Source organism: Antrostomus carolinensis, unplaced genomic scaffold, assembly GCF_000700745.2.
Source record: "Antrostomus carolinensis isolate BGI_N321 unplaced genomic scaffold, ASM70074v2 scaffold16405, whole genome shotgun sequence".
Taxonomy (NCBI): domain Eukaryota; kingdom Metazoa; phylum Chordata; class Aves; order Caprimulgiformes; family Caprimulgidae; genus Antrostomus; species Antrostomus carolinensis.
The window spans coordinates 2,505-74,593 of NW_010318575.1; the positions used below are offsets into that span (position 1 = coordinate 2,505).

The 72,089-nt window shown below is 38.4% G+C and overlaps 1 protein-coding gene across 1 annotated transcript; it reads left to right on the top strand.

Moving 5' to 3' along the window:
* Positions 1–9,930: 9,930 nt before the first annotated feature.
* Positions 9,931–53,360, top strand: LOC104525727 (receptor-type tyrosine-protein phosphatase kappa). Its single transcript, XM_029085188.1, has 23 exons — positions 9,931–10,105; positions 15,926–16,064; positions 17,147–17,188; positions 19,347–19,376; positions 22,806–22,966; positions 25,102–25,137; positions 28,128–28,139; positions 29,293–29,477; positions 31,250–31,337; positions 32,331–32,407; positions 32,602–32,619; positions 35,085–35,121; positions 36,841–36,938; positions 37,667–37,783; positions 38,534–38,688; positions 39,717–39,852; positions 41,766–41,915; positions 42,485–42,658; positions 45,452–45,583; positions 45,815–45,940; positions 47,902–48,065; positions 49,323–49,458; positions 51,905–53,360. The coding sequence occupies exons 1-23, from the start codon at positions 9,931–9,933 to the stop codon at positions 51,956–51,958; spliced, it is 2,442 nt and encodes an 813-aa protein (XP_028941021.1). The 3' UTR covers positions 51,959–53,360.
* Positions 53,361–72,089: the final 18,729 nt, after the last annotated feature.

The window sequence follows — 72,089 nt, forward strand, 5'->3', positions numbered from 1 at the left end:
TCCTTAAGTTCAACCTCCCTGGAAACTTACTACTCTGTTACTGTTTTACCTACATCTCTCTTGAAATTTTTAAAATACTTGGCAAGGTGAACAGACTTGTTTTAACCTCAGAAGTGATTTTCAAATCATTCCTGTTCATTTCATCATGGCTGGAACAGACACTTGTGAGCAAGGAGACCTGTCTGGAGAGGAAGGGATAACCCAGCTCTGAACGTAACTCGCCATAATCGCAGCTGTAATCTTCCCTCATCCAATGTTAAGACAGGAGTGAAATCCAAGCTGAAATCTTTTGTTACTAGAGTATTTGGTGGACCAAAGGTGAGAAGGGTCTTTGCAAAACACTGAGCAGCAGTCTCTTGTACTTGTTACCCACCTGCAGTAGTGCAGGCATGGTGGTAGTGTTGTGGGAGAAGGACATCTGGTTTTAGTGAGGGAGTACCTGCCAGTATAAAAAGCTAAGTCTTCCAGGGCTACAGGATGAGGAAAAATTGACTTCTTCAAAAAAATGAGTTTAAATTTGGCTGTTGCAGTCACTGGGTTTTCAATCAGTGATTGTAATAAAAATTTCTTAACTATTAATGCCACTTTTTATCCTTGCCAAAATCAGTGTAAGATGGTTCAATGCAATGAAACTTGTTTTGAACTCAGGTTCACTAAGTAAACATTGTTAAGTCAATAAGATGAGTTAGAATTAAATTTAGTTAGTGTGTTGCTATGCAGTAAAGCATTTAATGTATTTTACTGTTTCTTGAAAAAGGCTTTACAAGCTCTCAATGAACAGATAGAAAATTGATATTATATAAAAGTTATCTTCTGGTGATGAAACTGGTCTAATAAATACCTGCAGTATCTATGAATGTTTAATAAAGTATTTTTTGGTTAGTGGACATAAATACATTTTACTGTAAATGAATGAAAATAAAATTTTTTGTGTATGATTCTGCTGGGAGCTTAGAGGCAATACATCTAACAAATTGTTGGAAAATTTTGCAGTAGGTATTGCTTTTATGTAAACTGAAAGTCCTTAAATTGTCATCTTTATTGACTACATTTGATGAAGCGGAAGATGAAGAGACTTGAAAGAAGTATTTTCTTTTAGTAGTTTGTATTAAGAGTGGTAGGACCACTCCTCCATTTGTCCATACTTGCATATCCCCACTGATTTCCACTGAAGTTCCACTCTCAGATGCATACGGAGTTGTTTGATTTCCCAGATCTCAAGAGAGTAGCTGAATATAGAGAATAATTGAAGCAAGCTGGATCATTTTGAGTTTAAAAATGTGTTCACACTTTTTAAAAAATACCACTGTGTGTAGAATAGTAATAACAAAAATTTCAAAAAGAGTACATGTACTCTGAAATTTGTTCCTTCTTTTGCTAATATTTAGGCTTAATCTCATTTTGATTTATTAATTTGGTCAGTAAAAATTACTTTGAGAAATAATTTCTTTATGCTTAGAAAAAAGTATACAGGCTTGAAAAACCTTATAAGAAGCATCAAGGGCAAAAGCAGTGTAATAGTTTGAGGCAGGAGTTGTTTGATTTGGGGGGAGGGGAAAAGAAGGTTAAATGACAAGGTCTGCATTGGTATTTTTCTGTTGAGTAGAAGGTAACACCACTTCCCTCGTTTCAGTGACTGTAGTTGGTTGTGGGTTTGTTTGGGTTTTTTTACCTGCATAGTAAGAAATAGAAAGGAACGTATTTGCTACAACTAAAGTTGAAGACTTAGTAGCAGTGACCTGAGGTGATATATATCACAAGGAGGTTGATTTGTAAATCACTCTGTGCAGATCTGACAGTGCCCTTCAGTCATGATTTGTAACGCTATTTACGTTCTTGTTCTGCCCACCTGACAGAAAGGGCACACAGTTGATGCAGAGTTACGTGGTAGTTTTGTGTTGTGGCGGCACATGTAGTAGCACCTGGAGTTCCCATTGCTAACCAGCACAGGGGATGGCCTTTCTAGAGTGCACAGTGTAATGTTTGTAACAGGTCTGGGATTGTGCCTTCTGAAAGAAGGAAGGAAAGAAGTCATTTCTTTTTCCCACAGATCCACAGTTCGGTTTGCTTCTGTTCTCATTGGCATGAATTGCTCAGATTCATGCAGCAAGGGAATACAATTCAAGTCCAATTTAAATTGACATTTGCAAATAAAAATAATTTATTTAATAAAAAAATATTTTTATCACTAAAGAATTTTAAACATTTTCTATATCAACCATTACCCTTCTTTTTTGTATTTTATACTCTTTTGTTGTTTTCCTTTAACAATGTTTTTTTGTTTTTCTGATTTCTTAATAGTCCAATTCTTTTTCATCATGTTTTCCTTGTTCTGCATATTTGTTTTCCAGACTCTTTTTCTTTTCATTTCTTATTTGCCTTGCCATGTTTCTGTATTTTCATTCTCCTGTCAGACCTAGGGCAGCTCCTTTAACCACAATCTGTCTTTCTGCTGATAAACCCTGAACTGCCCCTCTTTTATCTCTGCACTGTTTCTTACAGCAGGGTTTCTCCAGCCCTGGGCAGCCCATGGGGAGAGGTCCACAGGCAAGTGAGGGGGGTATTTCAGGGAGGAAATCAATTACATGCTATCGGCAGAAAGTTCCCAGTATGTAACTGTATTAATACCAGCTTGAAAGGATACTTTCTACCCCCTTTCCCAGTTAATGAAAAGAGATGATCAAAATGCTTTCTGGTAAGCAAGGACTAACTCAGCTGATGTCTCTTCTCCACTGACTTTCTATACTTCTTTGCGCTGAGAGGCAGAACCTGTGGAGCAATCTTCATCTGTATAGGCAATCAGTGTCCACTGAGAATCTTTTAGCAAACAAGAGCATGAGTTTTTTTCTTAAATACTCAGTGGCAGATGCTAAAGGTATGGCCAACTTTGAAAAGTGTGCAGGAGCCAGCTCTGACTGAAACTTAAAGGATTGTTTTTGAAATTGCAACAGCCTTAGAAAAAAGCCTCAAACATGAATCTAAAGAAAATACTGGAATTGTAAGAAATGCAAAGTTAAAACCTCATTCCCTGCATTTCAGAGAATACTGGTTCATACATTTATTTATTTATGAAACAAGGGTGTAGTGACTACTTAGAGCAATGAGATGAAGAGTCTCCATTGGTGTCTTCATGTATAAAGCAGGAATCTTGGAATAATTCTGGTCGGAAGGGACCTCTGGAGGTTGTCTAGTCCAACCCTTGCTCAGAGCAGGTTCAGCTTAATTGGATCTAACTTGGAAGTTAAATTGGGTTGCACAGGACCTTGTCAAGCTAATTTATGAATGTCTCCAAGGACAGAGAATCCTTTCTGGACACCTGTCCCAGTGTTTGACCACCCTCATTGTGACTTTTTTTTTCCATTATCTCTATTTAGGATTTCCCTTGTTGTGGCTGACATCTGTTTGCCTTTAATCTTTTTGCTGTGCACGTATCAGAGCAGAATCTGACTGTCTTCTCTACATTCATCCACCCATGAGGCAGCTGAAGATGGCACCAAGATCCATTCCCTCCTTCCTTTACCCTTCCCCAAAACTGTCTTTGCTCTTGGCTGAGCAAAGTCAGCTCCCTCAGTACTCTGTGCTCACACTGGGAGCTCACACTGCAGAGTGGCCCATGTTTAAAATCACAAGCCACGTTTTGCCAAAGGGCCAATTTAAATGAGGTACATACAGATGTATCTTAGCCTGTGTCTCTGAACACTAGAACACATTGTTTTCATGTCAGCCCTTGTTTAATTCAATTTTTTGCTCCTATTTTAACATGCAAATTTGCTTTTGCTTATTATTAGGCAAAGCTTGGTACCTCAGTATAGATATTTTTGCCACCTCATCTGCAAGAGTTCTTGGCAGTCCTTCAGTTTAAGGTGATTTTCTCCTCCCAGTCAGTCACATTTTAATCTGATCACAACTGACTGAAAACCCTAAAACCAGATTTAAAGCATAAATACCAGTACAGTAATCTTCTTTGTCAGCAACCCATTACATAAATCATAATACAATATTTGCATGCTATAGTTGGCTTCATTTATTTTGACTTCCATGTGAATTTGAAGCTTTTATTAGATATATTCTTTTTTTCCTTTGATACAGTTGTTTTCCTGGAGAATCTAGCTGGGAGAGCAACAGCCCAAGACATATCCAATACAGAGCAGCTAATTTCATTCTCTGGATAAAAACAACTAAATACTCCACTGCCCACAGAACAGGGGTCACAAATCCACTTTCAAACTGATACCTTCTAGTTGTGCATACTGCACAACCCAGTACTACCCTTCCTGCAGCCCAGCTGCCTTCTGTCAGGGTAAGCTTTGTGCAATTAAAAACTGATTCATCTTTACTTTTTATGAACCAGTGTACTACCAGGTATGAAAAGTTCATCTAACTTTAACCATGGAGGCTCTTTATTACATCTCATTCCCCCATCACAATTTTGTGTGAGTACTTACTTGAATAATAGAAATAACAAAAAGTCTTTTATTTCTTTTAGAAGAGAGAAATTGATTAGAGTTTTAGGTTTGAAGGCAACAAGACTTCTGTATGAAAAGAAAAAAAGTGTTTAAAAGTAAAGCCAAAGGTTCAGAAAGTGACAATACACATTAACATTCTTTCTCACATGGCTCTTTTGTCCTGTAGTCTGCAAAACTGCTGCCTGCAAAACTTCCCACCTGAAAGTTTCTTTGAAAGGTTAGTAATATAGGGAGATGCCACTATGGAAAGGGAGGCATTGACACAGTACAAAAGGCTTTTAATGCCATTACAGGTCCTGCTAGTCAATGGCAGTCAACCTGCTGTGAACATCAATGTGGTTTTTTCATACAGTTGTCATTGCATTAGCTGCACGGTGTTGCAGTGCCATTACAGCTGCGTTTCTAGATGTCAAATGCAGTAAACAAGCCTATAAACAGGCTTGTGACTTCCTACACAGGGTTTAAGGCTTAGATAACGTGTTTGTTCTGCGAATCATTGGTGTAGCAGAAGATGTCAAAGCTTTCAGTCAGCTAAAGGCTGTTGCCCTCATGTCGCAGCTGGTAGACTAGCGTGGGTAAGCACTGCTGCTTTAATGTTTCAGTGCAAAAATCAGGTGGCCTAGCGTAAAGTTCTGACATAAAACTTTTCAGGTATATTTGGGTAAGCAGATTTGAGAACAACTGCATAATTAGGGTAATGTCTGAGACAGTACTTGCAGCCTACTGTGATGTGCAGCTGGGTGGTCCCAGTTGATTTGGAAGAGGATATTTGCCTTTCCCTCATACTCCCAGGCCTCCAGCTGCTTGGACACCTATTAATGCTAAGGAGCTCAGGAGAAGCTCAAGTTTTGACCCACGTAACTTTCTGAGAGTGGAAGCTCTTCAGATGGGAAGATTTTAAAGAGAAGGAAAGTTTTCTGCCATGGGTGTTGCACACTAGCGCATCCTGTGTTGTTTCTCAGCTATCCCAGTGGACTCCTGTAGACACTGAATCATGTTGGGAAAGTACTGTGTAGCTGAAGAAGTTGCAAAAAATTTCTCTAAATGGAAGAAGAGAATTCATGTGAAAGAAAGCATCTTGGATTCTTTCTGGTTACTTATATCTACTCTTTCACTTTATCTGAAAAAGTATCAAATTTTACAGGAAACAAAATACTGAAGGCTGGCAGTCATGAGAGGAAGAATCTGGGTACTAATAACCCATTGGTGCTATTAAAGACTAGTTTTAACAATATATAAACTTTAATCTATGTGGGTTTGGAAAAACTGGCACCGAATTCCAAAGGAAGAATTAACCATTTGTTTTCTTGGAGGGGGTTCTGTGTATTTTCTTGCCTTTTGCCGCTCTGAATGGGAAATAGTAACCCATGGGTGCTATTAAAGACTAGTTTTAGCACTATAAACTTTAATCTGTGTGGATCTGGTTTTTTTGAAAGAATGAAGGGAACGCTATTTCCGTTCCTCCTCATTGCCTTTCTATTTGATTCCATCCTCAATGTTATAAACACTGCATTTGATCTAAGATAATTTTTAATCTTAGGAATTTCTGTATTTTGAGCTAGTGTGAGTATAGTTTGGGTTGAGAGTTTGCAGTTTTGTGGTGGAGGAGAGTTAAGCTGTCCTTGCTTCCTTCTGTGTAATTGCACAGGTCTGCAATAACTCTGCAACTCTTACAGTACCAGTAAATTCTCACTTACAATTTTATAGTTGCTTAAATTAGCAGAATTTATTCCCAGAATGTTATTTTCAATAAATATAGCAAAATGGAACTTCAGACATTTGAGAGTAATATTTTTCCCCATAAACCACGTTGCATGTGTATAGAAATGATAATGATCATAACGATCATTACAATGTACTTTCTCTGCTAAACTTCTTAAATGTTACCTAGTGGAAAGGCACATAAAGATGAGGTATTTTGTATATTTGTTAACAAGCATTGCTTTTATAGTAGTTTTCTTTTCAAGTTTAATTCTGAGCTAACAAGCCGTATAGGAGTCATTGTCAAAACCAAATAATTTCTTAATGCTGTGTTTTGCATAGTTGAAATTTTATAACTAATATCAAGTGAGAATTTATTATTAAAAACATTTTTTTTTCAGACTAAACCTTGAAAGTTGATTAATTTCTAATGTGGCCAAACACTAACACCTCCCAAAAGAACTCCAAAAAACCCAAAACAAAACAAAAAACCCCAACTTCATAAATGTTCTCATTACCAAAAGGCTGGCTGTCTTTATATGTTCTCAGGAAAAAGTGCTACAACAGGTCTAACAACAGACCCATTATACTTCAGAAGTAATGTCAGTGACCTTAAGAAATGGTAAGAGTCCATCTGGAAAGTTGTCATCAGGTGGTTACAATCAGATGGATCAGAGTGGTAGGGGACCATTCTCGACCAATACCCCTTTCCAGAAAATCGGGGAGAAACAGTGTTTTAGACTTCATTGTGCCAGTCTGACACTGTACAGCATTCATGATATGTATTTATACAACTGGTTTTTAACGTATCCTTTTCAAAGTATATTAGTACTCATGCAACGAAAAAAATTGCTTTGAGTTGTTAGATGTCTGCTTCCATATTGGCTATTGAAAGAAGTGCATCAAGTGGCTCAAGTCTCATTCTAAAAACTTATTTTATCCTACACACAGAAAATTAACCAGATTTCAAAATAAAGAAAATTGCTTTAAGCTTTTATCTTAATTTCTCCAACATTTCAAACATGCAACTGTTACAGGAGGACACCTGCTATTTTGAGACAACCACTTAGTATTGTCCAGGATTTGTATTTAAGGAGATCCTGTAGCTTTCCAAAAAACTTGAGTTCTGGCATAGATTAGGATTTTTTCAGGGTAAGGCTCTAGCCTTTGCACTATAGGCGACAATTTTGAAATTATGACCTGAGAGGGAACATCAAAGATGGAAAAAACACAGTACAAAAACCCCAAAATATGGTATTCTGATTCCTTTTAAAGATTTGTTGTCGTTGGTTTTGAAGGTAAGGCAGGAGAGAAGGGGAGGGGAGAAGAAAGGTGGTCTCATGGATTTTCATGTGTCAAATAGACTAATGAATAGACTCTAATTTATCCACAAGATATATTTCCACTGTGTAAACCCAGCAACATCATTTGTTCAGTATATTTTGAAGCTGACAGTTCCAAAGGCAAGCACAGCTCTGCCTGGACTTAGTGATGTGCTGCAGCCAGGAGGAGTCTTCTCTCTCTTGGGCGGTGCTGCTGCAAGACAGGGAAAGGCCATGTTCCTCCACCCTTGGAGTCTGCTTTTTGCTTTGAGAGATGCCATTTCAGAAGCCTTATTAATGTTTATAAATATCTAAAAGGTGGGTATCAAGAGGATGGGGTCAGACTCTTTTCAGTGGTGGCCAGCGATAAGACAAGGGGCAGCGGGCACAAGCTGGAACACAGGAGGTTCCACTTAAACTTATGAGGAAAAATTTCTTTACTGTGAAGGTGTCAGAGTGCTGGAACAGGGTGCTCAGAGAGGTTGTGGAGTCTCCTTCTCTGGAGATATTCAAAATCTGCCTGGATGTGATCCTGTGCAATCTTCTCTAGATGTACCTGCTTTGCAGCGGGGTTGGACTAGATGATCTCCAGAGGTTCCTTCCAACCACTACCATTCTGTGATTTTTATCTTACATCCTAATCTGGTTAAAACAACTGAACTAGAAGCTGACAGTGTAACTTCAAATTACACCTCCATGTAAAATACCTTGTCACAGTTGCCATTTGCATTCACCCAGAGCTTTTTGTGTCCTGAGGACACAGTTGCGTCATTGAGCCTGCTCATTTAAAGCCAGCTTAGTTATGTCTACATAAACAGCTGTCTCTTACGTTAGGATAATAACTTGCAAAGCAAAAGCCTTACAACCTGTAGAATATAAGATGCACTGAACGTCTTCATTCCTTATAACCGAATCCTGTCCTTGCAGTGTTTTAAAAGGTAGTAAGGTGTCTACAAAGTACACGCGCGAGTAGTATGTCTTAGTGGCAGATGTAATAGAAATGCATTGAAGGCACTAATCTGCTCTTTCAAAGTGACCTGTGGACAGCAGGGCAGAGCGTTGCTCGAACATTGTCTCCTCAGCATTGTTCCTGCTTTGGCTCTGTTCATCTGCACATGTCCAAGGTTTCACAGTTAGTGAGGCAAATGGATTCAGCACTTTTTTCACTTGATACTTCTGAATCTTTTAAGGTCAACTCTTTCATAATTGGTTATAAATTCATGGACATTACTGTTTTCAAAGGAGTCATTGTGAATTTAAATTGCTTCTCAGTGGAACATTGCAAGAGTAAGTCCTCATTAATTTTCGTTACAGTCTCTGGTAGCAGAAGACACTTGATTCACCTGATTCTGTTTTCCTTGTAGTTTTCTTCCAAAGTAGTACCAGTCAATGGACTGATCTGAAAGTGCTGGAGAGCAGAAAAGATGAGATTTAATTTTTTTTTAATTATGTATCACTTATCAAAACAATATACATCTACACTTGTGAGGGCTTAACGATACCGGTCAGGAACCATTTTTCTATATAAATATGTCTATAATATACTGGAGTTTCCAGGTAGCAGTCTCATTATTATATGGCAAGATATGCTGTGCAAGTTTGCTTAATTAGTTAAGAATGCATATAAATATTTATAATCTGCATGTTCATCACTTCAAAAACATCCAGTAGCATAAGCTCAGGCTATTTTTCTGCATTATCTGGAAGGATGTGTAAGCAAGGAGTCACTTGTTTACCTGGTACCATATTTGTGTGCAGAGCCACCTGTGGGACTTTATCTACTTAACTTCTACAGCATCTTATGCCATCCCAAATCTGACTAGAGGTTAGCCTGAAGCTGCGTTTATTTCGTTTTTGCACGTAAGCCATCCTTTGAGAGGGATCAAAAAGCTCTTTCAGAAGAAGCCGTAGGGGCCTGTGAAACAGCATCTCTATCCATTTCTGCAGCAATGACCTTTTATGTAGAGAACAGTAGTATCTAATTTTTTTCACATAAGAGCTTAACTTATAATGTCACAAAGCTCTGGGGCCTTGAGGACCCCCTCTGCTAAGCATAGCTGGGAGCATAACTCCCCCTTTTCCTCAGCAAGGGACACACGTGAGGACAAAGATGGGCACAGTATGTTGCAGCACAAAGTGAGGCAGCAGATTTCATCTAAGCATATCTCTTTCAGGAGAGGTGGGGAGAAGAGGCTGGTGGTGCCGGGCATCCCCCTCTTCACCAGCAGAGCCTGTTAAACTCTTCCCTGGGGCAGCCAGGGACCCTGGTTACCATGGTGACAGGGATGAACCTGACACTTCAAAGCACAGCTCAGACAATCACGGTTTTGGTTCATAATCAAATACAATTTTTCTTTTTAATAATGCTAGCCTACAAAGTTGTGATTTAGAGTCCTGGAAGCAACAACTTAGGTGTACCCAAACCCTAGTGAGTTTCTGGCATGTCTTCATCTCCCAGAAGCTACACTCCTAGAGACAAGCTCTTTGGAAGCCATAGAGAAGGGAGTATTGTGGGGATTCCTTTCCCAGTAAATGTATCTCGAGCTTTCAACCTGAAAAAGAAGAATCTTAAAGAGGGATCAGTGATATACCAAACTGACTCATATGAGGAAATCTGTAAGACCTCATTAATTGTGTGTGTAGTTTGCTGGAACAAGTAGCATATCCCCTCTCCCTCATCCCTTCAAAAGCACATTCAAGAGTTTTCATCAAATAGAATTGGCTGAGACTTTTTTTTTAACATGATTAAACTAAAAAGGGTTACAGGTCTTCTCTTTCTGAACTTGAATTTATTAATTAACTTTCAGACTTCTAAAAGTTTTCTTAATTGCACAATGATTATCATTCTAGCAAAGTAGTAACAAAACAAAACTGATAAAGATGGAACGGTCTTTCTGGGCAGATGATTAAAACACAGGGCAGAGCAGTCTAAAAGAAAATATTCATCAGAGATTCTCGCTTAGTTTCTCAAAGAGCCCTTTTCTCAGGTGGTAGACTGACATATCGGCAGAGCTATCTGGAACTCCAGTTTCATTTGATGTTATCCTAATGTTACCTTGTTGAACTCATTCAGACGTCATTCCTGTTTTTAATTAAAAGTTTTTGAATGCCACATAACAAAGGTGCAGAACAGATTATCTTGAGCACAGCTATTTTGTATATCAAGCTATGCAGCAATAACACCAGTTTGTGAGAATTCAAAGATCTGCCACAAACAAAAATTAACATTCAAAGAAAATGCAGTGTAATAAAATAGCAGCTTTAATCATGCATAAAACAGAGTTTCTTCCCTCTCTCACACAAAGGAAACCCAGCATAAAATGCTGTGAATGTTAAGCGAGTCAAATGGTATGGTGAGAAGGTTACGTATAAAATCTTGTTCAAAACCTCTGATTTAAAAGCTGTCTTTTAGAAGGCTGACTGTTCTCTAAGTGGTACCATACAGGCAGCCCTGCGAAATCCTACCAGAATTTTCTGCTTGAATAATTCTGTTTGGATGAGCAAGTAGAATATCATTATCTTGATTCCAGCACCATCTCCTTAGGAAGGTATAGGTGAATAGATTTTGTACTGAGTCTCATAAATTCTCTGACAATTTTGCAAGGCTGTGTGTAAATTCTGAGACACAGAAGGAAAGAGAAGACAGGAAAGCAATATATGTCGTGACTGGATTCCTTAAACCACAGTATACTTTCAGAATTAAGTATGAATATTAGGCAAACACTCAATTTTAGAAGTGAGTATTGGAATTTTAGGTATATTTGATTAAAAACATTGCAAAAAAAAATAGGGGAATTGGTACATCAGCAAATTATGAGAGTAAGATGAACTGTACCTCACCAGCTGTTTAGAATTTTGCTGTACCTGAGAGTGCTAGCAATCCTAGTCTAGTTTAGTGCTGTTCGCAGTTGAACTTCATGCTATTGATCATGGAAGTAAACTGTTTGAATATTGTCCTTAGGTATCTATGAAAACAAGAAAAACTACTTATGTTGTGACTGTTGCTGGCAACATGCAGAGCCAGAATCACTGGATCAAGTTGTTTTATAAGCTTTGTGAATGAGACTGTGGAATATGTTTGCTGTTACTGTTTGGTAGTTCAGGAGAAAGGCGAGTAGATAAATTGCTAAATCCAGTGTTCTCCTCCCAATCTAGCTCATAAATCTTCTGTCTAGGCAGCTGTTCTCATAGTGGGAAAAAGATGTAGTTAACTCCCTGTTTCAGATCAGAAACGTGTCTTGCAAATTTTATGCAAGATGACTTTGCACTGGTTGAAAACTGTAAGATTATCTCATAGACTTGCAGGGTCAAATTGTGAAAAATATTGTAATATGCAAGGATATTGCAAAAATTAGCACTTTAATTGGAGGTCTATTAGTTTAAGGCTGGCCAAAGGAATTAATAGCCAATAGAAAGTCCATTTCCATATGATCATCATTCTGTTACAACACAAGGTTCTTTTTCAAACTGATAAATTACATTTTAATACAGTCTGCCATTTGAGATATATGAAAAGATTGCAGGACTAGATTACTAAAAAGGAATAGCAGGAATTAGTGAAGCAGGTGTTTTTGTAACTGAAATAATTTTAGACCATTTTTACCTTGTTTAGAAATATGCAGTAGTTAACTCCAATTATCAAAATAATTCAACTTTTAACTACTGTATCTCTTGTATTTAGAATGAAGGACATTGTGGGGGACCCTGTTAAAGGCTTAACAAAGTTGAGATGGGTGACATCAGTAGCTCTTCACTAGTCCACTGTTGTAGTCACTCCATCACAGAAGGCCACTAGGTTGGTTAGGCAAGATTTGCCCTTGGTGAAGCCTTGCTTAGTTGAGTTGCTTTGTTTGGCAAAAGGAGCAGTTCACCCTATAGGAGGGCCACTTCAGAGAAAGAAAAATCCTGACAGTCTTGTAGTCTAGAGGACAGAGAGAGCAAATATTCAGAGTAAGCACAATTTTTCTTGCTGCTGTAGTCCTTGTGCAATGAGCAACTAGGAGACACTGATTTATATACATAAGTTTAACACATAGGCACAAGGTTTCTATGTTGTTTTTTTTCCTTTGGTTGTGTATGTGTAAGCTCACACCAGCTTATTACGATACACTTTGAACTATCAAAATTAAAACACAAGTGATGTGAAATTCTTTAAAATTCATAAGTTTCATTAAATGATTCTATGCTACATTCAATGGCTTCCTCAAAATGATATACTTTATTGCATACAATGCACATACACATAAATAATAGATTACAGTGTGATTTATATCTATAATTGCTTTCATATAGTCCCCAAATGTAATATTTAGTCTAGAGAATGCATATATTATCTGTTGCTGGAAACAGACATATAATAATCCTGTCTTCATTTAAGTCAGAAGCAATTTTTCTGTTGATACTGGGGAAAGGAGTAGCATTTGCCCATAGATTTCAGCATTTTAGGTATAGGAGTCTCAACCACTGCTTATATGCTTGCTTAAGCCTATGATTATTCAATATAATATTTCTCCACTAATATAGGACTCTGTGGTACATTTCCAGTGGGCATCAGCTTTATCTCATAAGCAGCATAAAAACTCACAGAATGAGTTACTGTCCCTACTTCAAACTTACTCCTTAGTGTAAGGAAACCAGAATAAATGGACAAGCAGTTGATATCCTCCTGACTTTTCACTGTTGTTCTATAAACTTGGACAGAGAGCTGCATTTTGAACAGATACTGATAATCCAAACTCAATCATTTCTTACAGAATATATAATAAACCACCAGTCCTAAGTCGGGCAAATAACTAAACTCTTTCAGTAGCCTTTCCTTCAGATTTTCTGAAAAGCGTATGGTTGTTTGTCTAAAGTAACTTTTCTGAATGACATAACATTGTGAGTGGCCAAGCAATAATTTTAAACATGACTGAGAAGCACCTATATTGCAGATTGCTCTCTCAAGCAATAAGGGTCATATCTTTCTCCAGGGAAGTAGAGACTCGTCTATCATTCCTTCCCCTCTACTCTCAGTAGTACTCCTGTGAAAATACCATCGTCCTGATCAAGGCTCAAAGCCTGTACTGTTGAATGTATTTTTGAGCCGTCAACTTTTGAAGTGCATCTTCGGGTCACATCCAATCCTTGTGATTCTTATTTTGAAATCTCTCAAAGACCTGGCCTTAAATCTCCATCCACACAGCTAAATCTCTTGCTCAAGTCTTAGCTATTTTGCAGCTTGAGTAGTTCTTATCTTTGCTAGGTCACATTGTACTCATGGCAATTCCAGACACAGCGACTATCCCGCTCCTGCGTGCTCTCCTCTACACTTCCCATGTCCTTGCTGTACCCCATACAGCAAACATGAAGTTTTTTTTCCCGTTAGCATATAAAGCCACTTATATTTTGGCTTTAATGTTTTTTTGACTCTAATGATGGGCCTTTTGACTCTACTGCTTATCAGGTGTTCATTTGTGTTTGTCACATCCAGCCCAGCTAATGGTGGAGTGGGAGTTGATTCATTTTAAGCACTGAGAATCTTGACACCTTCTTCCAATTCCACCTCAAAAGTCATCTCCCTCATTTCCTCTGTTAGACAGCATCATATGTGTATCTGGCATTAATTCTAGTTTATGTGTGAGTATGTGTTGTGTGTACGCAGCAACATACACACATCACTTACCTGATCCTGACTCTTAGTCTAGACGCATCAATACCACACATAATACAAACAAGATACATAGTATTGAGTCCACGCAGGTTATGTATACAAGTGGGCATGTAGGCATGTGTTTGCACAAAGGAGGAAGCATTTAGTATTTCTCAGCAGATAGAATTCAAGCTGTAGGGGAGGGAGATTATTATGATGATGAGGTCTTATGATGATGATTAGGTTTTATGATTAAAGCACTACCAGATCTCTTACTGTGTGCCTAGCTCTCACATGGGTGTCTGAAAGAGAGCACATTCCCAAGTCAGTAGGTTGCTCTGAGGATAAGTTGTTAGTAAGTAGTTCAGATACTGCTGAGACAGCGGTTACAGAAACAAGTAATAAAGAGTGATTTTAAACATCAGCATGATCATTTTCTCCAAAGATAGTATGGGTTCCTGCACTCAGAAATGGTCTGAGTAATGTGGTTAAAACCAGAAAGTATTAGGTATCAGTTACCCCTGGTGCTAACTACCCTGGCTTTCTGAAAGGCCGATGGAGCGGCTTTCTGGGAGAGTGATAGTCTTTCTCTGGCGTGGCTTCACCTCATTTTTTGTGCTGCTTGTTTGGAGGTCTGTTGAGGAGCCTTTTAGTTTCAGAGTAAAGGACATTTTCTGTGTAATGACATAGGCATGATGATCCCAACAGCTTGTAACTCCACGTGCAGCTACTGTGAGGGGGAGGAGGTTAAGTGGCATCTGCTGCATGCCGGGTGGAGAGTGAGAGAAGAAAGGTCAGAGAGAAAGCAAGCACACATACCCATCCATGCCTGCGAGCAGGGGAAAGGCAAAGTGCTAAGCCACAGCCTTAGAAACTATGAACTGAAGAGCCGTTTCCCATTTTACAAGTAAACACCTCATGGGATTTTACCCCTGACTGAAACCTATTTATATTTTTTGATATTTTTGCCAGGCTGAAAAACCCTATGTTCCTGATCCTTTGTATGCCAGGCTGTGATGCAGAGAGGTGCAGACTGAATGACTGCGCTCTTTCATATACATTCTGGTTTCCTCTCTGCTATAACCTGTGGCCTCAGCCCACTCAGCTGTGTTTCAGAGTGGTTTCATCTCTGCGTAGAACAGTGATTCTTTTTTTTTTTTTTTTTTTGAGGGCCTATTAACAGAAGTAAAACTACTGCTGACTTTAGGTTTGGCTTTGTGGATGGCCTTATTTGGAGAATCAAAATTCCCAGTAAAATGCAGATCTCAGGCCAGATGCTGTAAGGTGAATTAATATAAAAAGGTGGACTCAAATTGCGTGAAGGAGAGAAGGACTAGAGTTTATGGTGCTGGCGGCAGCGTGTAAAGAGTTTAATGTACTGTGTGTGAATTAACGTAATCTCACTAGATTACTAGATATCTGAAAAAAATAACATTAAAGGAAGTAATGGTGATTTAGTGAATAGATAGTCTCTGCTTTGTCTTCTGCTTCGTAATACAGTAACTTTTTAGGAAATCCAGATGCATATACACTGCTGTGTACATGAAGTTTTAGATGTATTTGTATATGCACCTGTGTACACGCATATATAGTCATATACTTGGTGTTGCAAATGTATGACATATAGATTGAAATTTACAGTGTCTCTGTATACATATGTGTAGATGTAAAACCATATGATACATATATCTATATTCTGGCTACTGTTTTAAAACACACACATATTTGGAAATTATATAACCAGTGATGATTTTCATGTCTCTAGTGTTTACACATTTAAGCAACTTCTTTTTTGATTCATTTAGCAGCAGCAACAGAAGAACCTGAGGTGATTCCGGATCCAGCTAAACAAACAGATCGAGTGGTGAAAATAGCAGGAATAAGTGCTGGAATTCTGGTATTCATCCTACTTCTCCTTGTTGTCGTATTGATCGTCAAAAAAAGGTAAGAAATGATCTATACTGATCCTTTTTTTTTTTTCTCTATCCTAAATGGATATTATTTACAAGTCTTTAAAAAAAATAAAAAAAAGTTTCAGGACCAGTAGCTCGCATCAGTCTTTGAATGAGGTCTTTGTATTTCCTGTTGTTTTTGCTGTGATTCTTATGATGGCTATAAAGAGAAGATTTCTTTATATTTGGGACCCAATAGCTGTAGATTTTCTCATATTTATTTATTTACAAGTAGTTTTAAGTTACAGTTGGAGGAAAGTATAGAATATAAAAATGGGTAGAATTGAAATTAATGGAGCCTTTTTTTTTTAAGCAAAAAATAAAATAATAAATTACTGCACTTTTCATGTTGTAATCACCTAATGAATTTGATTTTCTATATGCAGCTCTAATGAGGTATTTGTATCTGTGTGTTATCCAACTTGCAAAATAATGTAATTTTATACCTCTATTTATGCTCTTGTAAACCTGAAGTTTTTTTCTTAAAAGTCATACCATATCACTGTAAAATTATCTAGCGAGTTCTTAGTGCATGAAATTGTTTAAAGTGTATTAATTTGAATGAATTTTAATATTTATTTTTTTAGTGCTTTCTTAGTGAGCAATATCGCCATCTTCTGGCATTGTAACTCCGCGTAGTAAATTGTGCTACCCTATTGCTCGGTCAGTTTTTAAGTCTCGACTTCCCAATAGTTGCAACTCTTTTAGCCTGGTGTAAAAGTTGATAACGTGACTCTATAAATCCGTAGTTATAGTATTGAAACCAATTCCTCTCTTTCTGTGCACCCCCTCCCCAGTGAGTCCCCTTCACAGGGCACAAGCTGATTTCTCTTGGGTAGAACGAGATGTTTGTCTTCCAGTGGTGCGTGCATTGCGTTCCCTCGCCTTTTACAGAAGTCTTAATGAAAAGCATATTTGTAAATGTTGCCGATGTTCATCTGAAATACACTTTGCTATTATTTTTTAAAATTCAGAAAAAAAATTAAATTGTACCTAAGTTCTTTCTATATGTTATAATTTCTGGTTTGCATTAGATTTTTTTAATTTATTGCCTCTTTACAATTATCCCTGGAGATATATAACTTGGAGAAGAAACGTCTGCATTAGAAACATTAGGTATGCTTGTAGTGTTCTGTGTTAGTTAGCTACATATGTGATTTTTCCCAAAAGTGCTTTTACTTTTCTCTGTTGTTTCCCTCTGTGGTTGAGAATTAACACATATGCAAAAGGTCCAACTCATCATATGCAAAAAAAAAAAAAAAAAAGCATACAGTCAGCCAATTTTCTTTATTTACACAACTTTTTAAAAACAAAAGAAAAGTTGTTTTTCAGTTTTCAGGAAGAAATCTCTATTTTATAGCTTTATTACAAGGTATGTACTGGGGAGTATCATCTTCTCAGCACATGTTGTAGTGGTTCCCTTATGTATAATAGAAGACTCTGTGTGTGTGCATGCGTGTGTGTGTGTGAAAGAGAGAGAGACTGTCCACCACTATATATTGTCAGTCACTTCCAGATGGGATTGACTAGTTTTGCAGGTTAAAAAAAAAAAATAAAGCTTGAAATTCAATGTGTTCGTTTTTCCTATCCCTTTTACCTCTTGCATTCAGAGTCCTTTTAGACTCATACTTTCCCTGCTGAATTGTTTGATAAATGTAAGTTATTCATGTCTGTGAAATGGTATTTTAAAATTTCCCCATTTTCCCCCTTCCTTTTTCTGAACCTGTGAAGTCAGTACCCTCTTAGGAATGATACTTAATCATCATTCTAAAGCACATTAACATTTCTAAACTCATGTACTATTTTGTATTAAAATAGGTGAGAAATTAACCTCTTTAATGAATCTTTAATGTTTGGCAATTTTTCATCATGATAGTTTAATTGGTTGTCTATCATGTGTTATAGGTGTGCCATTCCCTCCCCTCCCCATTTAGAGAAAGCAGGCAGGGTTTTTTAATATCAGCTTCAGTCTCTTACAAAAAGTATAGAAAATCTTTGTATACCTGAGTTAATTCAGTCCCTCTGGCGAATCAGGGAAATCCACATCATGAAGCCAGGAACAGCTGTAAAAGCCCTGACACGTTCACACCTACATAAACACACTTCCCTTAGTTGTGGTGGGACTGAAAACCGATCCGTTTGAGTCATCCTCTGTAGTGTACATATTCAGTGATCCATTATGTAGTATCCCTTTTGGTACTTGAACTGACCACAGCTTACTACATGGAAAAGTTGATGAAACAATGGTTTCTGCATTTTCCTTGGTCTATAAAGTCGTCTGCACAGCCACTGCTATCTCAATCTGATTAAATGCAGCATTACATTTTATTGAAAAATAGAGTACTAAGCAGTTTTGTTCACGAGCTTGAGATGTTTTAGGCTTTGCCTGATCATTTTGTACAAATTGGTTTGACGTTTTCCCAAATGAAGCTCTTAACAGCTCTTACAGAGTTTTACTGGAGTAATCAAACCAACTATGAAAAGGGATACTGCATCTTTAACAAGCAATGCCATTTTTATTTTCTAAGTCATTGTTGGACTCTTTCCACACGTCCTTCATTTCCTTCCATTTGTTTACCTTCCATATTTTTAATGCTTGGCATGACTACATCAGCATTTCCAATTGTAAGATTTTAAAATAGAAAACATATGTTTGCATTCAGGAAATATGTGGTATATATGTCAGTACACACGTCTCTGTTGTAAAGGTGCATTCTTTAAAATGTGTGTACTCATATAGCTACATACAGTACGCATACAAACATATATGTATACACCTGTGTACTGATAAAGATGTTAAAATGAATGACTTGCAATTTGTTTTCAGATTAAATGTATTTATTAATGCATTTTTTAGCTTTTGTAACTGAAAAGTAAAAAGCATATTTACTGCACAAGATTTGTACACAGCTGTTCATTTGTCATAACATCTAGGTGGTAATCATTATATTATGCTGAACTGCATGTTGAAAATACACAATCCATTTAATTTTCAAAATTTTTGGCAATAAATGAAATCTCAGCATGTAATTTTCTCAAGTGATCTCTCTAAAAAACAAATCATTTTTATATGCTAGTGGGTTTTTTTTTTAATTGCATGGCAAAATCAAGCTAGTTTGTGCATGAGCAAGTTGAAATGCTAACCAAAGAAACATGAATTTTTCAATTTTTTTTTTTTTAAACGCACATTTCTCTGCTTTATTGAATGTGACAGAGTCATGCTTTTCATTCACCATTGCTTCTCTTTCTCCACTGTCTGTGATTTGCTTGCCAGGAGGAGCTACTATTCTTACTCCTACTATCTGTAAGTAAAATACGGGTGACTTACTATTTTACATGTTTTAAAGATGCAGTATCCCTTTTTAAAAAAGAAAAACAGTCTCTATAATTTTCCTAAAGTTTTGTTGATAGTTACCTTTTTATTCTCAGGCTTGAAAAATTGCTTGTATTGTTGTTTCTGTTACTCTTACCCTGTGTTTTTTGTTTTTTTTTAAAGGGATATTGTATTTCTAACTGTATATTGAGACTTTTGCTTTTTGCTACAGTTTTTCCCATAACTATCATTTTAGTTTTTTCTAATCATAATTTAATTTGCATTATGATTCACAGTGACACATCACACTAAGGAAAAAACCTCTTTTCCCATTTCCTAGCTAGAGAACTGTGCGTGTAAATCACAAATTGTTCTTTGGTAGCGTACCAGTTACCAGGAGTGATCCTGTGCACCAGTTTTCCTACACAGGTCATAGACAGATGCCAGACCTTTATAAATAGATCTCTGCCCCAGCAATGGCAGAGCAACCCATCTGCCTCTGTGGTACCAACCTTTTTTTTTTTTTTTTTTACAGAAATGTTTTTTGTGAAGTGTTTTTTGTGTGTACAAATCACCTCACATCTGTTGCTTGTGAGGTGATTTGTATACACATTTTAAAGTGTGGATCTTACTTTATGACATTGGTTTGCACAAAGTTTTGCTTCATTGGAGCAAAAATGACTTCTTTAATACGTGTTGACCAAATTAGTTTTTTGAAGGCTGCGGCACTTTTTGCTGTGATTGAGCAAAGTAGTTACACACATTCTTAACTTTAAATAAATGCATAATGCCCTTGACTTCAGAGGGGACCTAAGAAGGCACTCAAGTGCTTTGATGAACCAGCAGTGTCCAATAATGATGCTCTTCCACGTTTTTAAGCAGATTAGTTGACTTCTTTAAACAAACTTAAAAATAAAAAAAAATCACTAAGCTGGCTTAGCTAACTGCCATTCTGCGGTTTATTGTGACAAATTATAATTTCCTTGTTAAATAACAATTGCTTCAGCTCAAGATAATTAACCACACAATTTCATCCTATGATGGAGCACTTTTCCCTTCCAGCTCCCACTGAAACACCCACCTGCCCAGGTTCACCCAACTGGATCCTTTAGCAGATAATGAGAATCATTTACACTTTCTGTCAGCCTCGAGTACTTTAACCTAACGATTTTCTTAACTATCATGAAGCATAGATTGCATGCGCCTTTAACTGAGTGAGGGAAGGAAAAAAAGGAAAGGAAAAAGAAGTCAAACCCCGGGGGAGTCAGGAACTGGTGAACAATAAAGCTGTCCTCCCGTTTCCCAGCAGCTTTGAGTTGAAGCAGACAGAAGAATTAGAAAGTAGGTGCTGTAATAAGCTAATAACTTGAAAGCTGTAATAGCTGCTGATTTATTTAGCGTAGCTAGCAAGTTTTGTTACAAAATGATGCTTCAAAGGAGAGCTTAATATAGCCAAGAGATGAGATGTAATAGTCTTTTTGTTCCATTTCTGTGGTGGCGTTAGAAAAAGACTATCTTCAGTGTATAGAGACTATCTGAAAGGCTTTGAAATTTAAAAAAAACAGTCTTGAACTAGAAATGCCAGTTTTGTGAAAGCTTTGCTAGTATTGGGAACCAGTTATAAAGCTCAAACTGGTTCACTTCTGGAAGTTCTCATGGTCCTCATTTGTTGGACCAGAGTATCATTTAAACCAGTTTTTCTTAAGTAAATAGGAATGGGTGGAGTAAATGTATAAAATAAAGCATTTTAGAGGGGACATCCAACTGTCATTGATTTTCTGGTTTTCACTAATAAACACAGGGACCTCAAGTACACCGCAAAGGTTAGATGAAAAATTGTAGGTTTAGAGACCATCTTTGGGACTTTTTTAGTGAGGGGATTACTGAGTAGTGATTTTCCAACTAGTCTATCTTGAATGGGGAAAAAAAGCTGGGAGGCATACAGCAAAATAAGGAGATGAGTCTAGTGGTGAAAGAAACTGTGTTGTTCTCAGGAATGCTTTGTCCATCTGTATCCTACTTTGTGACCCCTTATGTGAACCAAGCCTGTTAACTTAAGAAACAATCCTCTAACATTTTCTTAAATATGCAAAAACAAAAAGTGCTTCCTGCCCTGGAGAGTGCTGTGGGTCCTTTCCAGTGGATATTCCCAGGACTTAACAAGTAAATGGATGGATAATTTACACTAATATTCTTTTAGTCTACTGTTAGAGTATGGCACAGAATATTTAAAGTTATCGGAGAACAGAGGAAGAGCAAGCAGTCCTTTTAGTTGAAGAAATGTAAGATAAACACTGTCTAAACAGTTAACAGGATATTTGATGATATTTTATGCAGAGAAAGCTTGTGAAGCTAAGCTGTGTTCTAAACATATATTTTCAAGAACCCAGTCTTTTCAGTGAGGATTGTGTCTCTCCCACGTAGCCAAATAAGCAATTTGGCTGTCTAGTATATTACAGTCACAACGTCAGATGAGAATAGGGAGATTTCAGAACAGTCTAACGTATGTCACAGGTTCGTGCAGAAATAAGGTGCACTTGATGCTGCTTCCCATACTTCCTACTACTTGAATTATATGTTTTAAGAGTAGTAGTCTTTAAGAGGTAGTTAAAATATATTATCTGCTTCCATCTGACTTCTGGAGACAGTGAAAATCACTTCCAGGTCTTCATCAAAAGGAAGGAATTAAGAATTATTTCTGAAGTGTGCACTTTAAGGGCATTGTCTGTTGAGGGGGTTAGTTGTATGGGTTAGGTCGATGTTTAACTGTGATACATTCAGAGTGTAAGACTGCTAATGTCAAAATTTAAGATGATCCCAAACAAAGTGTGATATCATGTTGTATCTTGTATACTGAATGGGAAGAACAACTTTAAACATAAAAGGTAATATGAATCTATATCGAATAGTTATGTTTCTTTTGTTATTTCATAGGTTTTTTGGCTAACAAAATAATTTAGAAGGTTAAATGATTTCTTCCTAACAAGGCAAGCAAGGGGAATGAATTATCCATTTATAAAATCAAAACACAGATTTAAATGGAGGTGGTTGATAAAACTGCATGCACAGATGCTTCTTATTTATCATTTCAGTTAAAATGTAATTATATTCTCTAATTTGTTTATATTAGTGTAATTACTCCACAGGGGGGAAAAAAAAAAAAAATATATATATATATATATTACCAGGTTACAGAAGTTAGCACTTCCATTACAGCATTTGTGTGTGTACAGAAAACACACTACTCATGACTCTTTCATAGCAGGGTGCATAATTTTATCAATTTCACGCTGGGAAAGTTGTGCACAGGAAAATCAGCCAAACTTTTCAGTCACTCAGGACTATAGATAATGATTACTGTAGACATCAATGTTCATCAAGTATTAAGGTGGTTTGGGTTTTTTTTTTTTGGCTGGGCAGCAAACTTGCAAAGAAGCGCAAGGATGCCATGGGAACCACCCGCCAGGAGATGACACACATGGTGAATGCGATGGATAGGAGTTATGCTGACCAGAGCACCCTGCATGCAGAGGATCCCCTTTCAATCACATTTATGGACTCTCACAACTTCAGTCCCAGATGTAAGTATGACAGTGATAGATACTCTGGAATGTAGATGAACATAGAAACATGGAAAACAGTTCCAGTTTTTGAGGAAAAATTGTAAGCTCCAGGTTTTCTAGGAACACTGATAGATCCGAAGGTTGAGTAGGGGTGTTTGTATGTTATACTTACTGGTATGTGGCAAATTACTTAAACATTTACATGTACTTTCAGTATGCGTTGATACTTGTTATAGGGAAAATATTACAATTCTAGAATATCTCAATTAAAATCTGAAATTGAGTTTTCCCTCATGAGGATATTTAATACCAACATGTTAAATATTACTGTGTAACACCATGTCTGTAATGAATAATAATATGAGGTCCAAATTAATTTATTTCTTTTGGCAGTGAGGATGTTATAACAGAAGGAAATTGACTCACTGCTGTTTGTGAAGTTTAGGAACAAGCTTGTTAATATATCTGCAAATTTGCTCTATATTTGTATTCCCTTTTTGTAAACTTGACAACTGTCTGGTTTTGACAGAGTTTGGCAGTTTGGGTTTCTGACTGTTCAGTGCCTGGGTTATAGCTACCACTATCCAGCATGCCTGCCTCCTGGCATCTGCACTATGCCTTGTACAAAAGCAAGATATTCCACTGGTAGACTCTGAAAACCTCAAAATTAGTGTGTAAGTTACTGAAGGGATACAATTCTGCCACAGAGCTGGCAGGAACCTGGCTTTCTCATGGCTGCATGGACTTGTGGCCTGGTTTTAAACAGATCTGAGCAGCCAGAGCTGCTTCTGAATTGCCATCTTTTGGAAATGGCACTCCATCTCCCTTCTCCTGCCTCCCATACCGCTTACCATGCTTGAGCAAAATACATCCCTTAAGGCTTTTAAGTTCTTTCCTGATTGTTGTAAGGGAAATGGATTTTGGAGGCGGGTTTATTGCTCAGTTTATTGAAGCTTACCAAACTGCAGATTGCTAACATTTTACGTGTCTCATAACCAACTATAAATGGGAGTTTAGTATCAGCCTATGAGGTTTTTCTACACAGTTTTGGCTGGAACTGTTTGAAAACTCTCCAAAGTTTGATGTCTTATTGGCATTGAAATTTGTGGAGGCAGGTTTGCAAAGACAGTTCAATTTGAACTAAGTTTATGGTGGATCCCAGGCAAAGTATCCATCAGGAGCCTAATGGCTATTAGTGAGCTGGGGCTGCCAGGCACTTGAGCAGCCTTCCAGATGGACCGGCATAATGCCAGGATCCCACAAGCACCAGCCACCACAGCTGTCCTGGTTGGTTGGCAAACTTTGACATAACTGTTTTCCACCTTCCTAGGTATGTGGGTTTTTGGGTGTTGGAGGATTAAATTCTCCTGGCCGTTTTCTGTGCTGGGGCAAAAGACCTTCCAAACTTCTGGGGTTTCCTGTTATGTGAGAAATTGTTAGGCAGATTGCTTGAGAACTGGAGCTCAGTTCTGTCACAGAGCTGTCGATATTTTAAATTTTTGTTCTAGACTGGAACAAAACCAAATTATGGATTCCACCATTTCTGTCCAAAACAGTGCATTTGTCTCTGCACAGTTCTAGATGTGGTAACAAATTATAAAATCCTATGTATTTTATTCAGACATCTGCATCTGTGTATCTGTGATTTTCCTATACTCATTAAGAGCAATGTCTTTGGCATTGCACATAAAAAAGCTATTAACTGTAATATGTATATAATTTTTTAAAATTACTTGGAAGACTTTAAAGAAATGCCATTTGATTTTGAGAGAAACTACTCAAGTATTATATGAGAGGATGAATTTAAAAGGAAAAGAGTTGATTCTGTGAAAGTGAACCTTTATTGTGAAGCAGAAGAACAATAGTGAAGGAGGAGCCCTTTCAAAAACTAAATTGCATGTAATGTCTTCTTCGTTTCAGTAAGAATCTCTTTGCCTTTATCATTACATTTCTGAAGTCCAAAATCACTGCCTTTCATTCCTCTTTTATTCAGAATGCTTTCTGGATCTGTGTATTCATTCTGTTTTTCTATTGTAACAAAATTAATGGGGTTTAGTTATCACTTGGTTATACTCTGAAGTATATTGTTTTTGTTCTTAAAAATACACAAATTGAAGGTAATGTATTTCTTCATGAGCTTTGTTTTCCTACAGTGCCCAATGATCCACTTGTGCCGACAGCTGTGTTAGGTGAGGACCCTAGTCCTTCATTATCCATTCCTGCATGAATTTCGTCTCCTTGCATGGTTGAACATTGAAGCAGCTTATTTTATGTAAAAGAAAGTTATGCTGTTATCTGAAAATAACGCTACACTCAGTTTATCAATTCAGAATTAAACTGACACTGCTTTTAGAATAAAAAATTATTTTATGTTCTCATTAAGAAGTTATTCCTAGTCAGTACGAACTGAAGAGTGAATGAGGAAATAGGTAAATGGAAAATACTAAAACTTTTCTCCCCAGAGCATTCAAACTGATTTCCAATGAAATGACATGTCAAACTGGAACTCTCTTAAGAGATAAGTAAAAATAAAATTCATATCCATATTAGCATTGTTTCACATCCCAAGCTCAATTTCCTAAGTAAATAACATTAATAAAAAGAAAAATAGTAAAGGGAAAAACTTCTGAAATATCCAAGAACAAACCACAACTTTGTAGGTTCAGTACAGATATTCCTGTATGCTTATGTTAATTAAATATTTCAATTGACCTTAACTAGTAAGTTTTTCAACTTTGGACTTACTTTAAAAAGAAGAGGAGATGTTGGGAGTGGCCAGGCTGCTTACTTCTGTGTCACATCTAACACTGAATGCATGTTTTAGAGGTTTTTTTTAAAACACAAAGCTAAAAGCATAATTTTTATCCGAGTTCTGAGTTTGATAAATACAATGTGTAGTATTGAGTTTCAGTCAATTGCTGAGGTTCTTTTAGGATAAAAACCAAATATCAGGAAGTGGACACGAATATAAACTTAGATTGAAAATTGGGTTCCTGGAAGTAAATCTTAAAGGGACCTGGAGGCAATTTAATCCCTCCTCTGTTTTGAGATGGGATGTTATGTGTATAATTTAGACCCTTCTGTCAGTCCATTGTGTTCCTAAAATTTGTAGTGAAGAGAATTCTGCTTTTGCAATGGCATGTTCCAGTGCCTCGATTCTCCTAAAAAGAAATAAAATTCAAATCCATATTAGCATTATTTGGGACCCAAAGCTTAATTTTCTAACTATTAATTGTTACTAACTGAGTGTTACTACTGAGTATTATTACGACTCACTCCTAGTTTTTCCTAACTAGACTAATCTAGACTATAACCTCATTACTGTGAATTGAACCATTTCCTTTTGAGAGACTCATAGAAAATATGGAGACCTGATACACTCCTGTCCTTTCAAAACAGCCTTTTACTCATGGCTCATGTGTCCTCAGTTATCTCTCTTCTTATTGAGTTAAACCCAGATCTTCCACTCATCATCTTGTAGATAATGTTTTCTAAACTTTTAATCATTCTTTGCCTCTGAACACTTTCCAACTCATAGGTTGAATTTTTTAATTGTGGTGCTCTAAATCAGATACAGTTCTTAGAGAAGCCTTAATGCTGAGCTGAGTGTAATAGGTACCCCCCATGCCCTGACTGTAGTGTTTCTGATATCTGAACTGCCTTTTGTCCTTTTTGTTGCACTCGTGTTGCTGACTTGCATTGAGCTACCTGCTGAAATCCCAGCTATTGTTGCCCAGTCCATTACTCCATTTTGTAGTTATGTATTTGACTTCCCTTTCCTACGCACAGTATGTTGCATTCACTGTTTAATTCATCTTGTTGATTTTTGCATCATCACCCAAATAATGAAGATAACATCGAAATCTGATCCTGTACTTGAGAAGTGCTTGTGGTGCCTTACTGTTCAGTGCCCTCTGCCCATGCTGTCAGGATGTTTTCTATCTTGTTATGCAAGTAGTGGGTAAAAAATGTTGATAGAAAAAATACCCAGGAGGAGCCTTTGCAGATCCTCATGTGAAGTGTCCTCCAAGAGTGACAGCAAATCACTATTTGTAAGTAGCCTTTGGCAAGCTGGTGTATACTCACCATGTGGGAGATTTATCAAGTCATATTCTGACCATTTCCTTTTGCTAATGTTTCAAATGCCATTCTCTTGACTACAGCAGTATCTTAGAAGGTTTATAACCAGCAGAGCAGTTAGATGCTAGAGCCTTCTACTTTGGGCCCAGGGAAACCTAACTAGGTGATTTAAGAAGTTTTTGAGGAGAGGTGAAATAGCACTGTTGCCTGAAAGAGCAAAGGGGTAGATTCAGTAATTCTGAATACTTCCCAAAATCAGATAAATGGACTTCTAGTCATAGAAAATTAGTATTTTCCTGAAATTCTTCTAAGATCTTCTTGTAGCTTCTAGCTTTATTTCAGGCACTTACAAGCTACATAAGTACTATCTGGGATACTTGTCAAGCTATTCCTAATAGCTCATTTAGGCTATAAGCATATTCCAAAGGTCAGTGTGTTGCCACTACATTGTGACAGACACAGACACTGGCAGTGGTGAACAGCAAGGACAAGGAATTAATTGAAGAACAGTTTAATAATTCCTGTCTCTATTTCCATGTACTGGTAATGGTGTTTTGGGCATGGTAGTCTCCTGGTATAAGCAGAGCAATGATAGTTGGAAGAGGTAATATTTTTAACTGTATGGACTTAAATAGCAGAGAGAAGTAGACAAGGTTTTAGGCACACCATGTAGAAGGGATTGTGTACCCCGGAGCTTGTTCCTTTGGAACTCAGTCATTTGACGTACTCCATCTCCATGTAGCCCTTGCTTGGCCCAGCATCACAAAACAGAACATGTTATTTTATATAAAGCTTTTATTACTTTGTAGCTGTACTAGGTTTCTTTTTCTTCATGTATAGGTTATTAATGCTACTTACCATTCTGTGTACATTAGCACTAAGTTAGTATGACAATTTTGCTTTTCTCAAGTCCCTATCATTACATTGATGGCATAATAATGTGGCCCTTACATTTTTAAAATGGCTCTCATTGTTACCTATTGTGAAGCTTTAACAACTTTTAATGTCATTTTCTTTTAGTCATTTTCTAATATAGTCCTGAAATAAATTTCTTATGTTCTGTTCACTCATTGTTTTTTGCTGCTTCAATGGGTTAAAGTGCCTATTACTGGTAAGTATACTGTGAGGAGTGGGGAGAACTGTAAATCCTGAGGTAGTTTGAAATGTATATGATTTAATATGGGTAATGCTACAATAAAAAGTGACTGCTGCATGTCACTCACATTATTAGGTAGTCTAGTGAGGCATAAATGCACTGAAATTAGCAACTTGTGTGACAGTTCAAAGAATCAGGTTTCTCACTAGGAGATCTCATTTCAGAAGGTATTAACAGGGTTTACATTTTGGTGGAATTGTAGAAAATCCGACACTTCATGTCATGGGTGTTCATTTTTTCCCTAGAGTGTTTTACTTCCTCACCTGGATCCTTTTCAAGGAAAATGGTAAACTGATTTCAAAGAAGTGTAGGAGAGGTCGACTACCCACTTCCCATTTCAGTACCTACTTTCCAAAAATGTTTTAATTAGAATTTTTCTTCCTCTCTAAATTCATTTGAACTGCTGATTGCTAATTTAAAAATATAGATATATATATTTCACAGAAAAGATTGAGTAAATGTGATCATGCAGCTTTGGTGTCTGGTTTTGATACGAGAATTGGTGTAATGTAGGACGTCAGAGGAGACTTTGTTTATACAGAGAAAAACTTTGGCTGAAATCAGCATACTCAACAGTTTCATTTCTCTCCTAAAAGACCTGAGTTAAAATGACCACTCTGAAGTACTGATTCATCTTCCCAAATGGAGGTGATGTTCTGAAGCAGTAGCATAATGGCTTCTCTTTTTCACTGGGATCGAATTTAACTGATTGTTGGCTTTAGACAAATGATGTGCTGGTATCACTACAGAGTTATTCTAATTTATTGTTTAAGGTGTAGTATTGCTGTTGATGCATATTAGCCATTTAAAAAAGTTACTTTGGTTGATAGAGGCTGGAGTTCACAAATGCATTAAGTTTTGTAGCTTCAAATAAAACACCCTTCAGACATCTTTATTGCAGGATGAAGGAATGCAAACCTTTGTATGTTTTTGCAGTTAAATTCCTTTATGTACTTCACAGTATTTATGTGCTGGAGAGTAAGTGCTTTGCGTTCTCAGAAATTAGATATGTTTTTGAAGGAAGAGGTTGAAAATAGGTGTTGATATCTATAGCATCAGGTGTTATTGCTCCGCACGTACTTAATGCATTGATTTCTTGTGAATACAGATGAAAATCACAGTGCAACAGCAGAGTCCAGCCGGCTCCTGGATGTCCCTCGTTACCTCTGTGAAGGCACAGAATCCCCATACCAGACTGGGCAGCTGCACCCTGCTATCAGGGTGGCCGATCTGCTGCAGCATATTAACCTAATGAAGACCTCTGACAGCTATGGATTTAAAGAGGAGTATGAGGTGAGATCTTCAGTGGTGGATTTTTACTAGGAAAAATCCCTTTGAAAGTTGCAGCCTTTTGTTTGTATTGCATTGCAGAAGGATGCGACTATATGTCATGGGTTTAAGTGAAAAACGGTTAAAGATAAGCAGGCGTTAGATTCCTATATATGTAACCCAAAAGTGAAATAGTGAGTGGAATTCAATGGTCTGAGCAATTACAATTGCCTGGAAAAAACACCGTCTGTATTCTTTAAGGCATAAGAACACATGCCCTGATGAATCTTTTTGATGTATTGTAAGAAGTTGCCACCCTTTGGTTGCTGGTTCTTAGTTGAAATGCTGTAATTAGTTATGTGAGTTTTCTGAGCTGTCATCAGTGCAGATCTCCTGGATTAGGTTAAGGTAAAAATTTAACCTGGCTGGTTTTGCAAGAAGCACTAACTGGAAGCACTCTTGTGATTTATTATAGCATCTCAGTAGGGCAGTACTGGGACTAAACTCCAGCTGAGAAGCAGTAAAGACGTGCTGAGGGTAGTAACTTCTTGAAGTTCTAATTAGACCTGCCTGAGCATGTCTACTTACAACTTTAATGTTAAAAGTGAAGCAAAAAAATTTCCCAGCACTGGAGGTAGAAGATGAGTACAGATTCGTTTTGCTTCTGATCTCTGAATCTGTTGTGATTCTTTGGGATTAGAATATAAGGCAGGACACACACTAAAGATGTGAATGGTGCTTTGCCAAGGTCACACACAATGCAGCTAGTTTTAAAATGAGTTTTTGCTGAGTAAGTAATCTCTTCTGACTCAGTTTTCAACCTTCTCTCTTTTCTGCAGCTTTCTCTACTGTAACATAAGAACTGGAATAAATAAATGTGTGGTTTTTAAAAGAATATTATTCTCTTTTCCTCTCTTTTACTTAAATACACTTTGTTATGTTCTGCCTAACTTCAGGGCTAAGCCCAAGTGTCAACCACTGCTGGGGGGAGGGTGGTTCCTGATGCCACATCAGGTGTTTTCCTACTTGCTACTTCTTCTGTTACCATACATGACATCTTTGCCCTAGCTTGGGCTTCTGAGCATGCATTAAAGTTTTGTTTCTGTGGCTACTGTGTGCTTTCCGGAGGTAACTTACCAAGGTCAGGATAAGAGAACATCTGGAAGGAAAGAATAGCATAAACCTGCAACAGCTGTAAAATATCTACGGGCAATGAAGAAAAACCTGAGGAGGAATAAAAGGTGCTTCTATCACTACTGAGCAATCAGACTCTAAGAAAAGTTCAAAAATGTAGAATAATTTTGGTAGGGGCTAGAGGGAGGGTATGAGGGAAAAAAACCATGAACAGAAGCATTGGCAGAGGAGGCTTCCTGACGGATCTGTAGGAAGAAAAGCCATTTTACTAAACAATATGAGGAAAGCGATGTAATGCTATCGTAAACAGGCTGTATATTACGGTATCTTGTAAGAAGGGTGATCGATCTCCCTATGTTTTCTCAGCTTGCTGTTGTTCCCCCATGGCAAGGGTGTCTGAGCAACTTTTAGCCTTCCAGCCATTCCAGGATTTGAAATCCCTCTGGAGTCCCTCAGTCACTTTCCCATTGACCCATAGCAGTCAGAGGGAGAGAATCTCCCTTCTTCTCTAGATGTATTTCTGTACCATGGTGCTGTCTGGCTGACCAGAGCGGACGAGCAAAGCTGAGCTTATTTTATGGTAGGGCAGTTCTTTTAAACTGTTATTTTTGGAGATAAATTAATGGTCAGAATGTTTTCTTTCGGAACATTTTTATTTATAGAGTTTCTTTGAGGGGCAGTCAGCTTCTTGGGATGTCGCTAAGAAGGATCAAAACAGAACAAAGAACCGCTATGGAAACATTATAGCATGTGAGTATCGGTGTGCTTGGTTTGAGCAGTAACCATAGTCGTGTGTTACTTGTGCCATGCTCTCTCTTTCTTTACAAGTCTCCGGTGGCATAGCTGCTTAATACCCCAAGCAGAGAAGGAGGACAGTGCCTTTTCCAGGATTTTTTTTTTTTTTTTTGTCCTTCACAGTTCAACTTTCTTCCTTTTATAACCCAGGCTGAATTTCGTATTTGCATCTCTGCTGTGCAAGCTGTGGTAAGCATATAACAACGACAAACTAGCACTCATTTAGATGTTAATTCTGTGGCAGTTTTCTGCAGTTATAATTTATTTCAGGTAAATCTGACAGCTTCAAAACTTTTCAGCTTTATGTGATTTATAGCTGATAGACCTGAATAGTAGTTCTGTAAAACTGATGATTAAAAGATGTGACTAAAATTAGAGGGTTCTGTATCTTGTCTTTAGGCATAAAGTTTCAATAGTTTAGATTCATCCCCTGGCATAACGCAATTTGTTAACTGTTTCACAAATGCCATTGAACGTGCAGGAATGAAGCTATCGGACACGTCTCTGAATGGGCAGAGTTACCTCTTCATCCAATCCAAAGTGCATTGCTAACTTACTTTTTTAATATCTCAGTATGAACTTAAGCAGGCTGAGGTCAGAAGTAAGAAAATAGTAATCAAGACTTTTAGTTTTCTAGATTACCGTCAGCGGAGCTGATTTTGAAAGGGCCTTTGAGCAAGTAACCTGTTTTCTTTGTGCCTTTTTAACCACATGTAACGATGTGCTACCTTTCAGCTACACTTAATGAAGTTTAGTCAATGTTTTTGAAGTAATTGGAGACCTCAGACAAAATGGTTCTTTGTAATTCTGTGTAAAAACTTACTATTTAAGGGTTGTAAATTGTGGGACACTTATGCCAGGTGATTTTGGTTTTCTAGGCAACTTACCGTAATATCTTACTTAAAAATCACATTTCAAAAAGGCACCATAACCACTTGGTTTTTACAGATGACCACTCCAGGGTGATTTTGCAACCTGTTGAAGATGATCCATCTTCAGATTACATTAATGCCAACTACATAGATGTGAGTGGATTGCACAGCTTTCTCCCTCTCAATTTGCCAGCTTCTTTATGTGAAACTATTGCATGTTATGCCTACAAATTTATTGAAAACTTTCTTTTATTAAGAAGAAAATGTACACTTTCCTTGTTCTACGTCCTAGTACTCACTGACATTATTGTGCTTTCTTTCACACCTGACTTTGGTTTGGGCTGTAGATTTGGCTGTACAGGGATGTAAGTACCACTATATGTGAATAATGGCATCCTATTGTAAATATTTAATATAGATATTGTTATTACTTAGTTTCCTATTCTATTTTTATCACTAGATAAGTATGCATGCCTCATCTAATTTGTCTCATCTGTTCCTTTAAAAAATTTTCTTTCGTGTGAATATTTTTTGTACCTGTTTTGAAAAGATAATTTAGCCTTTTAACATAGCTCTGAATATTGTTAGATAATGTTAGATAATTCAGGTGAACTTGTCTGTTAAAGAGAATTTGCTGTTCACTTTTTTTTTTTAAATTATGATGATTTTGGCCACTAGCTTTTCTTTTCACTTTCCCATTTATATGTGAGAAGCTGGATAATGTACTGTACTGTAATTGTCTGAAAATGTACCTATGAAGTAGTCATAATATATGTTTTGCAAAAAGGGAAGGATGATGGCCTTTGGTGGGGGTGGGGGGTGTGCTTGTTTTTAACAACTACTTAGACAAAGAATATTTAGCTGACATTTGTCTAAAGGTGCTAATTTAGGTATTAAAAAGTATATACACAAACGTATATATATAAATCAATGTATTTATGATAGCAGAAATTTCCTTGCTTCTGCAGAAAACTTATAAAGTTTGAAATTCCATGCTTTGATTAAAATACAAATTAAATTATAAATTAAATTTTAAAAAAAACAAAACAACAACAACAAAAACCTGATACAAACAGGAATTTTTAAAAAATTCTGCCAGGTGTTTTGATTAACAAAATATAACTTTTATCCAATTAACACCTTAGGAATAAACAAGTTACAGTATTCAAAGTAATTCAAAGTAATTCAAAAGATACTGGAATAGCTAGTACGAGTGTTTTTAAAATACCTGGCTTTGGTTGCTTTTTTTTATAATTGCACCTTACTAATTCTTCCTGTCCACTGTTAGTTGATAAATTATTTAAGACCCTCTCAACTTTCCAGAAGATAAAGATTTAGCTCCAGGTATATCACTGTATTTTTATTTTGATGCTTTTACACAGCAGTCTCTGTGAAGTGTTAAGCCTGTGATATTTTGCCTGGGGCCTTAAACAAGGAAACTTTCCCAGATCTGTAATAATTCCAGTTCCTTGAGGATGTTGTTTCTCTTATTTAGGAGTAAATTGAATCTCATTATAACCAGACAGGAAAGCTACAAGTTAAAACTGGCAGTTCGCAATTTTAAAGTGACACTTTTACCTTCTGGAAAGCGTTACTGAGTATAAAACAGTGCAGCACAGGTTCCACTTTCACAATTTGAAGCTAGGGCTTGATATTAAGGACTCCAGATGAAATTTTTTAGTCATTTGATGCAATCTTGATCTCTTGTAAAGCCAAGATTAAGATACTCAGAAGTTTTTTCATAAACTCCAGGTGAAGGTGCTCTCACTCTAGACAGGATAATAGAGCAGACCATGGAAAAGGATATAAACTCCTTGAGTACACTGAAATCCTTCACTTTAGTATCATCTTGTGTATACCAGGAATCCAAGGACTCATGCTCCTGTAATGCAATACTTAATTCAAGTGGCCTAATAAAACTGTAACCTAGAAAATAATTGGAGTTATTTCTTTCTCATTTGCACATTGTAAAATTCTGTGTTGTCTTCTCCAGCAATACTAAAGTTTCCATCCTCTTTGTAGCTAATATTGCTGGCACTGGTCAAAATATATTCTGAATTATTTCCTCAAGAGCAGAATCTCTTTGTCTTGCAGCTGTTATGCAGACAATTAATACTGTACAGTGCCACTAGCATTGGCATGGACCCAGCTAACTGGAAAGGCTTAGTTGTGTAGGGTTATCTATCTGTCTGTCTATCTATATATGTATGTGTATATACTTGTGCCTACCATGTCCAGTATGATTGATGCACGCTTTGTGCAGTAGTGCAAAATATTTTGTAGAAGATTTGATGGCAGCAGGACCTTGACTCTGTGCACACACCACTAGCATGGGAAATGCCTGTCCCCGTTAGTTATGGCTTGGATAGGTAACTCTCTGGGCCTTACAATATTTCTCTATTTATAAGAAGAAAAAAAGATGTGTATTTTTTCCATATTGGATGATTTGGGAACATTGATCAACCACCGAGACAATCTGATGGCAAAGAGAATTTTTACTGCATTTTAAATAAACACCCCAGTGTATTCAGCTGGGGAGATAGTATCAATAGAGAAGTAATTTTTAGGCCCAAGGGACCCATTTAAAATACTCCTTCCCAGTACAACACAATGTCTGTTCAAGTCAGATGTTCTTACTTCCATTTTATTTGTTGTCATTCGAACCTTTTCAGTATTAACTGTTTTTTAGGTTTTGAGCTTGATGCTGCTCTTAAATATTGGTTTGTTCTGAAAACGTTGTCTAGAGATAGGAATTCTGTAGTACCTTATGCTTTTATTTTCCCCTCTCTGTTAGTAATATGATACTCAAACCAATTTATATTGCTTTTAGGGATATCAGAGACCAAGTCACTACATTGCAACACAAGGTAAGAATCTACCAGCATTAATCAACCCGAACAAGTGTTCTCTGTAGTGTCCAGCAGTGTTTTGGTGAAATGGAAGTAGATGAAAATAAAGCATAAACAATATTGTGAGTTGTCATCTTGTGTTATGGTAAATTAACATAACATGTTCAGGTGGAATGTGAATAAATGCAAAAATTGCACCAATTTGTCATGTTAATTAGCTATTGAGCAATTCATTCAGTGATAAATTCAACTGATAAGTCAGAAGTTACTACCATGATTTCCAATTATTGTTGAAGTTGAATAGAGAAAAGAGGCATGTGGACAGAGAAGAGAACAGTTTCAACCTACCTTGAGGCATTTTTCTTTCCATATTACAATACATTATTTTTGTGTCTAGGATTTAGTCCAGGATGGAGACGATGAAGATAGTGATGATAAATTAAATGCTATCTCAGAAAATCTGGGTAAAATAAGGCCAGAGAAGGACAAAGCCTCTTTGTAAGAAGTAGTGCGGGAAATCTTTATCATATAACACCCTGGTAATAAAAAGGGGAGTTGGAGGGAAAAATTGAATTTCTATGGAAATTATTCATTTTGTATTTCTGATAAAACTTCTCACAATGAGGGAAAACAAATAGATTAGTCTAAGATTGCACTGAAATATTAGAGGCTATGAATTAAAGTAAAAATAATTAGATTTAGATGTGTCATTATTTGATCTGTGAGTATAATCAGATAACTGACTGGAAATATCCTGCTATTTGTGTGCTTTTGATTGTAGCTGCACACAGGAAAGAAACTAAAGGCTTGTTTTAAAGCAGGATACTAAAATTTCTGTCCACATTTTTTTTCTTTTTGTGTAAGTGGTGTCTAAACAGGTCTCTCTATGGCAGTTAAGTCTACTTTTGTATTTTATATCTGTTTTACTATGTAAATCATTGCACATAATAGTGTGTGAAGGACATAAAAATTTATTGCTGCTTTAGTATACAGCCTTCGATCTAGCATATAAAGGAATATGGTTGAGCCTTCAGATGTGTTATATGCAATAACATTTTTACTGCTGCTGGACTGTGGTCAGGGAGACATTTCTGAGATGATTTTAACAGGTTAAAAGCCTCTGTCCCTCAACCAAACATGTCTTGCCTCTGCAGCAGAGCAGGAGGCAAAGCTTAAACAAGTGCTCCTCTTTTGCTTCACAGAAAAGTCATTCGGTTCATTTAAATACCTTTCAGTGGGAAGTATATGGCTCAGTGCCCACTTGTGCTTGCACACCTTGCGAGGAGCTAGGTAGTAGGTGCACAGGGTCTGTACCATCAGCCCCCCGACTGATACTTCGCTCCGGTATCTCCTTGGTGAACATATGAAGAAGCTCACACTCAACACGTTATATTTAATAAATGTAAAACAAACCTAGAAATGTAACTATAGATGTAGTCACGCATTGCTGTGTCCTTGTAGTTTTCAAGCAACTTCTGGTGTTTCACTACATCAAACACCTGCTATTAATTTCTTTCAAGTGGTAATTCAGTTAAAGTGAGAAGATTCAGCATTGGTTAAAAATAACAATATAGTCTGGAAACTGGCATGATAGTATGATGATGTGGTTTCGTGAAGCTTTCATCTCTAAGCAAGCACATTCGTGCGTGTCAGCTCTGAAAAGCACTAGATTTTATTTTTAGCATTCGCTTTGACTGTTACTTTGTTACACAGTTTTACCTGGAACTTTTCTTACAGGTCCAGTTCATGAGACTGTGTATGATTTTTGGAGAATGATATGGCAGGAGCAATCAGCTTGCGTTGTGATGGTCACAAATCTAGTGGAAGTTGGGAGAGTAAGTTTTTGTTTTGTTTTTCTTCTAATGCAACAAGCCTAAAGAAAAACCTGCTGAAAAGACATATTATCAGCAGAATGTAGAAGAGTCTTGTGAAGGACAGCCCTGCATTCTGAGAGGAGGGGAAGGGGGAGAGTTGGTAGTTCAGGCATTGTTGTGAGTTACAGTATTGTGTAAAACCGTAGCTAACTTCTGAAGTCTGATGCTGTGTTGCTTTCATGAATAGTGAAAAATTTTCTGAATCCAAAATTCATATTTCAGCAAAATAGATTTGTATATTAAGTCACTCAAATGAGCAGAATAACTGGACTAGCGAGCAAAGGTGCTTCCATATCAGTGTCTAGAAATCAGCAAATTATTTACAGTTTAGCAATAACACATCCCTCAGGGACTAATATAAAGTATCTGGGATTACTTGCAACAGTTTGATTACTGATATGAAATGCATTTCAGTTTAACATAAGTGGAAATGTATTCCATAGCTCAGCACTAAAAAAAAAGTATAAATGGTCAATTAGAAATGAATTTGGCATCTAAGTACAGCTGTGTAAAGCAGTGGAAACTCCTTGTAGCTAGTGCTTAACTTGACAGAATGACCATTAGCCATGACAAGCCATGAGCACATGGTCATTGTGAAAATGAATGTGGTGTAATGCAGTACGTGCAGAAACGTATTCTCAAGCTTTTATTTTCCTTTGGTGTAAAATGTATTCCCATTTTGTATTTAGGTCAAGTGTTACAAATACTGGCCTGATGACACTGAAGTTTATGGTGATTTCAAAGTGACTTGTGTAGAGATGGAACCCCTTGCGGAGTACGTCGTCAGGACCTTCACTCTGGGAAGGGTGAGCACGTTTTTAAAGGGCTTGGCAAAATATTGTTCCCTGGTAGCCATCGGTATGGAGGAGGCTATGCTTGCACATATTCCTGTGCAATACCAAATCCCTCCATCTGGTTAGCAGGTCCACAGTGTAGACAGCTTTACCTCACCGTGGGAGTGAGCATCACTCCCATTGCATCAGTGCTAGCCAAACTGCATCTCACTGTGAGATTCTGAGTTTCCCCAGAAATGTTGACTGCTCACCTCACCTCTCTGACAGTCACCTCTTCTCTGTGGCCACGCTTCTGAGCTGAGCTCCAGTACCTGGTTATGAGTCACACCTGTCATTCATCTCCATTTAGTCTACCCTGAATGCCACTGAGTCAATCTCGCTTACTCAGAGAATAAACACTGTGAATGTAATATATGTGATGCAGTTGTGGTCTTCTGGTAAATCATTATACTTGCCTGTAAATGTAGCAGGCCGTTGTCTTAGAAAAAACTTCTGAAAATCAATGCTAATTGCATCTAAGTGTATAAAATAATGAGACACAACTGTCATACTTAATGGCAAAAGTTAAAATTATGAACTTCAAAATGTAAAAAAAACGAATGACATCTTTAAGCTTTGTGTGGTCTTTGTTTTAAATAATTGGCGAAATGATGAAAACAGCATGTAGATTCTATAGGTGTGTGTTATCATTATTTGAATCAGAGAATATTTAGTCTATGAAAGACTTTTAATTTCATAACTTTATTTGTTTGTTTTTTGCAGAGGGGCTACAATGAAATCCGTGAAGTTAAACAGTTTCATTTCACTGGCTGGCCAGATCATGGGGTTCCTTACAATGCTACAGGCCTGCTTTCCTTTATACGGAGAGTCAAATTATCCAACCCTCCTAGTGCAGGGCCTATTGTTGTTCATTGCAGGTGTGTACAGAAGAGGTAGATTGATTTTTTCCACAACCATGTATGTGAGCATTTACAGTACTCTCTTGTGAAGCATCCATAATTTTGAAGTTTTTTGATGATGTTGTTCCCTTTTTGAATTGCTTAATTCACACTGTGATAGGATTTGGCTGTCTACAGCAATGTTTGGAAATAAGCAAATTCTAATACATTTTTCCTAATTAGAATAGCCAGAGATTTTCTTTTTCCTGCAAGAGATGCACCAGCTAAATCATATGATACTTCAGGCTATCGTTTTAGGTAGCCTACAACAATTTTGTGACAGCAGTCAAGAGTAAGTGGAGATACAGCCTGTTTGATAGCTTGGTGTTGCATATAATGTCTGAACAGATTATTAATTTAAATCAAAGGAAACAAGTAGATGAAGGAAGATGGAATGAGGTTAATGGCAACAAATACAGAATGTTGTTTTTCCTGTGCAAGTTTTGCAAGGTTTGTGTCGTAGGGACACAGTCCTTTCACAAATAGAATAAAAGCAACATAAATCAGGAGTGATTCTTCTGGATACTGTTAAATGTGCTGCCTGAACCAGCTTAGAGCTTGGCTGTAAAAATATATACTTGAGTTTCTTATCTTACTTACTTTAAGTAATGTATCACTTAAAAATCATCTTTAGTCTTATTACATAAAAACAAGATCTGTCATATTTTTTAAGTGCTTGTGCTTAATTGTCCTCCAGATTTCTGTTTAACTAACTTTTCTTTTTTCCTTTAAGTATTAATCTGGGTGAAGGATGAAAACAGGTTTTGTTTTGGTTTGGTTTTGCTTTTACTTAATGGATCAAATCTGGTGGAAAAATGGTTGTTTTGGGCACATCAAAAGATTTAAAAGACATTATGAAGAGAAGGAGAGAAGATAAGAATTTGATAGTGGTAATGATGAAAGAGTTGAATGACTTTATAAAAATGTTCTCAGTATTGGGTTTATAAAGTTTGTAGGTGTTTTCATGGGACTATTCCTAACAGCATTTACTGATTTTCTTTTTTTAGTGCTGGTGCTGGACGAACAGGTTGTTATATTGTAATCGATATCATGTTAGATATGGCAGAAAGAGAAGGTGTTGTGGATATCTACAACTGTGTCAAAGCCTTACGGTCCCGTCGCATCAACATGGTACAGACAGAGGTACAACATTTTATGTGCAAAGCACCTGGTGCTTTCTGGAATATGCTGGGTCAGAATTTCACTGTTAGTCTGAAAAGAGCAGGCAGTGACCCTGTTGAGGGGTTTTCTCCACTGAGGAGCATTGCTCACTGCAAAAAGTGCCCAGAACCAGGATGGTGCAACAAACCTGCCACCTCTTTCAGTCTTCACACAAAAAAGTGCCTGCCTAACTTTGTAACAAAAGGAAAGGAAGGAGAATTTTTTAGAGAAGACCCTACAGTAGACCTGGCTGGCATGTCTCTCCCCAGCTCTGGTATCAGCAATTCCAGGTACCCAAAGTTGGAATTTCAGCAGGTTGCCACAGGTTTTAGACTTATCTGCAACTACTTTACCCATAATTTGACTTACCTGTGGAACTTTATGTCCATTTCACTTTCCCTTTTCAACTCTTTTTTATTTGCTTTATTAACCTCATTGCCAAGGCTTTTTCCTTTTCTACCTTTTTTGTGTTTTGTCATGCCTTCAGTTACTCCACAGTAAAACCATTGCCTTAGTGATGGAGCTGTAACAGCTCCCAGTCTGCCACCTGAGTATCACTGACCTTCCACAGAAACATAGGTTGTTGATTTATATTAAGACAGGTTACCTGAAGTGGTTTGCCACTTCTCTCTATTGCCCTCCATGTGGACATCTACCTGTTATTTCACCTGTGATATTGAATGTGACCACATGCAAATATCTGCAGTTGGCAGCCAGGCATATCAATGTAGTTTAGTGCAGTTTTTATTCCATGTTGCAGCCTATGGCAGTTGAAGAAGTAAATGTTCCTAATCAACTACCCCTGCTACAGGGCCATTAAGTTTTGGGAAGTGCATGGGGTGAAGTGTTTCAGTGTGACTGCTTCCACCATCCCAGTTTAATCTGCTCTTACATGTGAATTAACATCCCTACTGCGGTTCCTTTCCCTTTCTCTCCCTTTTGCCTCTTACCTGTCATGTTCTCTCTGAGATTCATACTTACACAGCAAAATAAAGCTGTAATTGCAGCAAGTTCTTGTGATGGTCATCTAACCAGTATTGGCAATAGGTCCATAGCTATCTGGGTAAGGCACCATGGGCTGTACAGCCAGAATAAAACCATGGTTCCTGGACATGTACTCTTGTTACAAGCACAGGTTAAAGTTTGTGCTGTTAATAACCTCATCGGTATCCACAATAGGTAGGTGAGGCTGGCACAGTTTGAATTCACACTTTGCTGTATGGACATGATTTCATTCTCTTACTCTCAGGGTGAGTAAATATAATAGACCTTGTGTAAAAATTGACAGGAGGCCTGATTGAAGTAGTGATGCAGTTGTCTAGGACTCAGGATATCTCAAGGCAAGTCAGAAAAAAAAAAGGGGGGGGGGGGGAAGAAATGCAGTTTCTGTTGGGACACACATGAGTTTATTACTGGCCTAGAGCCAGCTGTCAGACAATTGGTGAACTAGCTTGCACACGCATAAGGAGAATGCAGCGTGACAAATAATTGCTAATCAGACTAGTAGTGCTTGAAGCAGTTTACACTTTCTGCTAGTATTCTAAGACTGAAAGCTATTTTTAAAAAAAACAAAATGGGTAAAGCCAACAATTCACTGGCATATAAGCAGAAAGCCACAAGCACCACAAGGAAACTGAAAACTTCACGTTAAATAAATTGCCATGCCTGTTCTGTTAAGAGTTACCAAATTTAAAATGCTTCTGAGGAAAACATCCTTGTTAACTGCACCCCAATGAGGACAAGATTGTGTTTGTACTAAAGCATTAGTTAATGGATTGATGGACACTACCTTGAATGAGTTTTGTAGTGTGCAGGAGATGTGTTTAACCTAAAAGAAGGAAAGATCTGTTGTTTTAAAATGGCTATAATTTTTGTTTCTTTGCCTAATTTGGTAGGAGCAGTACATCTTTATTCATGATGCCATTCTAGAAGCTTGCCTGTGTGGAGAAACTGCAATTCCTGTCTGCGAATTCAAAGCTGCTTATTTTGATATGATTAGAATAGACTCTCAGACAAACTCTTCGCATCTCAAAGATGAGTTTCAGGTATTCACAATTCCTACTAACTCTTCACGTGACAACATTTCTCTTGGCTCTAGATACATTTAATTTATTTTAAGGGAAAAGGTTTTCATAACACATTTATAGCGTTTGATTCCTTACTTTTAGTCCACAAAATAAAGCACCTGTGTTTATGTGTTTTGCAAATTTGTTTTAAATATTGAGTATCCTCCTTGGAATAAAAATGCAGTAAATATCTGTCTGGAATAGAGAGCACTGACTAGGAACCACCGAGAGTTTTGGCTTGCATTTTCACAGGTAAGGCATAGCTCTTTATGTCTCCAAAGGATCCCTTGTTTTATTCCTTTTGGAGAGAATGGTGTCATGTGGAATCTGTTCAGTGGGACACAGAGTGCCTTTTACACCAGCAGCTTAAACCCCTTTGAAAAGCCCCAGCAGGTCCATCAAACAGATACGAGCTCTTGTTTGCTATTGTCTTCTTGCTAATGCCTCACATTTTCCCATATTGCAATATTTTAAATTAAACCTTGAAGAATCTCAAGTCCACTGTCTGTCTGTTCAGCATGCTGAAACGAGCATCCTCTCTCCCTTAGACCCTGAATTCTGTGACCCCTCGCCTGCAAGCGGAGGACTGCAGCATAGCCTGCTTGCCAAGGAACCACGACAAGAACCGTTTCATGGATATGCTGCCACCTGACAGATGTCTGCCTTTCTTAATTACTATTGATGGGGAGAGCAGCAACTACATCAATGCTGCTCTTATGGACGTAAGAGACTATCTTCTTTGTCTGCGTAGTGTGCCGTGAAAAGCTGTGTAATATGAGAGAGAGCACTTACTGGTTTAAGAAAGGGTAATTCTTTCTTACCGTAGTGCCCAGTAGAACAGTCCTAACAAAGAAGGGTAGGGGGAAATGGGTAAGAAACCCCACCAGCTGTGTTGCTTATTCAGGAGGTTTGTTATCTTTAGTCATTTGCATCCTTGTGGGACCTACTGGAAATCTCCTCTTTTCAACAGCATTATATAAAGCTCTAGTCTCCAGCTCTTCAAATCCCAGCAGGATCTCAAAAATCTGCTGTATGTCAGAAAGTAAATATTACCTACCTGAGCATGAGGTTACTACCACTATTTTATAAAAAAGGCTATGTATACTGAGACAGAAGAGACAGGGGAAAAAGGAAAAAAAAAATGTTTCTTTGGGATGTTTGGGGATAGGGTTCATATTTTGAGTTGCAGCTCTTCAAAGTTGAAGTTTGAGTGACAGAAGTATTGTCAGGGGAAAAGGTGAATTAATGGGAAAATGGAGGTGAACCTGCTTATAGGTGTCTGATCGATAAAGCAGTTTATCACATGTGCTGTCAGATACCTGCCTGTGCCTGCCATTAGCATTTCCAAAGTTAAGCCCCTAAAGCTACCCTTTATAGTACATACTTAAATAAGTGACCTGATTTCCCGGAGCATCTCCCCTTCCTCAAAATGAAGTGCTGTCATAAACTGTGGTGTCAAGAAAAGGTGCTGGAATAAAATGGAAAATAGCAGTAGAAGTCATCAGGACTGAATGTTATATTAATCCCAGAGTTCTGCCTGAGTTAGTGCAGGAAACATTTGAACTGCTAGCAAAATGCATTTCCTAATCTCACAATTAGCTATTGTGCCAGAAAAATAGAGGGGTAGCATGTGTGAGACCAATCTATTAGAGCGTCACTGAGGCTGAATGAATGCATTAGAGCAGTGAGCAGAATTTTGGTAGCAACCAAAATTGTTTAGAATTGCAGTTAAAATTACATTAAGCACCTGAATAGAATTTATGTGCTATGGACCAACCAGCAGAAAAAAAAAGTAGTGTATGACAATGAAGGCATATAGCAAGGCTGTAATTACAGGGTTAAAACTTTGGGCAATAAAAGCTTTTCCTTGCCCTTTCTCTTCTGATTCTTTTTAAGACTGATTTATTCAGAGAGGGCGACCCCACTGCTGGGCAAGGAAAGGGGACTTTCCATAACAAAACAGAAATGGAAGCTTTCCCCTTTCCACAACATACTTGTCCCTGTGTTCCCATAAGAAGGTGTCTACTTCCCTACTTCCCAGTGTGAAAGTGGATCTCCTGCCTGTTCTTTTTGAAAACCTGATAACCTCAGACTCAGTACATTCTCTCATCTCATGAAAGACCAGAAACAGTGGGGAAGAGGGCTAGGAAACCATCAGCTAGTACATGTTTTATTTCTTAAAAATACAAGGGAAGAATCGGTGTTGATTTTTCCTCTTTGCTCCCTGGGCAGATCTAGGAAGTAGGACAGAAGCTGCTACTCCCTCAGTATGCTCCCTGCATTAGAAAATGATAGCAAACATAGATTAAAAATTGTCAGCCTCTTTATTCTGTTGTCAAACAAGCACTGATGCTAAAGACATTAATTTGTTGTCTTCACAATTTACAGCAAGTAGAAGGGTGAAAAGAATTGTATTTTTGCCTTCTGGGCCTCACACTATGCTCTTCCAGAGTATGTCAATACATTGCATGTGAAGATCCCTCATATCAATCTTCAAACAAGCAAGCTTCCATACCAAAAGTGGTCTAGCTACCCTACCATGTCTTTCTTCTAGGTGAATTTACTATACTTAATTAAGTAAAAAAACAGACAAACAGTTTTTGGTACCAGTATGGGTGCTAAAAACATGGTTCTCTGTGTTGCATACAGCAGTTCCAACACTTCAAACTGGTGACTTACAGTCCCATCCACCTACAAGAATATTGACCATCTTACTCTGTTTCTCAGATTAACCTGTCAGTGCTTCCTTGCCAGTTCATATGTGTATTCCTTCACTACAGAACACTTCTGAGAATAGTTGCAAATCACCTGCAAAATCTTCTGATCTCTCCTTTCCTGCTTCTGGTTGTAATACATGTGCTGCAGGGACTTAGCCCCTCTTCTATTAGTTGCATCTCAGCTAACCTATGCAAGACTGGCAATCCTTGTTTTGTATAACCCAGCATACAGAAAATGGAATCTGCTGTCATGACAGGAAATAGTATTATTTTGCTGTTCAACTTCTGCTTTCTGCTGGAAATGGGTCCAGTAATCCTGAAGGTCAGTTCCATGGGTGACCCTGTGGCTGTGGCACTGAAATAGAATCTGGGATTGAGTTTAGTCCTTGGTTCAGTCACAGAGCTCACAAGTAACCTGCTGTGGATGGGATGACCCTTCTGAGAGAGACCCCTGCACCCCTCTCTGCAACATGGGGAGAAGGTTTCCTGGACACAGTGCCTGGGAGTGGAGTTCCCAGAGCCTCAGCTCAGCAGAGCCCTGAAGAGCCCCTTCAGTGCCTCGGGCATATCCGAACATGAGGGCTTGGCCTGTAACAAAGCAGAGGGCAGGCCTGAGCAGAGTAACCTCTTTGTTCTTACTGGACATGATAATGTATTTGTAACATCAGCTTTGCTGAAATCGGGTGTAACTGATGTTGCAGCTTTGTTCTATTTGTATGTGTTTTCTGTTGCAGTGTTTGAGTGGAAGTTATGAAATATTTCCTCTACCGGTGCTAATGAAATCGTTTGCCTTTACAGAGCTACAGGCAGCCAGCAGCTTTTATTGTCACACAACATCCTTTACCAAACACTGTGAAAGATTTCTGGAGATTAGTGTATGACTACGGCTGTACTTCTCTTGTGATGTTAAATGAAGTCGACTTAGCACAGGTTAGTTTGGGGCTTGAGTTTTCTGTGCACCGTTGCATGCTTTAATCACTCTGGATCCACTACATGATCAAAATGTAGAGCAGTGCAGTGACTTTACAGTTATTCTCTGTGTTACAGCAACTAATTAACACTGGTTGCTCGGTAAAGGTTAGGTGAGATGTCTGCAGTGGAATAAGGCAATGCTTGAGTTGTAACTTACCATTTAATTATGCCCGTTTTGCTCTGGTACAGGGCTGCCCGCAATACTGGCCTGAGGAAGGGATACTGCGGTACGGTCCCATCCAAGTGGAATGCATGTCGTGTTCAATGGACTGCGACGTCATAAACCGAATTTTCAGGATATGCAATCTAACGAGAGTAAGCATCATCGTAACAATATGTAACGGAAAAATACGTCCTTTTTAACACTCTCTAGGCTCTTGTGGGTTTTAATTTTGAATAATAGTAAAATGCTAATGTTCTTAAAACATTACACAGAAAAGAGTCAGTCAAGCATCAATATTTAATACTAATTTCAAGTACTTTTCTATAGCTGCACACTAAGCAGAGAGAGGAGTAAGGTGAATGACTGTTGTTCTGTGGCATTCTGCCTGATGACTAGAAGATGTATGAGAAGTATTCTGTTTGTCTAGTGTGCAGTGGAAGAAATATCCCTATAATTAACATGTAATGACAGATATTTAATTCATAGCATCCGTAAGACATCTTCCATGGTGAATCAGGAACAAGAGCGCTGAGGCTGGTTATGCAATCAGCACCATCTCAGCCTAAAATGCAAGAACCACAACATAAAAGGCGGATTGTGACACCCTGCAAAGCGAGGTGTGAAAACATTCTGAAAGCTCCTCTGCCTCTGAAGGGTTCTGCACAACTGTGCCTCGACCTACATTTATCATTTTTTTCTCAACTTCAGTAGCAGTGCCAGTCCTGCGTTCTTATCGACTCTTTCACACCTTGCACTATCTTGTCTTGTTGCTGTCCCGTAATGTTTCACACTATCACAGCATCTCAAATCCTGTTTGCCATGCGGTGTCTCCCCCTTTAGCTCACCTTTGTAAATCACTTAATGTTGCCTACAGGTAAAGAGTTACAGATGCTTGTGCCACCGTTACATGTACAGTTAACCAGCAGTCCCTGTTTTACTTACCAGAACTACTTTGTATCTTTCATCCACTACTGAACTTACATGCCACTGACTGATACTTGGAGAGCATGTTTGACTTTCATTAATGTTGAAGAATAGCTGTGGGGAAAACCCATTACTGTGTATAATTTTCTTTTTTTTAATATTATTTTGGTCATATTTTCATTTTTCAAAGTGCAGAGATCAGTTTGTGTGTGGCCAGTATTTTATCCAAACCTTTATTTTGCTTGTATTCAGAGCTGAGAAAAACATTTTCAGCTCTTCATACCTTATTTGGAAGCTACAGGAAGCTAAGGTGTAGGCACAGTGGCAAATATTACGCTATAGCACTTTTTTGTTGTATTTTGAGACTTCCTCTTTTTTTTGTTGTTGTTCATTTCTTATTTTCACTTTTTCCATTTCTTCTTTTTTTCTTATGTTTTGATTTTTTGCTCCTCTACTTCTCTTTGTTTCCCATGACTTTTCACCTTTGCGTCTTACTTCTAAATATCTCTCTGCTCTCTTCTTCCTTTTCTAAAATCCATATTCCTACTCCTTTTCATCTTCCTTCAGCTCCAAGAAATGGAATAGACTATTTATTCTTCCAATTATTGAGTCCTTTCTTGTGACAGTCTAATTCTATTCAAAGCTGTCCCTGTGTAGCAACTAGCACATGGAAGGCTCAGAGACTGGCAGCAAGGTTCACATGATTATCAGTCTGGCAAAAAGGGAAGACTTCAAGGAAGAGAGTCATATTTGTGCTTCAGTATTACTTGTTGTTTATTTATAATGGGGTCAGTTCATGCATGGGAGCCAAAGGTATGTCTTTTAATTTCTGTAGGTTTAAGAATTTAACAGTGATGGTTTTAATTTCTTATTGATGTTAAGGATAAAAACCCGTGACATGTGGAATCTGAGGAATTTGTCTACTTAGAAGAGTCAGGAGAGGTTACATTAGTGACTGATAAACTGTGATGTTGTCTTCGATGTAGTTCCCTTCTTATTCTTTTTTGACATCTGCCTTCAGCTCAAGTGATGTGAATTAATGGAGACCATACATACCATGCAATGTATATACATGTTTAAATCTGTCCATAAGATAAACACTTAGATTGCATGTTAGTTTTATATTTTGGTTTTCTAAACCAAGATGTAAAGGTGCCATATTGAGCTAAAGCTCTTTGGTTTCCCTCAGCCACAAGAGGGCTATCTGATGGTGCAGCAATTCCAGTATTTGGGATGGGCTTCTCACAGAGATGTACCAGCTTCCAAGAGATCCTTCTTGAAGTTAATTCTCCAGGTTGAAAAATGGCAAGAGGAATGTGAAGAAGGGGAGGGCCGGACCATCATCCATTGCCTGTGAGTAACTGGGAGAAAGTCAAATTGCTGATCTTCAAATAAGTGCTTATAAACTAGTTATTGGTTTAAGTTCACACAGTATTCTTATGGATACATTCTTTTGCACATACCCTTGTTTCTTCTATTAAAAATCAAACAAAACCAAAAAAACCCCAAATGTACCACTGCTACTGTGAGTTGGCTTTTGGTCAACTTTCAGATTTGTCTTTGTAAGGTCAGGGTACCATAGGAATGAATATTTTGGACATGGTACTACAGTGATACTGTGCATTGTCTCCTTCTGTACACAATAGCATTTTTTTCAGGAACAAAATGTGTACAGATCAATTTCTTCTGTATGGTTTCAGTAAGGAAGTCTTTTATGCCGAGTGCCAAATGGTTGGTTTTTGTGTCTCTTGCGTATCGTGTGATGCATTTTTTCCAGGTGGCCTACTATATTTTGAGGGTTTTAGACTGAAAGCTATGGATATATGAAATCAGAGAAAAGTTCTATAATACAGTACGTGATCCTAAAACTACTGTTTGTAAATGATCACTGGCTGCTTATCTGAGCCTGTTATTTAAATGGTAACTTGTTTGGGAGTTTTGAAAAGGCAGCACTCTTTTCTCCCTAAGCAGAGAATGACCAATCTCTCTCCTACCTTGTTTAAATATAAAGTTTAAAACTTAGAAATTTAATTATACATTTCTTCTTACTTTTTAAAAAAAGCCTTCTGATTAAATGTTCAGAATTAACTTGTCACTTCTTTCTGCCCACCCCTTCTCATTACCCGTGGAACCTTCTGGCTAATTTAAACTTAATAAGAAGAAATGCCTGCCTTAATTTCTTTGAAATTAAGATTAAAATAGTTCAGAAGTGTCCCCAAAGGTCAATAAGATATCAAATCAGTGATGCCTTGGCATTACTCTGGCTAGATAATCCTCACACCATAGGATAATTTAAGTGAGTCTTCTTCCAGAACTAAGCAGAAAATGTTGTACTTGCCATTGAACTTAGATTTTTATTTCTAATGCCTGTGGTATTAGGGTGGCACAGTGGGCTGTAAGGGCAGAATTCAAAAGAAGTAATTGTAGAAAGGTCAGAAACAGCAGATGTCTCTGACCAAACCCAGTGGAGCTTCAAGGAGGTTGCTAAAGCCTGTCCTCTCAGTGGGACTCACGAATCACTCGTGCTTACTGAGTGAAAGAACAGGAATGTGTTTTGGATGCTCTCTTATGCCACAGTGACATTTAACCAGCTCTTTTCCTTGTGTACAGAAACGGTGGTGGCCGGAGTGGGATGTTCTGTGCCATTGCCATTGTGGTTGAGATGGTAAAAAGACAGAATGTGGTGGACGTTTTCCATGCTGTGAAGACTTTGCGGAACAGTAAGCCCAACATGGTAGAAACTCCGGTAAGCACCAGCCCATTGGGGTTACTGCAAACAGCCAGGAAGCCAGAGGCTTCCTTGTGTGAGCTGCATTCTCAGTCCTGTGCCCACAAAATGGAGCAAACCTATGTTGGGCCACAAGAAGAAAGGGATTTTTATTGAGTGTACACACATGAGAGGCCAGGCTAAGCATTTTATGCTACTTTTCTTGTTGTGGTACCATGCTTTTCACAGAAAACATTCTGAGTTAACAGAATGCACTTTAATCTCCCAAAATAACCTGGTCTGTTTGAAGCGAATTTGCAGCGGGTTGTCCTCACACAAACCATCTTGAAATTTTACGGAGCGAGGCATTTCTTCTTTCTTCTACAGGAATGAGCTGTAAAGTCCAGATTAGTAGCTGGAGATGTGAATATTTCGCTGCTTAATACCAACTGCTGCTTTGGAAGCTGTATTGAATGATAAAGGTTGTTACTCAGATTTGTAGTAGTCAAAATGAAACCCCAGAACTTTAAAATCAAAGACTTGTATCTAGTATTTTGGAAATGAATATATAGAATCGTAGAATCATTTAGGTTGGAAAAGACCCTTAAGATCATTGAGTCCAACAGTTAGCCTAAATAATAAAAATGTAAACAATAAAGTTATAAAAACAATAATATAAGCCTGAATTAGGAAAACCACAAGACTGTGCATTGTATGTACATTGCCAGAACTCAAAATAAGCTTCACTTTTCTCCTCAGTCTTTATTCATACACTGTGAGTACATATCCATCCGTGTGATCACTTCAGTCATGAAAACTGAACATTGTGGGAAGTCTTCTAAAAAAAATTCTCCCAAGTGGATGTTTTACCTTCCTGTAGGTGAATGTGAAAGCAGGTTTAGACAGTGTTTGGGAGTTTATGTCATTTGACTCACACTGCCAGCAGCCAGTGTCACTTTTTAGCCAGATGGCTGCCTACAGCATAAAAATCAGGGATGCCAATTGAAATTAAAAGCATTTTGCAGTTTATACATAGTGAAAATTGCTTCTGACCTTGTGAACTTGCATATTGAGCAAAATGACTGTAGCTGCCTCTTTCTGTATTGCCCTTTTTTCCAGGTGTCACTGTTTGCTTGGTATCAAGTAGCTTCTGTAGCATGATTTGCTTAATTATTGTGCATCACTTCCATCCCTTGCTACCACATAAATTAAAAAGATGATTAAAATGTTAACAGATAAGAGCATCCTGTAGCAGCAGTGACATTGGGCTAAGTATTGCTGGTTTTGCTGCAAGTAGTTTGCAGTCTGCTGTGCCATAGGCATCTGAGACATAACATATTGATTTGCTGCCTGGATTTCAGTTCACTGCTATGAAGAAAACAAGTCAGATCACATGGATAATTACTTGTGTCACTGTAAAGGGAGGCCAAGGTAGATTGTGTGTGTTTCTGACAAATAGTCTGTAAACTTATATTTCATTTCAATACAGTCCTGAATTCCATTGTAGCTTTAATCTGCAGTTACTGAATTTCCATAGTTACGTGTTTCTGTTGTGTGTGTTTTTATTCAGAAGTCTTGAACAGTAGCAGCTGTTGAGTCGGTAGTTAGAAAACAAACCAGGAAAACCGATATATAACACTGTCATGTGCCCTACATTCAGCGACACGATCAGATAACAAAAATGAGCAGTGCAATAAAGCCTTTAAGATATCCCCACCACTTCCTGCTAATGGATCATGCTGGCTTCCTTTGCAAACAGAAATAAATCACTAAAGCAGATTTGTTTTGTTAGGTCGCAAGGACAATAGAGATTGAATTAATTTCCGTGTTTCCTTCTCCTTCTTGACCTCTCCTCTCTTCTTCCTCCTCCCTCTTCTCAGTATCAGCTCTGAACAGCAGCCTTGTTAGGGAGAAATACTAACCATGATGACATTTTGAGCTTTAGCTTCTCTTTTAAATGTGCATCTGATCTCTTGGACACTACATCAACACGACTGTACAAATGGGCTGTGGGCCCAGAGCAGCTTTGTGTCACAGCTCAGTATTCCTAAGCTGTTCCCTGGCTGGCCAAGCAGCAGACACTGGTTAACTGCTCAGTATCAGCTAACTTAAACATAAATGTTTTATCAGAGTGGAGATGCTTTCACTGCTAGAATGCTCTAACTGATAGAACTTTTCAAGTTTGATAAACCAGTTCAGAAGCTGGAAAAATCAGAGAACCAAATCACTGCATTTCATGGTCAGGTTTTTTTTTCAGTTGGTTGGTTAGGGTGAGTTTTTAAATCAGAGCTGGTAATATACTTGTGTAGTGGGGGTAAAAACAAACAAACAAACAAAAAAACCCAAGCATGTCAGAATTGAAGTTAAAATTGCACAGTAATTAGCAAAGACTATTCTTGTTTGTAGATATTGCTGCTAATACTTTAGAATCTTAATTTATTTTCTTCTGTTTTTTGTTGGTTTTTTTTCCTCTTTCCCCTTAAAGGAGCAATATCGCTTCTGCTATGATGTTGCACTGGAGTACTTGGAATCCTCTTAGTCGGAATGGATGTGACAAAGTTCACCAAATACATGAATCTCAATAAGCTGTTTTGACAACAGCTTTGATCCTGTGAAGAAAGATTTTAGGGGAAGAGGGGGGTGGGAGGGATTTTAAATTTTAAATGCAAAGTATTTTTCTTATGAAGTTGTGTATCTTAATAAAAGAATTCAATCTGTTTCTATGCTTGTATACAGTATCAACATTTAGTGCCACATAAATACTGTTTAATGAAAACCAGAGTCAGAAGAGATTTGCGCAAATTAGGACTTTTCAGTGTTTGTATATGCAGCCGTCTCTCAATCACAGTAGAGCGACCATCTGTTGCATGTATCAATATTTCCTATATGGTATTAATTTTTCTTTTTTTTCTTTTGATACATTGTTAAAGTACAATAACAGTGCAAATTGATAGTAAGGTTCATTCTTTATACGTTTCAAGTGTTGCATATATATATTATATATAGGTAAAAAAAACTGGCTTATTTTGTTTTAATGTGCAATGATGGCTGGATCACATAAAGATCTTTATAAAGAAACTTAAACATAAGCCAAAGACTCAAGTGTAAATATGTCTATATGGAGAAAGCACATGTATTTATTGTTTACTTGCATTCCTTTTTTGATGGCTGAAAAAAGAAGAATCATTTTTCTTGAAGAAAGCTTTTTTTGCTGAAATCAAGTGTAAACAATTTTTGTAGTTTATTTTTTGTATGTTTTAGTGTAAGTAGAAGACATACTTTTTATGCATAGACCAAGAAACATTGGTATAGTGGTTTTGTTGTGTACATGCTTGTGATTCAAATCCATGTAAACAATGCAGTTATAGAAGGTCTTTAACTACAGGACCAAAATCAAAACATTTTCCTGAAAATGTATAGTTTTTCACAGTTGCATTAGTTAAGTACTGATCAAAAAAAACTACGTAAGGAAGGGCACACATCAAAATGGCCTTGCCTATGAGTTGCACAATATTGGAATAAATTTTTAAGCACCATTAAAATTGTAAGGGAACCAATTGTTTAAAAAAATATTGATGCACAGGTCAACAGAAGAACTGCCAGACAAATAGATGGTTCAGCCGATGCCCTTCAGGGTAAAAAAGTATTTGTTTAGCAAATTGTAAAATTAAGCAATGTTTATTTTGATGTTTACGAACATGTAAGCTTTGCTTCCAAGAAAGCAAAATTTGAATAAACCAATGCCAGATTCTGATTACAGTTGTGGTGTACAAAATATTACTGTCCTTTTGCTTAGTTTGTATCCATTTGTTCACAAGGTTTCCTATATTTTACCAGCTAAAATCATTCCACTCTCTTGTTGGTCTTTTTTAGAACTGACAGTAAAATGATAAGGTGCTTTTAAATATTCTGTAAAGTAAGAGTGAATTAAACTTTTATTTAAAGATTATTTTATATTATTTCCCTGTTTTGATACCCTCTCACTTACTGTCCTTGTTAAGGAATCGTTCTTGTCCAAAAGGCCGATATCTTTGGATAAGGAAAATCCCAAAAGGAAATTATATTATTTTTCACCTCAGTGTTTCAAGGAGTATTTGTGAAGACTTCATGTCATCTGTATGCCCTGAGTTTCTTCCTTCGCTTCACACACATGGAGTTACCCATCCAGCACTATAGACAGCAGAGAAATGTCTGGAGAAATTCTGCTTCTCAGATTTTTTTTTCAGTTCCTCCATCTGTGTTGCATACAGCCCCACCTCCTCCAGATCTAAAAAAAAGTCTTTTTTTCTTTTGTCACTCATTGTTAGGTCCTACCTATGAACAGCAAGGTAAACAAATCAGGTTTGAAAATGTTCACTGGGTCTGGGTTCTTAATGCTCAAAATTGCTCTTTTTTTCTTTTGCCACATTGGAAAGGGGATTACAAGCTGCATGCCACAGAATCATGGCATTCCCAGCTTTCTCTGTGAGGCCATGGCATTCAGCTAACTTGAGCAGTCAAAATGCTGGTTGTATCATCTAAAGCTAACTGTCTGGTCACTGCATTTTGTGGGAACAATGTGTCATCTCCACAGACTGATGTGTCCTGCCTGTTAGACATGCATCTGGGTCTAAGTAATTTGGACTGTGGAAGAACCTTCCTCTGTTGTCTGTAAAGGGTGTTGAGAAGATTAGTCTAGAAGTCCAGATTAATTTCTTGACAGATGAGGTGAGTAGCTCTTAGGGTTTTGGAATGCAAAAGCCACATTCCATACTGACCAGAGTGATTTTTATGTGTTTGGATTTGGTTTTTTTGTGGGTTTGGTTTTTTTGTGGGTTTAGTTTTTTTGTTGTTGATTTGTTGGGTTGTTGGGTTTTTTTTCTTTCCTGAAAAGCCATTAGGCTGAACGAACAGTTGTTTTCAGGGAGAGCTCATGTTTTGGAGACAGCAGGGTCAATCCCCATCAGTACTTCGTAATCCTTGGTAAAATCTTTGTGTCCAGTTTCCCCTGTATATTAATCACAACTGGTGCCAATGCCACTATGAATCCTGGCATCGCAGCACACTGTGCCTTCACAGGAGTCCTCCATGGGAGCATCCCCCTCTGCCAGAAGGTATTATAGCTGCCAGTTGTTATTCTGCAAATGGGAACTCTGCCTGTGATGTTCAAGTACTCTGAGAGTCATGTAGTTTTGGTAACTATAGCTGACTCTGGTGACCTAATGAGCTTTTGCAATAGCTCATGATTGAAAAAAAAACTTGCAGAAAGTTCCTTGCAAGGCCAGGGAAAAGTGTGCAAAGGGAATGGGATGTGTGAGAAGCAAATGAGAAACATAATTCTCCAGTTATGATCTATCTTGGGAGTCTCTTAGGCAATATTAGAATCAGCTTTTTAGTATAAAATCAGGAAGAGACAGTTTGTTTTGTGGAAGCTCTGTTGTGGAAGCTCTGTTCCCCTGGATAGGTGCTGCTCCTGTATCCTTTTCTTATACCTGTGCAAGACAGAAGAAAGAGAAATGGGGAGACTAGGAAAACCTGTCCTGCCCCAGAAGAACAGGTATTTCTCATAAAGGGAGTGTGCAGTGGAGGAAGGTAAGTATTCCTGACCTTGGAAACTTGAAGAGGGTAATATTTTACTCCCCGAGGCACTGAAGAACCACCAGCACCAGTATTGCAGTGTGTCTGCAGCTCCTGCCCTGGAGCAGTCAATAGGTTTCAGGGCTTATCAAAATCTTTCTGCTGGCTACTGCCTTTGCTGAAATACTAGCACAAACTTGGTCAAGTGACCACAGCCTGCAAGGTACACGGGCTCTGCTTTCCTCAGCGTCATAAAATGAAGTCTGGACCAACACAAGCTGTAGATACAGAGAGAGCAAATGAGCATCAAATCAGAATACAAAGAAGCAGCATGAAAGTCTTCATCTGTGGAGGAGTGTGAGATGATTCAAATTTGAAAGGAATGAAGTTGAAACTGGTCTAATGTCACATAATGAAAGGAACCACAGGAGTGTACAAGTTCCCAAAAACACGATTGCTCTGTGCGAGAAGATATTCTTTGCTCTAAAACTGACAAGTGATGACTCCAGTGTCCTAGTCTCTTTAGTTGCTAGTGGAAGGAATTCCAAGTGTTGCTTTGGTGGCTTAGGTTCATTTTCTGTAGAACAGTAACCAAAGAGGTAACTTAGGGATGTATTCAAACTATCTGAATTTTCTCTAAATAACCAAATCTTAGGATCCAGCACTGAAGGACCATATCAGGCCTTGAACATCTTAAATCCTTAGACGTGTCTAAAGCAGTGTCATGGAGACTGAAGTTTGCTAAAGCAAGAGCTACTGAACCTCAACACTCTCTATGGAGAGCAGCTTTCTTTTTTTTTTTTTTTTTTTTTTTAGCCCCCTGAAGCTGCCTTTCCTGTTCACAGAATCACAGAAGGAGGTGTGAAGAGACACAGTTTTTGAACTTTTAACCAGGTCCTGAGAGATGAGACACCAGCTGGTCGATGAGATTGTAGAATTTATATTTCTTGCTTCCTGGGTAAATGCTGCCATCAGGAAAAAACAGCTTTGAAAGAGTCCTTGCCTTCCTGGAAAACAGTCACAAGCATGAGTTTGAAGCTTGAAGCTTAGTATCCTCAGTATATGCAAGCAGTTTTGGGGATTTATGTCATTCAGGAAGTCACTCAGATAATAAAATTATATATATCTTATGGTATGACCTTGCCTTGTCCAAGGTAATACATTAAGAAACATCCTTCGTTAGAGAAACATGAAAGCCAGAGCTACTGCAGGAGTGTGTTCTTTCAAATGGCTTAGCAATTTCCAAAATCAGAGGTCTAAAAAAGCAAACTGGGGAAGCCGTGGTAGGCAAGTGCTGTGTCATTGAGCCTCTATTGTGAATTGAAATGTTAAAGGACAAGGAAGGGGCAGCCTGAGAAAAAATGTTGCAGAATCATGGTGTGGCCAGGCCACCTGGACTGACAAATGACTGTATAAAGGGCCTCTTTTAAGCTTAATTCTGCTGTTGTGTCAGAAGAAACCCTGAGATCTTGAAATAGATGTAAAAGCTGTTTTTATAGTGCCCTGCTCTGTACTGAAAAGTAACTCATTTTCTGCTGTACTTTCCTGTGTCACATAGAGGTCTGATCCTTATCTTACAAAAGAACCTTTGTGGTGGTTTATTGCTAGTGGTCTTCCTTTGTTAAACAGTCAAAGGTCTTGTAACCTCTGCAGATCCAAGGTAGTCAAGGGTATCTGTGAACATTCGCTTACATCTTTACCTTCTGAGGTTGAAGAATCTGCTAGGAACAGATTATGTATGCAGAGGTTTAATCCCATAAATTTCCCTTCAACTTCATGCAGCAAAACCTTGTCTCTTTTTTTTTTTTTAACTAGAGGCTCTGTTTGAGCAAAATTTGAGATGCTGACAATATAGAAGTGTTCCTAAATTATTTTAAGCTTGCTGGATACTTTTTCTTTAAGCCTGAGTAAAAGAATGATGTGAGATTGTGGTGGTGATTGACAGGCATAAACGTTATTTTGACCCACGCTTCTCAGAAATTCATTATTTCCCTGCTGTTGGGTTTAGAGTCCTAATTTATGCAGAGATTGACATGTATGATGACAGGCACAATAGGATCCTTACCTAATAATAATGTTTATTAACTGTGTCTTGGCCAACAAAGAACAGATGTTTTTGTGCCTTATTGAGATACAAAAGCTTGATTTTAGTAGTCTTTTGTTACCCCTTCTAGCTTCCATCTGGATCAGAAAATAGTCCTGACTTTTTCACAGATTACATCAAGATAAATCTGAAATCCCCATATGCTCAAAGATTTTTCAGATCTCCAGTAAGTAAGCAGAAAAAATGAAGTCTGTGGTAAAAAAAAACCAAAAAACAAAAAACAAAAAAACCAGCAACAAACTCTCTCTACTGGACATGGAACCAAAACATGATCTTTCTGCAAGCTTTGGAATACCTCAGGGCTTGTTGGTAATAAGCACAAGAATGGCATCTGGCAGTACCTCCAGGTTGTGATAATTTGTGTGTATTTTCCTGCCAGGTGCAAACCACTGTGAACCCTTTCCATTTCATGGTGGAAAACTTTTGTTTTTCTTTTGTGTATCTAATCTTTTGTAGAATAGTAACTGAAACAACACAGTATTTTGCAGAGTTCTGATAAGACAGTTACTGTCTCTTTGCACTCCAATAGACACAGTATTTTGCAGAGTTCTGAAATTTTTAAGACAGTTACTGTCTCTTTGCACTCCAATAGCAAACATGAAACCAGAGGTTATAGTGTCTTTAGAGACATACCTCTCTCTTGGGGTAACCAGAGTGAGTTGTTTTCTATAACGATCATAAAGCCAAACTATGGTAAGTTTCAGAAAAGTTTTGAAATACAGTTGTTTTACTTAAGTCCCAGCAGGTGAAATCCCAGTTCATTTGTGGTCAAGGACATTAAGTCTCACTACTCATGTTTTATTAGTCTTTCTAATCCATTTGCTGTATCCATGTGTGGGCACAATAAATAGCCCATCTGGGCCCACAGTCCAAACTGCCTTCAGCACAGAACCTGGTGCTGTTGCCTTTTACCCCAGTTTCAGGACGAAGGTGTTATGAAACTTGCTGATGATACGGATTAGCAGCACAAAATTGCCTCTATTTACTGGAAATGCTTGAAACCACCTGCTGAAGGAGTGTATGCCTTCATTTTGAGCTAGGCAGAAATCACAGATTTGAGAAGCTGTGGCACTGCACGTTTAATGTTGCACAAAATTTTATCATTGAAACTTTGGTGGATGCAGTTTAAACTGTATAGATAGGTTGCTGCTTAGTTTCATCTTCTGAAATGATCAAGGTTTCTAGTTTACCTTGCATTAAGAAATACAGCAGTTTTTGAGCAGTTCTCACAGGTCAGATAACTTCAGGGATGAGGATAAAAATGGAGCATAAAAGCAGTAGACATAGTATAGGTTCTTCTAATATTTCTCCTCCAGCAAGATGAGCTGGTTCAGCTAGTGTGACAGTGAGCTGTAATTACAGCTGTGAGAAAATAGCTGTGTGGTTTTGTCTGTGGCAAAGGCTTTTAAAAATTTCTTTTAAAAAACAGGGAAGGAGTGCAGGCTTTGTTTCTACTTCAGTGTGCCTTCCTTTCAGGCACTTGTTTACTTCAAATAACAGCCTTGCTTAACACAGACCCTTTCTAAGATGATAGACCTTTAAGTAGTCAGAGTCACAGCCTGCAGCAGTCTCTGTCCTTAAACACAAGTAAACTGCTGGTAGTGGATTAGAGGTAGCAGGTACAGGTATGATGGATGCTATAGTGTGTTCAGGGGGACCCACAATGGGCAGAGGCCCAAGGAATAGGCCTTTTGCTTTTGCACAGGGAGATTTATAAACTTTGCACAAGAGAAAGAGAATAAAATAGACACTGAACAGAAGATAGGAATCTTGTTTGTGGGTTATTTGGGCAACAACACAGAAAGCACTGGCTTTGGATGTAAGAATAGGCGGGATGGAGAGTACAAAACAATCTAGATGAGATGGGAACTTCCCAAAAAACATGCACTTTTGAAATATAGAGAAGGAAATAAAACTCCTGAATTCCCCCGTCAGTGAAAAAGTCTCAAATATTGAATGTACGTCATGCTGGTGGTCAAGCAAGATTGAACAGGTGGTTTGGGCCACTGAGGATGAAAGATGCTGAGCAAGGACAGTGTCAAGGAAAGAAATGGGCAATTTATGCGAGCAGCTCCTTCAGTAAAGGAGAGACCTGAGTAGGTATCACAAAAGATATTAAAAAAATAATAATCCCCCAAAACCAGGCTTAGCACAGGCAACAGACTTGAGGATCAGTTCACATACCTCATTTTAAGACCCATGAATTCCACTTGATTTTGGACTCAGGTGGTTAGCTGCCTTGAAGCCTACAAGTGCAATTTTTGTGATACCATATTTGTCATTGCTGATCAAAAAAATGAGAACAGCACTGCTGCAATGCTGAACATGGTTGTTCAGATAGTCCCTGTCTTAGTTTTGAGGACAAGCAACAAATGAGAAGTAAGTGTGCCAGTAAGTTATAGCTCAGGCATGATTTCACAGGCATGCTCTCAGCCCCTGCCCCACTGTTAATTGAGAGCCAAGTGCTATTTTGCAGGCTTCTTTCCGTTCCTTGTTTTTTAACATAATGATGGTCTGGTTTTGTTTTTCCTTTCTTAGAAGAACAAAATTTATACTGAGAAAAGCAACATTAGAGACTGGGGGGTGAGAGGGCAAGCATTTTGGGAGAGCACTGTGAGAAGCAGCAGCTCCTCAGGGGAGCCACTGTAAAGGAAGATTTTGAAGACTGAGAAGGATTCTGAGTGTCTTGAAAACATAAACCAACTTTTGATAAATGAAATAGGTTCAGAATCCTATACTACTTAGCATTTGGGAAAATTTGCAGAAATTGGGTGGAGGAGGGGCATATGCCCTGCAAGTTGGTATCTGTGTTTACAGCCCAGCATGCCAAAATAAAAATTGAATTAGCAGATGGCCCTGGGAAAAGCAGAGAGTAAAACATGACAATTACTTTGATGATGTACACATACAAGCCTGCATCTTCCACATCTTCACTTTTCAGGCTTTAAGTAACACACTTACTTGGTCATGCAAAGACTCGTCATAGTATCATGATGTCCTGATCTTACTCATTACTTTGAGTTTGCCAGTGAGATGTCTATTCTGGACTCATCACAGACCACACAAACATTTAAGGAGGACAGATACTCATCCCTTTTTAAGATGGGGTGTTTTTCAGTTGTCCTATCATAACTCTATATTTTTACCTGATTGTTTTTCCTCTTTTTCAAGTGGTCTTTGTACATGACTGTGATCCAGCAAATGGACATTATATACTGCCCTTTCCAAAATACAGTTTAGGTTGCTCAGTTTTGTTGTTTTGTTTTTTAATTCTTGCTTTCACTGATTTTTTTTTTCCTCCTCTATACTCTTTTATCTTCTGGTTCTTAGCACAGGCTGAAGCTCAGCAGGCAGGGATGGAACATGGTATTATCTCCTTTTATTAGCATTACCAACTTTTCAGCAGAAACTATTTCAAGGAGTAGTTTGAAATTTACGCTAAATGGCTGGACCAGCACATCCCACCTGAGCCAGGATCAGTGGACACCTCTGAAAGCAAGCTTCTTGCTGTTTGTCATTCAAAGTCTACCAAGCGTGTTACAAAGTGAAACAACTGCAACTGCTCTTTTGTGCCTTCCAGTGCTTCTCTGGGGTGGGGAGGAGGTGAGAAAGCCTGCTCCCTTCCAGTTCTTTGAAGGTCTCTCCAATTCTTTAAAGATCTGTGGACTTTAAAAGCAATGTGAAACAGCACAGGAAGAGGTTTGGTTAGTGATGTGTTTAAGTGTGTTTGATTTGAAAAAGATTAACCCAACAATGTATGGGAGGGGTTGCTTAACTCAATAGAAGATCCTAGGTTTTAAGAGAAGGGAAATAGGAATATCTAGGCGAATGTACTCCAGTGTGTATGGTGCCACTGACTTTCTGTTGTGGCAGTTCCTGAAATGTGCTACCAATAAGTGACTTTGGTATGAGACTTAAACATTAACTAGAAAAGGGAGTGTGGCAAAAATAAATTTTCCCACACACAGCTTCCAATAACATTACCATAGCTGATGTCCATGTGGAAGTGGGGAGGTATGGTCTTTTGCCATGGTGCTGGGTTAAAACACATGGCCTGGGAACAGGTTTCAGAAATACAGTATTCTGGGGAGACCAAAACTGCCCAAAATGAGGTGAGGCACCCCAAGTTACAAGCATCTCTTGAGTCGATCGCTCTTTTTGCTGCTGTCCAAGCAAGGAGAGAGGACAACCCCAGGGAGCAGCATTGTGATGAGTGCCTATTATGGGACAAGCTTGGATGAGCAAGGGGCTCTGATTATCCACTAGTTTTAGGAAGCTGTACAGCATCCTCAACTGTGTTTTAAAACATGAATTGGCAAATATTCTTCAGCATTTTTGTTCAATCTTTGGGCTGCTTTTTTTGCTGTAACTCTGCTTAGTTTAATTTTATTTTGCTCTCTCTTCCAATAAGAGTGTAAGTGTTCAGATTGGATGGTGTTTTTCCCTTTCTTAAGTACCTTCCTTTATATGATGTATTAAATCTTCCTTGGCAAGCTTGTCTTCAGCCACACTGTGTTGGTGGGTTCTGTAGGTGAACAGAGAGCTGAATGCAGAAAAAGAAATGAGCAAAATATGTTGTTTGTAAAAGGAACTTTGGTGTAAGCGATGGCTTTTCAGATTTCATCCTCTAGCTGTGTGTAGTCTGTTTGAATTAATTTGTTGGCATAATTCTACAAGAACACTTATAAATACATTCCTCAGAGAGATATGAAGGGAGCTGTAGACTTTTGTTTTTCAAACTGTATCTATCTGTTCCAACCGGCTGTTTGTTAGATCTCACAGTGTGCTCAGCACCAGAAAGTCCAGAATGCTGTAGTGCCCCACAGGCTCTCAGCACCCCATGGCTTGGGGTTGCTAGCAGTATGGTGAGCAGGAAGAAGGAGAAGGGTCCAACTGCTGCAATGCATGCTTCACCAAGGAGAACATGTGCTAGGAACACATTGAAGGAGATGCCCAAGGGTCACAACTGCTCTTGGATGTCAAATAAATGTAGACCAAACAAATTGAAAACAAAATGAAAGGCTGGCAGAAGGACTTAAACTCCAAAGTGAGAGCCCCGGGATATTTCCTTACAGACTGTTTGAAATCTTAGATCATTTAAATGAAATTTGTGGAGAAGGAGAAGGTGAAAGGGCCTTGGCTGGATCATAACATATGTTCCATATTGCAGAACTCCCTACAAGAGGAAATAGATGCAATGTGTTCAGCTCAGTAACTTACCACTCTGCATGAGATGTAATGAGATTTATTTAGCTTTAGAAAAGCAGACAAAACATGGTGAAGCTTCTGGACTGAGTATTTTAATAGGAAAGGGCTAAAATACACACTAGAAAAGTTAGAATAAATGCTGCCTATGGGTTCTTTAAGAAAAAATGGTGGTTTGCAGGCTTTTTATAGGTTATTTTGGAGAAAAGCCCCTGTGCTCTTTCTTCCTCCAGAGCTGAGAAGACAGGCTTATTGACCAATTTGATAAGGAAATACATTTGTTTTTCAGCACTTTTCCCAAATGAGTCTCTGAAGGCCTAGTTTCTCACAGTGGGAAGTGTGCTGCATGCTGTTAGTGATCTCCCTGTTTCTTGTAGTCTACGACAAAGATGATGAAGACTGTATGGGACTCGAAAAAAGTGTTGGCCAGCAGCTACTGAAAGTACTGTGTTTCTTGTGCAAGGTAGAGGATGGGGTGTGTGCCACCATTTAGGGCATTAGAGGGGGTTTCATGACCTGTTTATGTTAATGGTACCAGGCACAGCAGAAAAGGCCACGCTCTGCTCTTGTGTTCTGGTTTTTAGCTGGAACAGAGCTGGGTTTCTTTTTAGTAGCTAGAATAGCGCTGCATTTTTTGCTTTCAGCTTGGAATTTGTTATGAGAGAGACACTGATAACATACCAGTGTTTGCATTTTTGTCACTGGAAGTGAAGGACTTCATGTTTTGTTAGTCTGCAAGTGCAAGATCCAAGGGGGTGAGGAATATTTAAATTAATAAGATAAATTTGCATTTGGATATGCCAATGGGATATTCCATATCATATCACGTCACATCCAGTATATTAGTGAGGGTCTCTTCCTCTTTTAGCTCTCTCTGACTTTTTCTCAGCTCTCTCTTTGGGGATTGCAGTTTCAGTTTGGGATTTTTGCTCCTCCTGGATCATTATCTGGGAACAGGGCGGGCTCGGTCAGTGGGTGGTGAGCAATTGCACTGTGTATCACTCATTTTCATATTTTGTTACTGTTATAATTATCACTACTATTTTAATATTAGTATTACTTTAAGTTTCCTTTTATTTCTATTATTAAATTGTTCTTATCTCAACCTATGAGTCTCCTTATCCTTGCCCCCCAATCCTCTCCCCTATTGCCTGGGGGTGGGGGGGAATGGATGAATGGCTGTGTTGGCTGCTAACCAAGGGCTAGCCCAGTGAAACTATCCTGTCTTGGAAAGGGGGAAATAGGACTGGAAGAGGAAAAGAGGAGGATGCTTATCTTTGTTTGATATGAAGCAAATGTACATTGCTTATGCTGCTCTCAGTTTATTTTATGGCCAAATGTGCTGGATTCTGCATTAATTTAAAAAACAATCTCTATTTAATTGCGCTGGGACCCTTTCCTGAAACCAAATAACTTTATTGCTGATAAGTTAAAAAACCCCATATGACACAAACATGGCATAGAGCACTCGTTCTATCTGTGCCTGTGACAACATCTAGACAGGTCCTGGCATCCAACCCCACTATCTCTAGGGATGAGGAGTTTTGAGGACAGACTGAGAACTCCCAGGGCACCCTCTTCTCCTACGACCTGAAACTCTGGCAGATGCCAGCCTGAGAGTCTGGCTGCCTCTTCCAAAAAACCGACTCTTTAACCTTTCTTTATTTCAGATCTTAGTTTTCCCACAGCTTAGACTTCTTCAAATCCCTTCATCTGTGTTCAATTCTCCTGTGTATTTCCAAATAAAAAACCCTCCAAGAAAGAGGTCCTCCAATTACTGAAAGCTTTATACTGCCTCTCCTTAAGAAAGAGCAAGGGATAACTGGAACAAGGCCATAGATGCCGATCACTTAAGCAGCAAATGCATTTAAGCTTTCATATGGTAAAATAATAATGATAACCAAAATGCCTTGCAGCAGGGTAATATCAATGCCTTGAAAAAGGTAGGAAATTAGAATCAATTTAACTTATACGTTGGCAAATGTTAACTGCATTTTATATGGAGCCTTTATTCTTTGATGAAACCCAATTTTCCTGCAGAAACAATTTGCTTTTAGATTCAACTTCATATACAGAGTGGAAGTAATTTCAATTAAGTTTGTTCTCCAACTTTCTGAAGCTGTTTCCAAAATCAGGCCAATAAAATTGTGTGCCTGACAGACTATCTTTCTGTGTACCTTTTTTAGAAATGTTCTCATTAACGGTTAAAAAAAAAAAAAAAAAAAAAGAGAGAGAGAGGAATGCTTGGTTTTGTATGTATTTTAAAATGACAGCTGATATTTCAGTTCCAATAAAAATAGGCAAACATATTCAGTGCCACCACTTTATCATTAATTTGAACATCAGACAACAAGTCTGTCATTTAAGTTAAATATTAAGGATGACAAAAAATTCAAGGTAACCATTATTAAAATAAATGTTTTGTTGATTTCTTTTCCCAGCTCCTTAGACTAAACTCTGGGTTCTAATGCTCAAATAAAAAGGGGTTATTACTGCTCTTTCTTCTTGTGATGTAGACACTAGAGATCTATGGAATTCAAGATGCTAGTTTTCATTCTAGTTCTGTTAAAGCTCTTTGCTGTCATGGAAAGTCAAACTGTTTTGCTTCACTTCTGTAGAAAATTGTCAGTTGACAGGTGAAACTTCAGGAATAATTAGTGAAAGTAGATGTGTAAATTCCATTGGGGGAATCAATCTTTCACAAATATATTTAAATGAATTCAGTGTCCTTTTCTTTGAACAGTCGCGGGGTGCAAAAAAAATATTTTGGATTCCTTTAATAGCACCTAGAAACCTACACAGCCTCTTTAAATATAAATTACAGCACACCTCACTCAAGAAATCACAAAGGGAGAGAGTGATATATAAAATTAATTCCAAAAAGTTCTCCAACATGTCTCCAGCTGTCAAAAATACATTGAAGATATGCCAAATATATTTCAAAACACTTTTTGTAATTTGAAGATATCTCAATTAATTTTTACTCCCGAAGTAAATCTTTAATGGATCTGTACCTCTCTTTAAAACTGTGAAATGTCTTTTTTTTTTTTTAAGTCCCTCCCTTCCTTTTTCTATCCTTTCCAAACAAACAACACACAGAAACCAGCTATTTAATGAAATCTACAGAGGTGATTGGTTTGACTTTTTTTTTTTTTTTTTTTAGATAGAGTAGGAAAATAGTTCTATAGTGAGGGCGCTCAGGTCAGACTTTGGAGATCTGGACACAAGCCATAGCTCTGCCACAGATTTTCCATGTAACCCTGACTAAGTTGTAAACTCTCTGCTTCAAGCCTACTCTGGCAAAATGATGGCCCAATCAGAGTATGGAAGATAGAGTCCAAAAATGCTTAATATTTGCTGAGCTATTGGAATGCTGAGGGTCAGTCAAGTGCCTGGATAGATTTTTACAGTGTGGCAGATACTAATATTCCTATGGAAATACTGAGTTCACGTTCTCTGCTATTAAATAAAAAATGGTAAAACTAGTTGGGGATCACCTGGGTGGCCCGTTTTGTATAAACACCTGTTTTGACACATTCCTTTTTATATTGGAAAGGCCCAGGAACCCTATAGTATTAAACATTTGCATTCTGCTTTATCTTCAAAATACTTTATAATAAACACTTAAGAATCAATCATCTTCATATGTTTATAAAGACAGGTAGCATTAATTAGTACCTGTCAATAGATAGGGGAACTTTTAGCTTGAGATTTTGAGTCCGTGCTAGTGCAGAGCTTAGAAATCTCAGATCACGTCCTTTTCTCTGTGGTTGAACAAAACATTAGTAGAGCTTCCTGCCTGTGCAGCACTTGAACCTTTCAGGGTTTTGAGTGACCAATTCATACACAGTGCTAAGACTTTAAATGAATTTTTTAAGACCATGATGCTAATCACACTTACCAACAGTTGGAGGGAGATTTCTGGAGATATATTTCCTATAGTTTGCTGATATATGCAAAGCTACTGCTCTTTGTTGAACAAACTTTGGAAAAAATGCATTTCAATAGTCTTTGCAGCACTCTAACTTAAAATGGCATTATCAGCAAGATGTTTCTATGGGAAGCCACAACTCACCGAAAGCCGTAACTCTTCCTTATTAAGAATCTACTCTAACTCCTCTTAAAATCAATGGAAAGACCTTTGTCTCCAGTACGTACAGAATTGCTCAATAAAATGTAGAAAATACCCACAGGTTATTATTGTTCAGTCCATAAGAACAGTCAGCCAAAAATTTCAAAATGTGTGTGTGTACATGTGCTTCAGTTCTTTTATAAGCACTGTGGGATCCTGGCTCTTCAATAGACTGTTCACTGGAGTCAAACATTGGCAAACAACCCTCTGGGCTCAGGAGCTTTTACTAAAAGACTTTTGTTCACACCTGCTAAGCTATTTCAATTTCATATGAAGAGCACGTCTAAGATCTCTCTGCTGAGCTGTAAGGAAATGTCAAAGAACCCAAAACATAGTTCCTGAAACATAAAGGAAGTTTCACAATACAATCACAGGGCATTAAAATGTTCCAAGATTTTAAAGCCAGGAGCCATCACAATTCACTGGGGTGACCGCCTGCTTTGTGAAGGTGTTTTAGGATTTTCAACCCAATCACTTCTTTTCTACCAAGTCCAAAAACTTGGAGCAGAGCAAGATAATATCTTTAGAAGGGTAGATTTTATCTTTATATATGGGCTTCAGCTGATAAATTTCTGTGGGTAATCATCCTTGCTTTTTAGCATGGCTCCTTTTTTTAAATTTCAGCAGGATCTTGCTGTGCCTTTGTCTGCAGGATTAAAAACTTCTCTACCCAAACTGACTCATCTTAGGGGGAGTATGAGCAGAGGCTGCCCATGGAAGTAGGAAGGCTAAAAAACCCCATCTTTTTGGCGTCATTGAAATATGCTGTGCAATGAGTGCCTTATCTTTTCAGGTGAAGTTAGAAGCAAATGTAGATGCTGGAGGATAAGTTAAATGTTAGACTAACAAAGATAGGTTTCTTTGTAAGGAATTATTTCAGTGTTTAAGAGGTGATCATTTTGGCATTATTGGGCAATTGATCCCATCCACCTATACATACAGAAGCAGTAGAAAAAGCTTGTACACAAAGATCCATCCATCATGTTGTAACTCCTTACAAGAACTCATGTTGTTGTTTCAGTTAGGTCTTATAGCCAATTCAGGTCCTGTCTCTCTGGGATAAATCCAGGGATGCAGCTGTAGAGATTGGATTTTTTTGCTCATGATGGGGACACCTTGCTCAGGCTGCAGACACCACCAGTTTACATCACAAAGGCCATTGAAAAGGCATGGTTGTCAGTTGAGTGGCAGGTGCTTCTTGGGTAAGTTGTATGAAACCAGAGTGATCCTACCAGGACCAGTACTGACTGGGAGAGGAAGATCCCAGGTCCTGACCTTTCCATGGCTTCTTTTCATGCTGGGTTCACCTCTGGAGCAGTTTCAGTATAATACTGTTCACCTGACTTAGCTATTGAGCCAGTAGATTACTATAAATGAAGGATGACGCTACAGCTGATCACCTATAGGAATAGATGACCTATCTCCCTTTCTTTATCAGAATTGTTCTTGAAGATGTCCTATAATCCTATATTTATTCAAGGTCTAAACATCCCAGGTGTCCACTTGTTCCCTTGGGAGATTATTTCACAGCTCAATGCACCTGTGTTAGGGAGGATTTCCTACAGTTTAGTCTGACTTTATTTTTAGTGACAGGTGGAGTTTCCATCTTACACTGGAAAACATACATAGGTGTATTGAACTTCCTGCAGTATCTTGAGCATAAGCATTCAATATGAGTATATTTCAATATAAACCTCACTCACACCGGCCTCCCAGGGCTTGGCTGTTCACAATTTCCCTAAAGCTTCTTTCTCTTTGAAATTATTGTTCTGCCAGCTCCAGAATCAGATACATTACCTCTGTGTTTATAAGCTTAATAAATGGGACCTCTCTTCCTGCATTCATAATGCCTGATTTCGTATTTGCAGAATAGTTTTAAACATTCCCTTCAACCAGCTCAACTAATGGCTACATTTATCTGGAGAATGGCCTGAGCTCAAAAAAAAACCCCCACAAAACTTCACAGGCTTGGAACTGATTTTATTCAGAAACTGGAAACACTTCATTGGCTTCCTGAAAACCAGTAAGTAAAACACTTGAATATTCATCAGCATTGTACAAAAATATTATTGGAAATAGTTTTCAAAATTCTGTGTTTCTCCCATTTGTCCATTTTTCTGAATTAACTAACCACTACTTTTCTGGCACATTCCCCTGCAACTGGTTCCTGGCCACTCCCTGAGGGAATGAACAGGGGCTTTTCAATTTGGGGAGATGTGGCTCCTGGTTTGTGCACGTCTTCCAGAGCAACTGGAGCTGCTGACACTGTGGCTGCATGAGGACTCATGGCCACTTTGGCTCTTGCAGGTTCCCGTGCCCTGGTTTGTCCTTCACCCCATTGTTGGCGGTAGGGGATGGAGTGGACAAACCAAATGCTGCCTGACTCCCGCTGGACAGAGGTAACATGTAGATCCTGATAAGCTCTTTGTGAAGAATGCAATAACTCAGAAATGGAGGTGTGGTAAGGAGAGGTTTGTGATCTCTGTTCTTTCAGTATGGGAAAAATGGGCTCAGGTATTGTCTCCTCTCAGTATAGTACACATGCATTTTTCAGCAGCTTGTCTTAATCTTCAATATTGAAACCTGGATGAAGCAAAAGGAATTTTTCCAAGTCAAATCCTCCTGAGGATTTAATTTCCAGTAGGATAACCCCCCAAAATGGTCCCTTATTACCAGCAGACTATTATGATCGTGTGATAATCTTCCACTCTGGGATCAAGCATGGTTTGGAGATGGCAAATTCTTTTTCTCTGCACTTAGCATTGCACATCAAACTGGAAAAAGCTCCTGCAGAGCATTTGGGAAAAGAGACCAGTAGTTCTCATTTACCAGTCTAGATGCTAGCAGAGATGGGGACTTCTCTGATGACATGTGAGCAGCAGGTAGCGTTCCTGATTTGTATTGCAGTTTCAGACGAATGCATATGTAATTCCTTCATTGCACCTAAGACAATCAGTTTTGTTAGGTTGTGCGACAAAAACCTGGTCTCTGCACACACAGAGGAAAAATGGTGGCTGAAGGAACCCCAGAGGTAGCCTGTCCAGGGTATTTCCAGGCACATTACTGGAGAGCCATCAGCCCATTAACAGCTCATCTCACAACTGAGGAGGCACAGGGACACCAGCACCAGCAGGGCACCCCAATAACCCATCAGAGAAATTAAGCCCTTCCTAGAGCCCCCCAGGGCACTGCAGAAGCATGATCAGTCCTTGAGCTAGGCATGATGCCCACCCCATGAGCTGAGGGGAGAGGGCACTTTATAGACTGAGGGGGGCTGTACTTACAGGTACGGGACTCACTATGGGATGCAGGGCAACACCCAAGTACAAGATTTACTATGGAGTGTTTAGAAGAACCAAAGGTGGGGAAAGGGAGGGATCAAGGTAGTTTTGGGAGGAATAAGAGTGGGAAAAATACAGGGCTTAAGGGTATAGAAGGGGCTGGTGGCACATAAACAGGCTGCTGGTCAGTACTCTTGTCTGGCCATGCCCTGTGCCCCATCTGCACAGCCTGTCCAGGCTTCCCATTCAGCTTTCAAAATATTTTCCTGTGTGAGGGGGTGTGTGTGTGTGTGTGTGTGTGTATGTATGTATGGGGGCTTAAGTGCCAGCAGCTGGAGCGGGACCATGAGTTGCAGGGCCACGTGGGTGCCAGCAGGGCGAGTGGCTTGGTAGCCAGAGGAGGGGGTGTGTGTCTGTGTCTGTGTGTCTGTGTGTCTGTGTGTGCTTATGTGTATTAGGTGTGTTTGTAGCAGCCACTGGCACACGGCTGTGGGCCTCCAGGGCTGCTCGCACGCCCCAGTGCCAGCAGGATCAGAGGCCAGTTACTTGGGTGGACTGTGCCCAAGCCCAGCTACCAGAGGGATCCCCAATGCATATATACATATGTATATATTTACCACTAGCAGACCTTCATCTAGATTGGCCAGAGAGGGAAACAGGATGAGGCTGTGGTGCTTGTGTGAGTGCTGTGGTTTCTGCCAAGGCTGAGCTGTGTGGCTGGCTGTGTATTTATGTGTATAGGTGCTGTATATGTGTGTGTGCATGTCTGTGCCAGTTTGGAACACATGCTGCTGGTTGGCCCTGGGAGCGTGGAGCTGCAGCTGTCTTCTTACTGTTGGGCTGCTGGATTCAGGGTTTTGTTCTGTTTTTTCTTGTATGAAATCCATGCTTGTTTGTACATTTGTTTTGTTGGATTCAAGTGATTTTGAAACCAGTTATTAATTTTTATGTGCGTTTGCAGTTTATGTTAAATGTTTTTTGTGGTGTTGTTCCTGGCAATCTTATCAAAGTGAAGAGCCAAATACAAGTGAATTCAGGAACAGTAGAAATGGCCTTAGGGGCTCTTTATCCATAGACCAAAACAATGCAGACAGGTAAAGCCCAGCTGCTGGCACTGACACAATACCTAACAACCCTGGGAGCCAGTACATCAAGAAAATTGCTGTTGATTCACTAGTTACACAAATAATTTTTACACGTATAAAGATGTCCCACTGAAACAGCTAAAACCACTCACACATTCCAGCGCTCTGTGCCCTATAAGAACCAGCTTTTTACAATATGGGTTTTTTGATTACCACTGAATGTGTGTGATTTCCCCAGCTCTCTCCTAGATCAATTATATTTGCTTAATTTCAAGTGTGTGTTGCTGGGAGGGGAGAATGAGGGATCTTTTGTGTTAAAATAGTTGATGAATGGTTGGCAGTGCACGTTCTCTAGTTTGGCATTTACTAATACCTGTCACTCCTAGATCCAAAGTCCTGTTATTCATCTTGCCTGCAGCACCTGCGGTGTTAACAACTGGCAATAGTGAGCTCTGCACCTGCAGGCTCCCCACTTATAAAACCTATTTCACACTCTGTAGAGCAATATTTGTTAAGACCAAGTTAACAGACTCCTCAAACCCCATAGTTAGCCTAGCACCTCAAAGGCCTGGGCACACTAAGCATTTTGGGTTTTAGTATGTGAGGTTTTTAACGTGTGAGTAATGTTGTCTTCTGTAAATTATTACATATAGGCGAAATGCAACTACCGAGACTTTTTAAAATAAACAGTTGGTTACCTCACTCACTGTTTTATCACAACTTCCTACTTTTCCTGACACCTCAGGGAGACAGGAGAGCGGTGTAAGGGAACATGAAATCACAGTAACTTCAGTTTTCCTGGTGATCTGAGTCTGCTGCTTATTTGCTACATGGTCTCACTCTTTAGAGGAATGCTGCGACAATAACAGCACTTGATCAGGCTCAGAGCAGCAGAGTTGGGATCAATGCTGGAGGTTTGCCCTCAGTGCAGTCTGATTTTCACTTGGTATCTGGCAGTAGCCTCTTAAAATTCATTCCAAGATGCAGCATCTCAAATTCAAATCCGCACAAGTCACTGCTGACATTAAAAAATCTTTGCTATTATGCGTAACAACATTGTGTTATAATGTCCGTTTACATGGTGAAGTAGTTTGTATGTCTTAAATCCAGATACAATATTTAAGACAGCAAAAAGCATCAGAATAAAATGCTTTCATTTATTTTCTTCAAAAACCATCTGTGGTTTTGAAGAGAACAAACACCAAATTATTTTGCCGTGCTCCAAGACAGAAAACAACAACCAAACCCCACCCAAATCTGAAGTTTTTCCCCCACTTCAGGAAGGGCTGATTTTCAGTATCTTCTTT

Excerpts from the sequence above, each read along its gene's own strand:
- LOC104525727 (XM_029085188.1), top strand. The coding sequence starts at position 9,931 with ATGTCTTCATCTCCCAGAAGCTACACTCCTAGAGACAAGCTCTTTGGA. Across the intron at positions 39,853-41,765 it reads TCAACATGGTACAGACAGAG|GAGCAGTACATCTTTATTCA; the intron begins GTACAACATTTT and ends CTAATTTGGTAG. Across the intron at positions 41,916-42,484 it reads ATCTCAAAGATGAGTTTCAG|ACCCTGAATTCTGTGACCCC; the intron begins GTATTCACAATT and ends TCTCTCCCTTAG.